Raw genomic sequence first — 72089 nt, 5'->3', positions numbered from 1 at the left:
CCACCCACAGACAAATGGCCAAGCCGAGGTTTCCAATCGGGAGATTAAATGCATATTGGAAAGAATTGTGAAGCCCAATAGAAAAGATTGGAGTGCTAAGCTCACCGATCCATTATGGGCCTATCGAACGGCATACAAAACACCAATTGGCATGAGCCCCTTTCAGTTGGTCTATGGCAAAGCTTGCCACTTACAGGTGGAAATAGAGCACAAGGCATACTAGGCCGTCAAGGAGTGCAATCCAAGTTTGGGTGGGGCCAGAATAGAGAGGAAGCTACAACTAGCGGAGTTGTAATGTTTGAGGCTTGAAGCTTATGAGAACTCGAGACTTTACAAGGAGAAAATGAAAGCCGTGCATGATAAGAACATAAGAGGTAAAGAATTTAGAGCCGGTGATCTAGTCCTCCTTTACAATTCAAGATTGAGATTGTTGCCCAGAAAACTAAGATCAAAATGGGAAGGCCCATACCAAGTAGAGAAAGCAGAACCCTATAGGGTCTACCATTTGCGCCACCCTTCAAGTCCGGATATCTTCAAGGTCAATGGGCACCGTCTTAAGTTGTATCATGGTGAGCAAATGAAAAGCAACAAGGAGATTGAGGTATTCCTTTTGGAAGATGCACCTCTTGGTAAAGAGCAATGAGCTAGTGAAAGTCCAACTTAAGGACATTAAACAAAAGTGCTAGGTGGGAGACACCCCACCATGGTGAGATCTATCTTTTTGCCCCTTTTGTATATAGTTCTTGAATTCTTCATTTTTTTGTGATTGCTTAGCTATAGCATTATTTGGTTAGATTTGATTGTGACTACCTTAGATAAATTGTTCATGAAGATTTGCATTGATTTTTCAAAGGATGGATTGATTGTGTGGTAGAAAAACACCCCATCTTTAGGTATTGCATGGAGTTTTTGGTGTTTTTAACCCCTTTGGCTTGGTTGCCCACTAAATTCATGATAAATATGCATTCTTCATGTCCTAAAAAAAAGGGGGGGTGTGCGTGCGCGCACTAAGCGTGTACGCGCCCATAGGCAACTCGCAACTCCTGGGTCATTTTCCAGAGAGTTGTGACAATTCTGAGCCAACATTGAGCCCCAGGCACAACGCTGGTCACGCGTACATGCACTTGGCGCGTACGCGTCCATGACCTTAATCGCGTAAAGCGCGCGTACGCGCACTAGCCGCATACGCGCCGATGGTGCCATCTGCGCTCCTAGTTCATTTTTCAGAGAGTTGTGCTAATTTTGGGCTAATATTATGCCTTACGCCTAACTCGACTCACGCGTGTGCGCACCTGGCGCGAATGCGTCCCTCGGACGATATGCACATCGACGCATAAGCGCACCGTGCGCATCCACGTCGATCGTGTCAATGCAATTTCTGGCACTTTTTCCCGAGAGTTAAGCCAAAGTTGTGCCCACGTTGTGCTGGGGGCACAACCAAGACGCACGCGCAAGCGCACCTGACGCTCGCGTGCACACTTACATATCACCCACTTCACACGTAAGCGCACTAGACGTGTCCGCATCCCTGCTGTATTTGGCCCATGCACGCGCAGGCGTGCATGTGCACGTGCGCCGGTCTTGCGACCCAATTACTTCTAGGGCTCCTCTTCTCTTTCAATTTTCCCCCCTCTTCTTACCTTTATCCTTCTTCTCTACTCCTACCCCCTCCTACCACTTCTACCACCTCTCTTTCGCCCCTTCCACCGGTGGCAACCACCACCTCTGGCAGTCCCACACCCCTCTTTCCCCTCTCCTCTCCTATACTCCTCACTACCTCCTCTCTCATTTACATTCTTCATTTCTTCTTCTTCTTCTCAAGGTATTCTCACTTTCCCTTTTCTTGCTTAGCTCTCTCTCTCCTTTCTTCCTTTCATTAGTTGCATTCCCTTACTCTTCCTCTTAGTTAGCTTTTATTCATGTTTTGTTTGTTTGTTGGATTTTCTTTCTTTTTTTTTTTTCATTTTTTTATGGGTGTTAAAAGTGGGGATTACTCTTGCATTGATGAGTTGAATTATCTTAATTGCTTTTCCTTGCAATGTGTGGTATGCTATGATGATTGATGACGCTTTGTGGGATGTTACATTATCACCTTTGCTCCAACTTTTATCACAACAAGGGATGCACACCAAGTGTTTGATGAAAGGCATACGTGACTTTTTGAGTTAAATTTGACTTAGTGTCTTCCATTTAGTGTTCTTTCTCATTCACTTGCTTGTTCATATGTGCATTGAGCTTACTACTCTTCTTACTTCTTCTCTACATGCTCATCCCTTAGCACTTACCTTTTGTTATTGATGTTGAGAGTGTGTGCTCCTCATGCTTTTTGCTTGCATGCCTACACCACTCCTACATCACATGCTAGTGATTGGCTATGGTATTCATTCTTTATGTATCTAAGACACTTCTTCTCTTGTGCTTTATCACTTGCATGACTATTATTTCTTGGTGCGTCTTTGAGTTTAATTTCGCCATCTTTCCCTTCTTTTCTAGGATGGTTATCAAGAAAGACAGAGAAAAGGCGTCCAAGAAGGCACCCTCACGGTCCACTAGCAAAGCACACCAAGCGCCTAGAGCCAAGCCCCTCCTCAATAAGACAAGGAGCATTGCTAACATTGATGTTTTGGAAAAGGACAACCCAGCAAGGGATCCGAACAAGTTCCCCAACCGATACTGCGAACTTGCCTACCCCTTGATCAAAGAAAGGAACTATCACGCAGAGCCCCTTCTAGCACCTCCGGCTCATGTCATTCCGCTTGTGATGCCCCGCATCGAGCAGTGGCAATGGGAGTTCCTATTAAGGAAGCCACGCGAAGCAAACTTGTCCTGGGTGGTGGAATTTTACACCAATTTCTACTCATCGTCCCTTGCATCGGTATTTGTGCACCGAAGACAAGTTCCCGTCACAGAGGAGGCCATTCAAAGTATGCTTAAGACCAGACCATCAACGGAAGGGATTAATGTATATCGAGAGATTTTGTCGGCACAATGCGAATATAGGTTTGACTGGGATGCCGTCCTCAGGGTCATTGCCATACCTAGATCATTCTGGATTCGAGGAAGGATGAGACCCCAGCCCAAGGGCATCACCACACGTTTTCTCACCAGGGAGGCTCAGGCATGGGCCCAAATTCTAGCCCATTATGTGCTCCCAAAAACCCATGGCTCATCTATCACTGCCGAGTTAGCCCTGCTGGTTTGGTGTGTCCTCACAGAGAGACCGGTGCATATTCCCCATCTCATTCGCCAGGCTATTGGCCGCATCTACCCTAAGGGAACCCTACCCTTCCCCGCTTTAGTGACCGACTTAGTTGCCACAACCGGTGTCCCCCGAGAGACTAAGGATCGGAGGACCATGATCCTGATGGACGGCAATGTTGTTCCAACCGGGAGATACCTCAACCCTCCAGCGGACACCGAGGACCCGAACTTAGCCATCCCCATGAACATTCCTATCACTTCAACCGCACCACCAAAATCATCCATGCAACGCATAGAGGACCTCCACAAAAAGCTCGATCGTTATGAGCGGCGCAACCAACGCCGATACACTTTTGTCAAGAAGCTTCTAAGTTGCCTAGCACCACCTATGGAAGAACCAGAAATTTCCACATCCATCGGCACCGACAATGAAGATAGCGATAATGGAGAAGATGATAGACACTCGGAAGCCGATCAACCACTGCGTCTCACCCAAGGCACGGAGGACCGTGCCAACTTCTAAGTGTGGGGAGGTCGGCCGGCCAACCGGTCTCCATAGGTAACACCCGAATAAATTTTGAATCTCTTTTGTTAATTAGGATAGATTGCATGAATAGGTTTTTCACTTTTTGACCTCCTTTGCATGATAGTTATCTCTTGATAAGTCCACTTGGTTAGAGTAATGACTTCTTTTCTAGGAAACTAGAATTTTAGGGCAACCCTACCAATTTTGAAAATTTTGAAAATTCTTGATGCTAAGCTTGTTTGAAGAATGTAATTTGGAACATGGATTTTGAGCCAAGAACATAAGTGATTTTTGAGCCTAATTGCGTGGCTACATCTTCTAGCCACTTACTTTCCTTCTTGTGTGCATTGTTCTCTCTCTATGATTGTGATCCTTAATTTGTTTGACTCTATATATCCATTGTTATATGTATGAATGCATGTACATGATTGAGGCCATTAATTCACTTAGCCACTTACCCAAATGACCTTACCTTATAACAACCTTTGCAACCAACTTTGAGCCTACGCTTAACCGACTTATTCTTAATTTTAGCACATCACAAGCCAAAAGCGGAAAACCATGGATGTCCCTATTTGAATCTTTGAATAGCTTAGGCTAGAGTGTGTGTGTCATTCAAGCGTAGGAAAATAGGGGGACATTGGTTGAGGTAAGAGCATGTTGTTGTATTTTTAAAATATTGGAAAGTGGTTACATACTCATGTGTTGACCAAATGTGTAGACCATATGCGTTGATAAGAAAAAAAAGGAGAAAAAAAGAGAAGAAAAAGGCATAATGAAAAAAAAAAGAAAAGGAGAAGAAACAAACAAAGCAAGAAAAGAAAAAGAAAAAAAAAGGGGGGGACAAAATGCCCCAAAGTAAGACTTAAAGACAAATCAATACATATGTATAATGATCAAAAGTAAATGCATGAGTATGTGAAAGAGTGAGGAATGGGTAGTTAGGTTAGTACATAATTTTATAGAATGTTATATAGGTTAGGTGGGGAGCTTAAGTTGATCAAAGGATTCAATTTTAGCCCACTTAGCCAAATATATAACCCTACCTTAACCCTAACCCCATTACAACCTAAGGAAAGACCTCATGATATATGTATGCATGCATAGAACAACTGTTGATTGTTAGAGGAAGAACAAATTTTGGAAGAGCATGAAGTAGGGGAGGATTGAGTGATTGATGACAAGTCATCTTAGCCCATTTTAGCTAGTCTTTTTCTTTTGTTTTCATTAGAATTATGCACTTTCTTGAGCTACAAGCAAGCTAATTGAGTAGATTTTCATGTTTCCCTTGATTGAACCAACCATATGTGAATTCATGCCATTTCATGAGGTTTTGTGCTATATTTGTTGCATATTGTGGAAGATTGAATACCTCATGATTTTGAGCAAAGCTTTGATTAGTTTGGTTGATCAATGATAGGTGAAGAAGGCTTGGAGAAAGGTTGAAGCAAAGAGGAATGGCTAGGAGTGAAGAGAGGACAATGGAATAAGTGAAAATTGAACCGGGTTGCATGAAGTTAGCCCCAACGTTAGCCCCCTAACTTGGAGGCTAACGTTGGGCATGTAAATCACTCCCTGGAAGTGGCCAACGTTAGCTCCAACGTTAGCCCCCTAACTTGGAGGCTAACGTTGGAACTTGAGAGTTTCTCCCCTGGGCACCAACGTTTGCGCCAACGTTAGCCCCCTAACTTGGAGGCTAACGTTGGCGCCACTAGCACTAAGCAAGGCCAACGTTAGGGTCAAAGTTAGACCCCTAACGTTGGCACCAACGTCCAAACCAGGAAATCAAGCTTGCTGCTATGAAAAGTTAGGGGCAAAGTTAGACCCCTAACTTTGACCCTAACGTTGAGATCATCTTTGGCCAACTTCAAAAACCGGTTCAATTGGTTCACTTCGGTTCTTCTTCAATCTTCAAGAGCAATCAACCAAGGCCTCTTTCAACCCAATTCCACCAAGAACAAAGGCCCAACTCAAGGCTTGAAGATCATTTTTGGAAAGTGTATAAATAGGATAGAATTCAAGTTATAGAGGGGAGCTTTCCTTTTAGAATTTTCAGAATAGTTTTTGGGAAGCTTTTGTTACGGAGTGAACTTGAATTTCTTTGTTTCCTTTTACTTGCAATTTCATTTTACTTTTGTCTTGGATCTTGGATTGGAGAATTGAAGAAATTCTGTTTCAATCTCAATCTTAGATCTCTCTGTTTCTTTATTTTACTGTTAATTGAATTTCATTTCCGGTTCATTGTTCTTCATCTCTTTTCTTTGCAATTTACAATTTCCTTGCCATTGTTCTTATTGGATCTAGGAAGGCATTGAGATCTAGACTTGGTTTTCTAGTCTCTGGGTCCTGAGATCTGAAATTCTCATTTCAATTCCCTGTTTACTGCCTCTTATGTTCATTTACTTTACTGCTTTGTTTCCGGTTCAATCCCAATTCCCCTTCCCTCTTCTGTTTGATGCAATTTAGTTTTTCTTTGTTTAAATTCTGCAAATCCACATCCCAATCCCCTTTACATTTCAAGCAATTTACATTTCTTGCACTTTAAGATTCCGCAATTTACATTTCTTGCACTTTAAGTTTCCGCCATTTAATTTCTTGTTCTTTAAGTTTCAGCAATTTACTTTCCCGCTCTCTTTAATTTCATGCAATTTACATTCTGCAATTCACAAATCACTCAACCAAAACTTGATTCGCTTGACTAAATCAACCACTAAGCTAAAATTGCTCAATCCTTCAATCCCTGTGGGATCGACCTCACTCCCGTGAGTTTTTATTACTTGATACGACCCGGTACACTTGCCGGTTAGTTTTGGGTGTTTTGGGAGAGATTCGTTTCTCACCAAAATATCTCATCAGTGATCAACCCTATACACCGAGCGAATAGAGTGCAAACACTTCCGGTGAGGGGTTCAAAGCTCAATCCCTTGTTTCCGGCTCTCGCGAGCGTTCTTCATGCAAGCTGTGCATATTCACTTTGATGACTAGAATTGGTAGAGTTCATACATTGCCTATCATCTTGCCCTATGTGCCTATATATATATATATTTTAGGAAGATTGAATTGCTTTTGACCAAGTAGATAGTGGCATACACCCTAGTTGCATTCATGTAAGTAGATTGCATCCCATGAGTCTCATTCTCTTGTGATCCTTTGATCTTTTGCTTTCCTTTAGCATGAGAACATGCTATAATTTAAGTGTGGGGAGGTTGATAAACCCCATTTTTAGGGTTTATCATGTATAGATTTTGAGGGTTTTATCAATGATCTTCCACACTTATTCATATAAAAATGCATGATTTTGTGTTCTTTTCCCAACTTTGCTTCATAGATGAAAACATGCTTCTTTTGCATTAAAATTGATATATTGTAATCCTCCTCTATTACCATTCGATGTCGTGATCCATTTGTTAAGTGGTTTCAGAAGTTATAGGGCAAAAATGGCTAAGAGGGATGAAGGAAGCATGCATGAATGGAAGGAGCGTGGAAAAATTAGAGTTTTGGAACTTTGGCATGGGCGCGCACTGATGAGCGGATAATTTATACGCTTTTTGGCATTGTTTTTAAGTAGTTTTCAGCATGTTTTAATTACTTTTTAGTATATTTTTATTAGTTTTTATTCAAAATTCATATTTCTGGACTTTACTATGAGTTTGTGTATTTTTCTGTGATTTCAGATATTTTCTGGCTGAAATTGAGGGACCTGAGCAAAAATCTGATTCAGAGGCTGAAAAAGGACTGCAGATGCTGTTGGATTCTGACCTCCCTGCACTCAAAATGGATTTTCTGGAGCTCCAGAAGACCAATTGGCGCGCTCTCAATTGCTTTGGAAAGTAGACATCCAGGGCTTTCCAGCAATATATAATAGTTCATACTTTGCCCATGTTTTGATGGCGCAAATTGGCGTTTAACGCCAAGTCTTTACCCTATTCTGGCATTAAACGCCAGAAACAGGCTACAACCTGGCGTTTAACTCCAAGAGAAGCCTCTACACGTATAAAGCTCAATGCTCAGCCCAAGCACACACTAAGTGGGCCCCAGAAGTGGATTTCTGCACTATCTGCACTTAGTTACTTATTTTCTATAACCCTAGCTACTAGTTTATATAAAAACAACTTTTAGAGACTTACTATATACCTCATGACATTTCACATCTGAATTTTGTATCCTCTACGGCATGAGTCTCTAAACTCCATGGTTGGGGGTGAGGAGCTCTGCTGTGTCTCGATGGATTAATGCAATTACTTCTGTTTTCTATTCAATCACGCTTGTTTCTGTTCTAAGATACTCGCTCGTACTTAACCATGATGAATGTGATGATCCGTGATACTCATCACCATTCTCAACCTATGAACACGTGCCTGACAACCACTTCTATTCTACCTTAGATTGAGTGTGTATCTCTTTGATTCCTAGTTCACGTGTTAGATTGCATCTCCTGACAACAGAGCATTCGAATCCGTGAGATCAGAGTCTTCGTGGTGTAGGCTAGAATTACTAGCGGCCATTCCTGAGATCCGAAAAGTCTAAACCTTATTTGTGGTATTCCGAGTAGGATCTGGGATGGGATGACTGTGACGAGCTTCAAACTCACGAGTGCTGGGCGTAGTGACAGATGCAAAAGGATCAATGGATCCTATTCCAACATGAGTGAGAACCGACAGATGATTAGCCATGCGGTGACAGCGCATTTGGACCATTTTCACTGAGAGGACGGATGGTAGCCATTGACAACGGTGATCCACCAACATACAGCTTGCCATGGAAGGAGCCTTGCGTACGTGAAGAAGAAGACAGTATGAAAGTAGAGATTCAGAAGACAGAGCATCTCCAAAACCTCAACCTGTTCTCCATAACTGCACAACAAGTACTATTTAATTTATGCTATTTACTTTTCATAAATACAATCACTCTTATCATTAATCTCCTGACTAAGATTTACAAAATAGCCATAGCTTACTACAAGCCGACAATCTCCGTGGGATCGACCCTTACTCACGTAAGGTATTACTTGGACGACCCAGTGCACTTGCTGGTTAGTTGTGCGGAATTGCAAAAGTGTGATTGTGATTTCATGCACCAAGTTTTTGGCGCCGTTGCCGGGGATTGTTCGAGTTTGGACAACTGACGGTTTATTTTGTTGCTTAGATTAGGAAAAATTTTTCTTTTTAGTTTAGAGTCTTCTATTATTGTTTTTGGTTGAAACTTTTTTTTAAAATCCTTATTTTCACTTTTTAAATTTTTTTTGAAAATTTTTATAAACTAATAATTGAGTTTTTCTCTTTGAGTTTAGATTCATATTTTAAGTTTGGTGTCAATTGCATGTTTTTATTTTCTTTTAAATTTTCGAATTTGTGTTCATTGTTCTTTCTTGATCTTCAAGTTGTTCTTGCTATTTTTCTCGTTTGATCTTTAGTTTTTTCTGTTTTGTGTATTTTCTTATTTTTCTTGTGCGTTTTCAAATTATTAGTATTCAAAAAAAAATTATATACATTAAATACCTTTTTTAAAACACGTTAAATTTATAGCTCAGTTGGCTAGAGCGTTGTGCTTATGTTCTTGGTAATTGGGTATCTTCCTTTTAAAACTTTTTCAAAAATAATTTTTCTTTGATTAAATCTTGTGTCAAACTTTTAAGTTTGGTGTTCTCTTGTTATTTTTCTTTAATTTTCGAAAATTTATTTTTAGTTTTCTAAAAGTTTTAAGTTTGGTGTTCTTTTTATGTTCTTGTGAGTCTTCAAGGTGTTATTGAGTCTTCTTTGTATTTTGATCTTAAAATTTTTAAGTTTGATGTTCCTTGGTGTTTTCCCTCCAAAATTTTCGAAAAACAAGGAGCATTAAATCTAAAAATTTTAATTCTTCTGTCATTTTATTGTTTTTCTCTTTCCTCATTAAATTCAAAAAAAATATCTTTTCTCTTTATTTTAAGTTAACTTTCGAAATTTACATAAGAATTTCAGATTTTTATTTTAAAATTTCTATTTTATCTTATCTTAGTTTTGAAAAATTTCAAAATTCAAATCTTTTTCAAAAAAAAAAATCAAATATTTTTCAAAATCTTATCTTATTTTATTTCAAATTTCAATTTTCAACTTCCAAATTTCAAAATTCAAATTTCAAAATTTAAAATTCAAAATTTAATTTCAAATATAAAAATCAAATCTTTTCAAAATTTAAATCTTTTTCAAATCCTTATCTTATATTGTTGACTTTTTCGAAAATTTCAAAATTCAAAATTCAAAATTTAATTTTTAATTTTAAAATTTAAATTTCAAAATTTTTTAATTTAAATTCCTTATCTTCTCTTACCTAGCATATCTTATCTTTTCTAATCTCAAATCTTAAAATCAAATCTTTTTCATATCTTTTCTTTTATTTATTTATTTATTTTATTTTATTTTCTTACAAGTATCTTTAATTTTAGGACATATCTTTTTCAAAACTTCCTAACCAATTTCTCAATCTTCATTTTTTTGAAAATCCCCACCCACATCTTTTTCAAATATTTTTAATTAATTAATTTAGTTTTCAATTTTCTTTTATTTCTTTTTCTTCTAATTTTCAAAATTATAATCAATTTTTCATTTTATTTTATTTTATTTTATTTTATTTGAATTTCGGTTTTCAAAAAAATATATATATTATTTGCAATCCGCATCATCTCCCTTTCTCCATCATGGACCTAAGTGGAAATGAACAGTCCAGAAGGACTCTGGGCTCAAATGCTAACCCCATTACTGCTGCATATGGGAGTAGCATCTATATACCTCCCATCAAAGCAAGCAGTTTTGAGCTAAATCATCAGCTCATTGTCATGGTGTAGCGAAATTGCCAGTATTCCAGTCTTCCACAGGAAGAACCTACTGAGTTTCTGGCACAGTTCTTACAAATTGCTGACACAGCACATGACAAGGAAGTAGATCAGGATGTCTATAGATTATTACTGTTTCTATTTGCTGTAAAAGATCAAGCTAAGAGGTGGTTAAATAACCAACCTACAGCAAGCATAAGAACATGGAAACAGTTATCAGACAAATTCCTGAATCAATATTTCCCTCCAAAAAGGATGACACAGCTAAGGCTGGACATCCAAGGCTTTAAACAAGAGGATGATGAATCCCTTTTTAACGTCTGGGAGAGGTACAGAGGGATGCTAAGGAAATGCCCTTCTGAAATGTTTTCAGAGTGGGTATAATTAGACATCTTCTACTATGGGCTTACAGAAAAAGCTCAGATATCTCTAGATCACTCAGCTGGTGGATCTATACACATGAGAAAGACTACTGAAGAGGCTCAAGAGCTTATTGATATAGTTGCTAGAAATTAGCATCTTTACATAAGTAACGAGTCCTCCATGAAAGAAGAAGCTAAGGCAATATCAACGACTTTAGTCCTCAGGAACACGTTGCTGAACTCAATCAGCAAATATCTTCTATAACAAGGCAGTTAGCAGAATTTAAGGAGATGCTACAAGAAACCCAAATTGCTAACAGGGATATGGAATCACAATTGAAGCAGACAAAATAGCAATTATCAAAACAGATAATAGAGGAGTGCCAATCAATTCAATTAAGAAGTGGAAAAACATTAAATACTCTAACTCAAAGCAGCAGAAAGCCAAGAAAAGAACAGTTGACAGAGGATGAGCAACCTGCTACCCAAAATCCCTCTGAGGATAGTAAGAGCCCAGAGAGGAATATGCCTGGCGATCAAACGCCAGAAACAGGTGAAAAACTGGCGTAAAACTCTAATTCCACGTCCAGTTCTGGCATTCAAACGCCAGAAAAGGGTAGGAAGCTGGCGTTAAACGCCCAATCCATGTCCAGTTCTGGCATTCAAATGCCAGTGAGGGATCAGACACCTGTAAGTGCTGATACTAACTCCCTCAAGAAGGCTTCTCAACCTGCCTCTGTAGGAAATAAACCTGCAGCAACTAAGGTTGAAGAATATAAAGCCAAAATACCTTATCCTCAGAAACTCCGCCAAGCGGAATAGGATAAACAATTTGCTCGCTTTGCAGACTATCTCAGGACTCTTGAAATAAAGATTCCGTTTGCAGAGGCACTTGAGCAAATACCCTCTTATGCTAAGTTCATGAAAGAGATCTTAAGTCATAAGAAGGATTGAAGAGAAACAGAAAAAGTTTTTCTCACTGAAGAGTGCAGTGCAGTCATCCTAACAAGTTTACCAGAGAAGCTTAAGGATCCCGGAAGCTTTATGATACCATGCACACTAGAGGGTACTTGTACCAAGACAGCTCTATGCGACCTTGGGGCAAGTATCAATCTAATCCCTGCATCTACTATCAGAAAGCTTGTCTTGGCTGAAGAGGTCAAACCAACCCGGATATGTCTTCAACTTGCTGATGGAACCATTAAATATCCATCAAGCATAATTGAGGACATGATTGTCAAGGTTGGGCCATTTGCCTTTCCCACTGACTTTGTAGTGCTGGAAATGGAGGAGCACAAAAGTGCAACTCTCATTCTAGGAAGACCCTTCCTAGCAACTGGACGAACCCTCATTGATGTCCAAAAAGGAGAGGTGACCTTAAGAGTCAATGAGGACGAGTTCAAGCTGAATGTTGTTGAGGCAATAAAGCATCCAGACACAGCAAAAGACTGCATGCGTGTTGATATTATTGACTCCCTGGTAGAGAAGATCAACATGGCTAAGAGTCTCGAATCAGAGCTAGAAGATATCCTTAATGATGTCCAACCTGATCTGGAGGAATCAGAGGAAATAAAAGAGCCTCTGAAGTTTCCTCAGGAAGAGGAGAAACCTCCTAAACCCGAGCTCAAACCACTACCATCATCCCTGAAATACGCATTTCTGGGAGAAGGTGATACTTTTTCGATGATCATAAGCTCTGCTTTAAATCCACAGGAAGAGAAAGCACTACTTCAAGTGCTAAGGACACACAAGGCAACCCTTGGGTGGTCCATAAGTGATCTTAAGGGCATCAACCCAGCAAGATGCATGCACAAGATCCTATTGGAGGACGATGCTAAGCCAGTGGTTCAACCACAAAGGTGGCTAAATCCAGCCATGAAGGAGGTGGTGCAGAAAGAGGTTACCAAGTTACTGGAGGCTGGAATTATTTATCCCATTTCTGATAGCCCCTAGGTGAGCCCTGTCCAAGTTGTCCCCAAGAAGGGAGGCATGACAGTGGTTCATAATGAAAAAAATGAACTGGTTTCTACAAGAACAGTTACAGGGTGGCGTATGTGTATTGATTACACAAGGCTCAATACAGCCACCAGGCAGTATCACTTTCCTTTACCATTCATAGACCAGATGCTAGAAAGACTAGTAGGTCATGAATACTACTGCTTTTTGGATGGCTATTCAGGTTATAACCAAATTGCAGTAGATCCTCAGGACCAAGAGAAAATAGCATTTACATGCCCTTCTGGAGTGTTTGCTTACAGAAGGATGCCTTTTGGTCTGTGCAATGCACCTGCAACCTTTCAGAGGTGCATGCTCTCTATCTTCTCTGATATGGTAGAGAAATTTTTGGAAGTCTTCATGGATGACTTTTCAGTATTTGGAGACTCATTCAGCTCCTGCCTTAACCATCTAGCACTTGTTCTGAAAAAATGCCAAGAGACCAACCTAGTTTTAAATTGGGAAAAATGTCACTTTATGGTGATTGAAGGAATTGTCCTTGGGCATAAAATTTCAAACAAGGGAATAGAGGTGGATCAATCTAAAATGGAAGTAATTGAAAAATTACCACCACCTGCCAATGTTAAGGCAATCAGAAGCTTTCTGGGGCATGCAGGATTCTATAGGAGGTTTATAAAGGATTTTTCAAAAATTGCAAAACCTCTGAGCAATCTGCTAGCTGCTGACATGCCATTTGTGTTTGACACAGAGTGTCTGCAGGCGTTTAAAACCCTGAAGGCTAAGCTGGTCACAGCACCAGTTATTTCTGCACCAGACTGGACATTACCATTCGAACTAATGTGTGATGCCAGTGACCATGCCATTGGTGCAGTACTGGGACAGAGGCACAACAAGCTTTTGATTGTCATTTATTATGCTAGCCGTGTTTTAAATGATGCCCAGAAAAATTACACAACCACAGAAAAAGAATTGCTTGCAGTGGTTTATGCCATTGACAAGTTTAGATCATACTTAGTAGGATCTAAAGTGATTGTGTACACTGACCATGTTGCTCTTAAATATCTACTCACAAAGCAAGATTCAAAACCTAGGCTCATAAGATGGGTGTTGCTTCTGCAAGAGTTTGATATAGAAATAAGAGACAGAAAAGGGACAGAGAACCAAGTGGCTGATCATGTGTCCCGGATTGAACCAGTAGAAGGGGCGTCCTTTCCCTCTATTGAGATATCTGAAACCTTTCTGGATGAGCAATTATTTGCCATTTAGAAAACACCATGGTTTGCAGATATTGCAAACTATAAAGCTGCAAGATTCATACCCAAGGAGTACAGCAGGCAACAAAAGAAAAAATTAATTACTGATGCAAAGTACTACCTGTGGGATGAACCATATCTCTTTAAGAGATATGCAGATGGAATAATCCGTAGGTGTGTGCCTAGAGAAGAAGCACAGAAGATCCTATGGAATTGTCATGGATTGCAATATGGAGGACATTTCGGAGGTGAGCGAACAGCCACAAAAGTCCTCCAATGTGGCTTCTACTGGCCCACTCTCTATAAAGACTCCCGAGAGTTTGTGCGTAACTGTGACAGCTGCCAGAGAGCTGGTAATCTGCCTCATAGTTACACCATGCCTCAGCAAGGGATCTTAGAGATTGAGTTGTTTGATGTATGGGGTATTGACTTCATGGGGCCTTTTCCACCATCATACTCAAACACTTATATTCTGATGGCAGTCGACTATGTATCTAAATGGGTAGAGGCCATTGCAACACCCACCAATGATACTAAGACAGTACTGAAGTTCCTCCAGAAACATATCTTCAGCAGGTTTGGTGTCCCTAGAGCACTAATCAGTGATGGGGGCACTCACTTCTGCAACAAACAGCTTTACTCTGCTATGGTCCGATATGGAATTAGCCACAAGGTGGCAACTCCATATCATCCACAGACAAATGGGCAAGCTGAAGTCTCTAATAGAGAACTAAAAAGAATTCTAGAACGGACTGTAAGTACCCGTAGAAAGGATTGGGCAAGAAGCTTGGATGACGCTCTGTGGGCATACAGAACAGCATTCAAGACTCCTATAGGGACCTCTCCATACCAGCTTGTGTATGATAAGGCCTGTCATCTGCCCGTGGAACTGAAGCATAAAGCCTACTGGGCAACTAGGTTCCTAAACTTTGATGCTAAATTAGCTGGAGAAAAAAGATTGCTCCAGCTGAATGAGCTAGAGGAATTCAGACTCAGTGCTTTCGAAAATGCCAAGCTTTACAAAGAGAAAGCAAAAAGGTGGCATGACAGAAAGCTGTCATCTAGAGTCTTTAAACCAGGACAGAAGGTTCTGCTGTTCAACTCTAGGCTCAGATTATTCTCCGGGAAACTAAAATCCTGGTGGAGGGGACCATATGTGATTACAAGTGTGTCACCATATGGCTATGTGGAGCTTCAAGACATTGATTCTAATAAGAAGTTCATTGTTAATGGACAGAGAATCAAACATTATCTTGAAGGCAATGTTGAGCAAGAATGCTCAAAGCTGAGACTAGATTAAAAGCTCAGTAAGGTCCAGCTAAAGATAATAAAGAAGTGCTTATTGGGAGGTAACCCAATTTTTACTTACCTATGTTAATTTTCTATTTTTCATTTTTATTTTATGTCTTCTTTAGGATGATGATCATGTGGAGTCACAAAAATCAAAGCAAAATCAAAAACAGAAGGAAAAACAGCATAAAAAATAGCTCACCCTGGAGGAAGAGCTTACTGGCATTTAAACGCCAGTAAGAAGCATCAAGCTGGCGTTAAACGCCAGAAACAAGCACCAACTTGGCATTAAATGCCAATAAAGGGAGAAAAGCTGGCGTTTAACGCCAGAAACAAGCAGCAGTCTGGCGTTAAACGCCAGGATTGCACTCTAAGGGCGTTTTGCACGCCTAAATGGAGCAGGGATGATAAGTCCTTGACCCCTCAGGATCTGTGGACCCCACAGGATCCTCACCTACACCACATCTTCTTCTCTCCTCTTCACACCTTTTCATAACACTCTTCCCCAAATAACCTCCACCAATCACCTCCATTACTCCTCCAAAACCATCATCCACCCACTCAAATTCACACACCTCCATCTCCTTCATCTCTTCTTCTCCTCTTTTTTTGCTTCTTTTGCTCGAGGACGAGCAAACCTTTTAAGTTTGGTGTGAAAAAGCTAAGCTTTTTTGGTTTTTTTTTCATAACCATTAATGGCACCTAAGGCCAGAGAAACCTCTAGAAAGAGGAAAGGGAAGGCAATTGCTTCCACCTCTGAGTCATGGGAGATGGAGAGATTCATCTCAAAAGCTCATCACTAGAAAAAGGATGGAGCAAACAAGAGAGCCCACTCATGGACCTCAATAAGAGCATGAGGAAATTCCTCATCATGAAATTCCTGAGATGCCTCAATGGATGCACTTTCCTCTATGAAATTAGTGAAGATCAAAGAGCTATGAGGGAGGAGCAACAAAGGCAAGGAAGAGACATTGAGGAGCTAAAGCACTCCATAAGATCTTCAAGAGGAAGAACTAGCTGCCATCACTAAGGTGGACCCGTTCTTTAATTTCCTTGTTCTTTAATTTCCATGTTCTTTATTTTTCTGTTTTTCGTTTACTATGCTCTATGTTAATTCATGTTTGTGTCTTTATTATATGATCATTAGTGTTCAAGTGTCTATGTCTTAAAGCTATGAATGTTCTATGAATCCATCACCTTTCTTAAATGAAAAATGCTTTAATTACAAAAGAACAAGAAGTACATGAATTTCGAATTCATCAATGAGATTAGTTTAATTATTTTGATGTGGTGACAATACTTTCTGCTTTCTGAATGAATGCTTGAACAGTGCATATGTCTTTTGAATTTGTTGTTTATGAATGTTAAAATTGTTGGCTCTTGAAAGAATAATGAAAAAGGAGAAATGTTATTGATAATCTGAAAAATCATAAAATTGATTCTTGAAGCAAGAAAAAGCAGTGAAGAACAAAGCTTGCCAAAAAAAAGGGCGAAAAAAAAAGAAAGAAAAAGAAAAAGCAAGCAGAAAAAGCCAATAGCTCTTTAAACCAAAAGGCAAGAGCAAAAAGCCAATAACCCTTTAAACCAAAAGGCAAGGATAAAAAGGATCCAAGGCTTTGAGCATTAATGGATAGGAGAGCCCGAAGGAATAAAATCCTTGCCTAAGCGGCTAAACAAAGCTGTCCCTAACCATGTGCTTGTAGCGTGAAGGTGTCAAGTGAAAAGCTTGAGACTGAGCGGTTAAAGTCGAGGTCCAAAGCAAAAAGAGTGTGCTTAAGAACTCTGGACACCTCTAATTGGGGACTTTAGCAAAGCTGAGTCACAATCTGAAAAGGTTCACCCAGTTATGTGTCTGTGGCATTTATGTATCTGGTGGTAATACTGGAAAACAAAGTGCTTAGGGTCACGGCCAAGACTCATAAAGTAGCTGTATTCAAGAATTAACATACTGAACTAGGAGAATCAATAACACTATCTGAACTCTGAGTTCCTATAGATGCCAATCATTCTGAACTTCAATGGATAAAGTGAGATGCCAAAACTATTCAAGAGGCAAAAAGCTACAAGTCCCGCTCATCTAAGTGGAGCTATGTTTCATTTATATTTTGGAATTTATAGTATATTCTCTTCTTTTTAACCTATTTGATTTTCTATTTCTTGAGGACAAGCAACAATTTAAGTTTGGTGTTGTGATGAACGGATAATTTATACGCTTTTTGGCATTGTTTTTAAGTAGTTTTCAGCATGTTTTAATTACTTTTTAGTATATTTTTATTAGTTTTTATTCAAAATTCACATTTCTGGACTTTACTGAGTTTGTGTGTTTTTCTATAATTTCAGATATTTTCTGGCTGAAATTGAGGGACCTAAGCAAAAATCTGATTCAGAGGCTGAAAAAGGACTGCAGATGCTGTTGGATTCTGACCTCCCTGCACTCAAAATGGATTTTCTGGAGCTACAGAAGACTAATTGACGCGCTTTTAATTGTGTTGGAAAGTAGACATCCAGGGCTTTCCAGCAATATATAATAGTTCATACTTTGCCCAAGTTTTGACGACGCAAATTGGCGTTTAACGCCAAGTCTTTACCCTATTCTGGCATTAAACACCAGAAACAGGTTGCAAACCAAAGTTAAACGCCAGAAACAGGCTACAACCTGGCGTTTAACTCCAAGAGAAGCCTCTACACGTATAAAGCTCAATGCTCAGCCCAAGCACACACCAAGTGGGCCCCGAAAGTAGATTTCTGCACTATCTGCACTTAGTTACTTATTTTCTGTAACCCTAGCTACTAGTTTAGTATAAAAACAACTTTTAGAGACTTACTATGTACCTCATGACATTTCACATCTGAATTTTGTATCCTCTACGGCATGAGTCTCTAAACTCCATGGTTGGGGGTTTGGAGCTTGATAACAAAAATTGTTGTCGGTAAGGAATTTCTCTTACAGAAAGAAGAATTTCGTTGTAAGCATAGCTCCAAACCAACGAACAACTCTCACATCAAATTAAATTTTGGTTGTCACAAAGTACAAACCCCAAATAAGAATTAACTGGAGTATTTAGACTCCGAGTCGTCTCACAAGGAATTGCAATGAAATGATCAATTATTGGCTATGAAAATGCAAGGGGGGTTTGGTTGATAGAAGAGGCAATAAAATAAATGACAAGAAGAGTAAATCGAGCAATTAAAGAAAGCAATTAATAAAGAGAGACATTCATGGCAAAGATTGAGATCATAGGCTTTCTATCCTAGTCATGCAATAATTAATTCATCTTATTTAGTCAACTCCAACATATAGGGAGAAAGTCAAACAAGACTAATCAATCATACCACAATAATAAACAAGAATTTATCTTATTACGTCATCTCCAACATTGGAAGAAGATATAGGTTATCATCCATGAGAGAAAGTCTAACAAGACTAGCTAATCTCAATCCAAAAGTCCTAATCAACTTACTAATTAAATTAGCAAAAGATTAGCGTCAATGGAAACAATATTAGCTAACAACTCTAGATCACCAACATGAGTTGGGTTCTTATGACTTAAGATTGCCTAATTACTCTTTCCAAGCCAAGAGTGCTCAAAAATCTACTCTAACATCCAACCAAGCATTTTGTCAAACACTTGGTGGATACAAAGGGAAACCATGGTAAATGAGTAAGAATAGTAAAATCAACCAACTACCAATTGCAAGAAAAGTAAATCAATAACTCAAATCATCAATAAAAGAACATCAAACATTAAATTTCATTAAAGAAAAGATCCAAATCCAACAAAGGGTTCATGAACATAAAAAAAGACATAAAAGTAAAATTGACAAGAGAACTAAGAAGAATAGAGTAGCAGCAACAAGAAATTAAGAAGGAAAACTAAATCAAGACAAGAATTTAAAATTGGATTTGAGAAAATTAAACCTAAACTACCCTAAATTCTAGAGAGAAGAGAGAGCTTCTCTCTCTAGAATTCTAACCTAAAACATGATAAAAACTAAACTATGACTACTTGGTTCATTCCCCCTTCAATCCTTGGGTTCAATAGCATCAGAAATAAATTGGATTGGGCCCAAAATGCTTCAGAAATCGTTGAGGGCGATTTCATTTTAGTGGGCCACGGACAGCATCGGTGCGCACGCGTACATGGCGCGTGCGCGCCCCTGAACGCAAAGTAACATATAGAAAATTTTATATCATTTTGAAGCCCCGGATGTTAGATTTTCAACACAACTAAAACCGCCTCATTTGGACCTCTGTAGCTCAAGTTATGGTCGATTGAGTGTCAGGAGGTCAGGCTTGACAGCTTTATGGTTCCTTCATTTCTTCATAAGTTCTCCCACTTTGCATGCCTTTCTCCTTACTTTTTCCATCCAATACTTGCCTTCTAAACCTAAAATCACTCAACAAACACGTCAAGGCATCGAATGGAATTAAAGTGAGTTAAATTTAGCTATTTTAAGGCCTAAAAAGCATGTTTTCACATTTAAGCACAAATCAAGGGAGAATTGCAAAACCATGCTATTTCATTGAATAAATGTGAGAAAAGGTGATAAAATCCCCCAAAATAAGCACAAGATAAACCACAAAATTGGGGTTTATCAGAGCTCTGTTGTGTCTCGATGGATTAATGCAATTACTTCTATTTTCTATTCAATCACGCTTGTTTCTGTTCTAACATACTCGCTCGTACTTAACCATGATGAATGTGATGATCCGTGACACTCATCACCATTCTCAACCAATGAACGCGTGCCTGACAACCACTTCCGTTCTACCTTAGATTGAGTGTATATCTCTTTGATTCCTGGTTCACGTGTTAGATTGCATCTCCTGACAACAGAGCATTCGAATCCGTGAGATCAGAATCTTCGTGGTATAGGCTAGAATTATTGGCGGTCATTCCTGAGATCCGAAAAGTCTAAACCTTGTCTGTGGTATTCCGAGTAGGATCTGGGATGGGATGACTGTGACGAGCTTCAAACTCACGAGTGCTGGGCGTAGTGACAGACGCAAAAGGATCAATGGATCCTATTCCAACATGAGTGAGAACCGATAGATGATTAGCCGTGCGGTGACAGCGCATTTGGACCATTTTTACTGAGAGGACGGATGGTAGCCATTGACAACGGTGATCCACCAATATACAGCTTGCCATGGAAAGAGCTTTGCGTACGTGAAGAAGAAGACAGTAGGAAAGCAGAGATTCAGAAGACAGAGCATCTCTAAAACCTCAACCTGTTCTCCATAACTGTACAACAAGCACTATTTAATTTATGCTATTTACTTTTCATAAATACAATCACTCTTATCATTAATCACCTGACTAAGATTTACAAAATAGCCATAGCTTGCTTCAAGCCGACAATCTCCGTGGGATCGACCCTTACTCACGTAAGGTATTTCTTGGACGACCCAGTGCACTTGCTGGTTAGTTGTGCGGAATTGCAAAAGTGTGATTGTGATTTCGTGCACCACGAACGCACACTGTACGCGTACGCACAGATGTGCACCCTCAGAGCCAGCGCGATGGAGCCGAAACGAGAAGCTGGCACATTTATATGGCTGGGCCAGAAATCCTTGGACGCACGCGCGCACTAGACTCTTACGCGTGGATCGCAAAAAGCCCCAGGGACGCGTACGCGTGCTGTGCGCGTACGCGCCAATGGCCCCACGTGATTTTTTAAGGAGAAAACGTGACCAGCGATTTCAGGCAGTGGCAGGCCCTGTTTTGGGGCAGAATTCTGGCGAGAAGAGCATAGGAAGACCAAGGATTAGAGAGATTGGGACAATTAGACATTTTTAGATATTTTAGGGAGTTAGTTACATTTTCTTTTAGAGAGAGAAACTCCACTTCTCTCTAGGATTTTACTATCTCCATTGCAATTCTCCTTTGATTCCTTGGTGAGATCTATTGCTAATTCACTTTTACTTTGATACAAGTTGTAGATCTACTCTTCTTCTACTCTCAATTAGTTCTCTTTTGATTCATTCACTTGGATCTAGATTTGTGACCTTGTTACTTTGAATTTTGATTAATGAATTGAGGAATTTTATTAAATTGCTTGATTATTGATGATTGCTTGAATTAGATAGCTTTAATTCAATTCTTTTCTCTCAATTTCATCATGTCTTCTATGATTGCCTACCAATTATTTGTGAAAATAACAACCCTAGCTATGGAGTAGATTTCTCTTGCTTGGCTTAGGGGTTAAGTTATTGGAGACACTTGAGTAGTGAATATCAATTGTTGATTAGGAATTGAGAATTGCTAATTGACTTGGAATGCACTAAAGCTAGACTTCCCTAGGGTTAGACTAGGACTTGTGACTCAAGTTAGTTACTCTCACTTGACTTTCTTCCATTATTAGGGGGTTGACTAAGTGAAGCAATAATCAATTGTTATCACAATTGAAGGAAACTTCAATGATGGAACTTCTGATACTCACCCTTAGCCAAGGCCTTTATCTTAATCAATTATTGTTTACCTTTGATTAGCTTAGATTCTTGCACCAACTCTCAAAACCACAAAGGACTTCCTAATCAATAATGCGCATTCTAAGGCAATTCCTAGGGAGGACGACCCGGGACTCTCGGTCATAGATTTTAGAATTGTTTGATGCAATATTTGCATGTCGGTTAGACTATACTCACGATTAGATTCATTGCTAATTTCTATACCGGCATAAGAATTTTGTTCATCACAATCCTAATCACAATCAAGAATGGACATCAATGACTCAAGGTCACCTAAATATCCAATTCCAAGCCAAGAGTGTGAAAAACTATGCAAAAACTATAATAGGCATTTTATCAAACACTTAGTATGCACAAAAGAAAAAATATCATGAATTACAATAATGATAAAATCTATAACTACCAATTTCAAGGAAATAATAATAATCACTCAAAAAAACATAAAAAGAATATAAAACTTCAAAATTGTATTAATCAAATCAAAATTGGCAGGTGTCCATAAGCATGGAAATGGAAAGATAAAGAGAAATTAACAAGTAAATTAAGAGAATTCAGTGCTAGAATAAGAAAATATATAGAAAACTAAACTAAAACAAGATCAAAACCTAAATCTATCAAGAAAAGTAAACCTAAAATCCTAAATTCTAGAGAGAGGATCCTAGAAGTCTAACCTAAAAAACATGCTAAAACTACTAAAAATTGATGTTTTGTGGGTGTGGTACGTTGCCCCTTTCGCATAGTGATGAATCCACATTTTATGGTGTTTATTTGCTCTTTTTGGGTGGATTTCATCAACTTTTCTTGCATTTATCCATTGAAATAGCATAGTTTCATAATTTCTCCCTAAATTGTGCTTGAAAGTGAAAACATGCTTTTTAAGCTTTATAATTGCTAAATTTTGTTCACTTTAATTGCATTTGATGCCTTGATGTGTTTGTTGAGAAATTTCAGGCTTACAAGGCAAGTATGGATTGAAGAAGTGGAAGGAAAGCATGCAAAATGGGAGAATTCAAGAAATGAAGGATTTGTAAAGCTGCCAGCCCTGACCTCTCGGTACTAAAGTAATCATAACTTGAGCTACAGAGGTTCAAATGAGGCGGTTCCGGTGGCATTGGAAAGCTAACGTCCAGGGCTTCAAAATTGTATACAATTTGCTATGGTTGACATAAGTCTAAATGTGCATACACATACAATTTGTGCGTACACACAAGTCAGAAAATAGCAAGTGTGCAGACGCACACATCTGTGCGTTCGCACATGTCCTAGCACGTGAGCTCATTAATTGCAAACCGCTGAACATATTTGAACTCATTTCTGAAGCTATTTCAAGCCAAATTGAAGAGGGATGAAGGGCGGAGCACTTAGGTTTAGGTTTTTACATGTTTTTATTAGTTTTCTAGAGAGAGAAGCTCTCCCTTCTCTCTAGAACTAGGGTTTCTTAGTTTAATTTCCTTATAATTGCTACTTTTAATTCTTGTTTTAATCTAGTTTTTTCTACCTTTCTTTGTTCTATTGTCTGAATTTCCTTGTTTATCTTGTTAATTTCTCATTTTAGTTGTCTTTTATATTTATGCACACTCTTGTCACTTTAATTTACATTCAATGCAATTTTATGTTTCATGTCATTTATTGCTTTATTGAGTTGCTATCTTTATTTTCCTTGCTTAGTAGTTGTAGCATTTATTATTTCTTGTCATTTACCATGCTTTCTTTACATACCCACCAAGTGTTTGACAAAATGCTTGGTTGGGTTTTTGCTTAGTTTTTCACACTCTTGGTTGGGAACTTGGATAATTGGGTGAACTTGAGTGGTGGATGTCCATTCCACATTGTGTAAGGGTTGTTAATTAATTTGGTTTTCCTTGACTCTAAGTGACCCACTAGTGTTGACTTAGGACTTAGGAATTGAGATTAATTATGCCTAGTTGACTTATCCTCGATGTAGGGTTGACTAATTGGGATTAATTCACACACAATTACCATGTTTGTGGTCCACAACTAGGATAAAAATCCTTAACTCCCAATCTTTGCTAAGAGTTCCTACTTTTTGCCACTTGAATTACATTTTTGATTTACTTGCTTTGAGTTTTAATTTCTTACATGTCTATTTACCTTCTTGCACTTTAATTTCTTGCCATTTTAATTCCTTTCTCTTTCTTGCATCCAACCCCCATGCTCTTTCTCATAGCCAATAATATGACACCTAATTGCAATTTCTAAGGAGAACGACCTGGGAATTAAAACTCCCGGTTATTTTGTGTTTTGAATTGTGACATCCTTTGGATTAACATTTGATTGATGACCAATGGTTGGGTTTGGACTATACTTTCAACGGACAAATCTCATTTTCAGTGTGAAAATCCCAACCTATGCTATTGGTTCGGACAGGGGGAAGACGGCGAGGATGCGGATCGCTGCTCACGCTAGGACCTCCGCGTCGCCAGCGTCATAGCTCACCACCACCCTTTCCTCTTCCACTCGCGAGCTCCACAATCACCCGTTGCTCCAATTCCTCTTCACTTCCTGGGATGGCCAGAACAGGGTGCAGCACCTGTGTCTTCCAACTCTCCGTCTTCCCCTATTTCATTGCTGCGTCCACTCTCCACCGCTGCCATTGAAGCAGTGCCACCACCAAGCCGCCATTTTTGCCCCGGCCAATTCAACACCACTATCCCTTTCCCTTTTACTCTGTTCATTCTTTGCTTTCCAGGTCTCTGCCTTTCCCCTATTTTATTTCATTTAGTTATTACAGCTAGTTAGTCAATTTTTGTTAATCTAGTTTAGTGAGTTTATGCATGCTTAGTTGATTAGGTGGTTAGAGAATCTGGCGTGGATAATGGATTTAGGTTGGTTTTGATTAATAATGTTGTTTGGAATGTTGTTATTTCATCCCTATTTCTTGTTGCTGTGTTTTTGTTCATGGCTATTTGGAGTGAACTAGATGCTAAATATTACTAATGGTTGCTTGTGCCGTGATAATTTGTGCTCAATGTTTGAGTTAAAATTGTTATTGCTGCTGTGTTTATGCTTTAGTTTACACTTAATCACTTGACCCAACATGCTTATTTGTTTAAATTCATGTTGAATGCTTGTGATTGGTTGTTGAATCGAACAAAAAGAATGCTGCTGGATTATTCTTTGTTGATCTGTTGTGGTGCTGAATTTAGGCCATTACTTTTGTTCAATATCCAAAGAAAGAATGATGCTCGATGCTTTTGGTTTGGTTTAAATTATTATTGATGTTATGTTGCTGTTTTATTTATTTGCCCTGTGCTTATTTGACTTGTTTGATGCTGCTGCATACTTGTGATTGCTGCTATACTCTTGCTGAGAGCTGTTCTTTGGAAGCCACAAGTTTTGGATTGCTTGTGCAGTCATGAACTTTGAGGAATTTTTGCAATTGCATTATTACTGCTGCCGCAATTTTTGTTTTAATTTGAACTTAATCATTTGATTCAGTTAGGTGCATTTGTTTGGATTCATGCTGCTTGCTTATGGAGTAATTTTTGAATTCAAAGAAAGGATTACTGATTGAATCAATTACTGTTGTTCCTCACTGCTGTTTGGTGCTGTATGCTGGGTGATTGAGTGCTTCTTGGCTGTTTGTTTGGATTCATTGCTTATTTGTTTTGGATGAATTGCTCATGGCTGTTTTACTACTGTATGTTGGTTCATTTACTTACTTCCTATGGTTACATATATGGTTTTTGTGTTTCTAATTGTTAATGAATTCATAGGAAGTTGATGAGCGGATAAATTATACGCTTTTTAACATTATTTTTAGTATGCTTTTAGTATATTTTAGTTAGTTTTTATTATGTTTTTATTCAAAAATTACATTTCTGGACTTTACTATGAGTTTGTGTGTTTTTCTGTGATTTCAGGTATTTTCTGGCTGAAATTGAGGGACCTGAGCAAAAATCTGATTCAGAGGCTGAAAAAGGACTGCAGATGTTGTTGGATTCTGACGTCCCTGCACTCGAAGTGGATTTTCTGGAGCTACAGAAGCCCAATTGGCGCACTTTCAACTGCGTTGGAAAGTATACATTCTGGGCTTTCCAGCAATATATAATAGTTTATACTTTGCCCGAGATTTGATGGCCCAAACCGGCATTCCAAGTCAGCATAAAAATTCTGGCGTCAAAACGCCAGAACTGGCATTAAAGCTGGAGTTAAACGCCCAAATTGGAACAAAAGCTGGCGTTTAACTCCAAGAAAAGTCTCTACATATGAAAGCTTCAATGCTCAGCCCAAGCACACACCATGTGGGCCCCGGAAGTGGATTTCTACACTAACTATTCTAGCTTACTCATTTTCTGTAACCCTAGGTCATTAGTTCATTATAAAAACTACTTTTAGTGATTCATCTTGCACCTCATGACACTTTACACGTTTCATATTGTATTCTTTACGGCATGAGTCTCTAAACCCCATGGTTGGGGGTGAGGAGCTCTGCTATGTGTTGATGGATTAATGCAATTATTTTTGTTTTCTATTCAATCACGCTTGTTTCTATTCTAAGATATTCATTCGTACTTCAACTTGATGAATGTGATGATCCGTGACACTCATTACCATTCTCAACCTATGAACGCGTGCCTGACAATCACCTCCATTCTACCTTAGATTGAGTGCATATCTCTTAGCCTCCTGGTTCAGATCAGAGTCTTCGTGGTATAAGCTAAAATCAATTGGCAGCATTCTTGAGATCCAGAACGTCTAAACCTTGTCTGTGGTATTCTGAGTAGGATCTGAGATAGGATGACTGTGACGAGCTTCAAACTCGCAAGTAGTGGGCATAGTGACAGACGCAAAAGGATCAATGGATCCTATTCCAGCATGAGTGAGAACCGACAGATGATTAGCCGTGCGGTGACAGCGCATTTGGACCATTTTCACTGAGAGGACGGATGGTAGCCTTTGACAATGGTGATCCACCAACATACAGCTTGCCATAGAAGGAGCCTTGCATGCATGAAGAAGAAGACAGTAGGAAAGCAGAAATTTAAAAGACAGAGCATCTCCAAAACCTCAACCTGTTCTCCATTACTGCATAACAAGTATTTATTTCATGTTCTTTTACTTTTTACAATTAAATCTCAGAATTATTGATATCCTGACTAAGAGTTACAAGATAACCATAGCTTGCTTCAAGCCGACAATATCCGTGGGATCGACCCTTACTCACGTAAGGTATTACTTGGACGACCCAGTGCACTTGCTGGTTAGTTGTGCGGAATTGCAAAAGTGTGATTGTGATTTCGTGCACCAAGTTTTTGGCGCCGTTGCCGGGAATTGTTCGAGTTTGGACAACTGACGGTGTATCTTGTTGCTTAGATTAGGAATAATTTATTTGAGTTTAGTTTTATATTTTAAGTTTGGTGTCAATTGCATGCTTTTATTTTCTTTTAATTTTTCGAATTTGCATGTTCTTAGTTCTTTCTTGATCTTTAAAAATTCTAAGTTTGGTGTCTTCTTTGTGTTTTCCTTTAAATTTTTGAAAATTTGTGTTTGATTTTCTAAAAATTTTAAGTTTGGTGTCCCTTGTGCTTTTATTTACTTAAAAATTTTTCAAAAATTTGTTCTTGGGGTTCGTCTTGATCTTCAAAGTGTTCTTGGTGTTCATCTTGACATTCAAAGTTTTCTCGTTTGTTCTCTTTGTTTTGATCTAAAATTTCTAAGTTTAGTGTCATTTTGTTGTTTTTCTCTTTCCTCATTAAAATTCAAAAATTAAAAAAATATCTTTTCCTTATTTTACTCATAAATTTCAAAATTTTGCATTAAATTAGTCAAAGATTTTCAAAATCATATCTTTTTTTTAGTCAAGTCAAAATTCTAATTTCAAAAATTGATATTTTCAAATCTTTTTCAAAAATCAAATCTTTTTAATTTCTTCAATCATATCTTTTCAATCATATTTTTTTATAAATTGCAATCATATCTTCTCAATCATATCTTTTTCAAAATAATTTTCAATCATATCTTTGTGATTGCTAATTCCAAAATATTTTTAATTAATTAATTAATTTACTTTTCAATTTGCTTTTATTTCATTATTTTCGAAACTTTTATCTTATCTTCCATTTATTTTGTTTTATTTTATTCGGTTACTTTTAATTAAATAAAAAAATTTAAAAATATAATTTATTTGCAATTCATATCAATTCCCTTTTCTCCATCATGGACATAAGTGGAAATGAACAGTCCAGAAGAACTCTGGGGTCATATGCTAACCCCATTACAGCTGCATATGGGAGTAGCATCTGTATACCTCCCATCAAAGCAAGCAGTTTTGAGCTAAATCCTCAGCTCATTATCTTGGTGCAGCAAAATTGTCAGTATTCTGGTCTTCCACAAGAAGAACCTACTGAGTTTCTGGTACAGTTCTTACAAATTGCTGATACAGTACGTGATAAAGAAGTGGATCAGGATGTCTATAGATTATTACTGTTTCCATTTGCTGTAAAAGATCAAGCTAAGAGGTGGTTAAACAACCAACCCACAGCAAACATAAAAATATAGAGACAGTTATCAGAAAAGTTCCTGAATCAATTTTACCCTCCAAAAAGGATGACACAGTTGAGGCTGGACATCCAAGGCTTTAAACAAGAGGATCATGAATCTCTTTATAATGCCTGGGAAAGGTACAGAGGGATGCTAAGAAAATGTCCCTCTTAAATGTTTTCAGAGTGGGTACAGTTAGACATCTTCTACTATGGGCTTACAGAAAGAGCTCAAATGTCTCTAGACCATTCAGCTGGTGGATCTATACACATGAGAAAGACGATTGAAGAAGCTTAAGAACTCATAGATACGGTTGCTAGAAATCAACATCTGTACTCAAGCAGTGAGTCCTCTACAAAAGAAGAGGCTTGGGCAGTAACTACTGATCCTAATCCTCAAGAACAGATTGTTGAACTTAATCAGCAATTACTCCTTATGACAAAACAATTAGCAGAATTTAAAGAGATGCTCCAAGACACTAAAAATGCTAACATGAATATGGAAGCACAATTGAATCAGACAAGACAGCAGCTATCTAAACAGATAACAGAAGAATGCCAAGCTGTCCAACTAAGGAGTAGGAAGACATTGAATAATTCAGCTCAAAGTAGCAAAAAGCCAAAAAAGGAACAATCGACAGAGGATGACCAAACCACTGCCCAAAATCCCTCTGAGGATAGCAAGAGCCCAGAGAGGAATAATTCTGGCGTTCAAACGCCAGAAAAGGGAGAAAAGTTGGCGTTGAATGCCCATTCCTTGCCCAGTTCTGGCGTTCAAACGCCAGAAAAGGGTGGGAAGCTGGCGTTAAATGCCCATCCAGCACCCAATCCTGGCGTTCAAACGCCAATGAGGGAACAAACACCTGCAAGTACTGATAGTAACCCCTCTAAGAAGGCTTCTCCAACCACCTCTGTAGGGAATAAACCTACAGCAACTAAGGTTGAAGAATATAAAGTCAAGATGCCTTATCCTCAGAAACTCTGCCAAGCGGAGCAGGATAAACAATTTGCCCGCTTTGCAGACTATCTCAGGACCCTTGAGATAAAGATCCTGTTTGCAGAGGCACTTGAGCAAAAGAGATCTTAAGTCATAAAAAGGATTGGAGAGAAACTGAAAAAGTTTTTCTCACTAAAGAATGCAGTGCAGTCATTCTGAAAAGCTTACTAGAGAAGCTTAAAGATCTAGGAAGCTTTATGATACCGTACACATTAGAGGGTACTTGTACCAAGACAGCTCTATGTGACCTTTGGACAAGTATCAATCTAATCCATGCATCCACTATCAGAAAGCTTGGCTTGACTGAAGAGGTCAAACCAACCCGGATATGTCTTCAACTTGCTGATGGCTCCATTAAATACCCATCAGGCATAATTGAGGACATGATTGTCAAGGTTGGGCCATTTGCCTTTTCCACTGACTTTGTAGTGCTGGAAATGGAGGAGAACAAGAGTGCAACTCTCATTCTAGGAAGACCCTTCCTAGCAACTGAACGAACTCTCATTGATGTCCAAAAAGGGGAAATGACCCTGAGAGTCAATGAGGATGTGTTCAAGTTAAATGTTGTCAAAGCTATGCAGCATCCAGACACATCAAATGACTGCATGAGCGTTGATATTATTGACTCCTTGGTGGAAGAGATCAATATGACTGAGAGTCTCGAATCAGAGCTAGAGGACATCTTTAAAGATGTTCAGCCTGATTTGGAGGAACCAGAGGAAATAAAAGAACCTCTGAAAATTCTTCAGCAAGAGGATAAGCCTCATAAACCCGAGCTCAAACCACTACCACCATCCCTGAAATATGCATTTCTGGGAGAAGGTGACACTTTTCTGGTGATCATAAGCTCTTCTTTAAATCCACAAGAAGAGAAAGCACTAATTCAGGTGTTGAAGACACACAAGACAGCTCTTGGGTGGTCTATAAGTGATCTTAAGGGCATTAGCCCAGCAAGATGCATGCACAAGATCCTATTGGAAGATGATGCTAAGCCAGTGGTTCAACCACAGAGGCGGCTAAATCCAGCCATGAAGGAGGTGGTGCAGAAAGAGGTCACCAAGTTACTAGAGGCTGGGATTATTTATCCTATTTCTGATAGCCCCTGGGTGAGCCCTATCCACGTTGTCCCCAAGAAGAGAGGCATGACAGTGGTTCATAATGAAAAGAATGAACTGGTTCCTACAAGAACAGTTACAGGATAAATTATACGCTTTTTGGCATTGTTTTTAGTATGTTTTTAGTATATTTTAGTTAGTTTTTATTATGTTTTTATTAGTTTTTATTCAAAAATCACATTTTTAGACTTTACTATGAGTTTGTGTGTTTTTCTATGATTTCAGGTATTTTCTGGCTGAAATTGAGGGACCTGAGCAAAAATCTGATTCAGAGGCTTAAAAAGGACTGCAGATGTTGTCAGATTCTGACCTCCCTGCACTCGAAGTGGATTTTCTGGAGTTACAAAAGCCCAATTGGCGCGCTCTCAACTGCGTTGGAAAGTAGACATCATGGGCTTTCCAGCAATATATAATAGTCTATACTTTGCCCGAGATTTGATGGCCCAAACCGGCATTCTATGTCAGCATAAAAATTCTGGCGTCAAAATGCCAGAACTGGCATAAAAGCTGGAGTTAAACGCCCAAACTGGTACAAAAGCTGACGTTTAACTCCAAAAAAAGTCTCTACATGTGAAAGCTTCAATGCTCAGCCCAAGGACATACCAAGTGGGCCCTGGAAGTGGATTTCTACACTAACTATTCTAGCTTACTCATTTTCTGTAACCCTAGGTCACTAGTTCATTATAAAAACTACTTTTAGTGATTCATCTTGTACCTCATGATACTTTACACGTTTCATATTGTATTCTTTATGGCATGAGTCTCTAAACCCCATGGTTGGGGGTGAGGAGCTCTGCTGTGTCTTGATGGATTAATGCAATTATTTCTGTTTTCTATTCAATCACGCTTGTTTCTATTCTAAGATATTCATTCGTACTTCAACTTGATAAATGTGATGATCCGTGACACTCATCACCATTCTCAACCTATGAACGCGTGCCTGACAACCACCTCTGTTCTACCTTAGATTGAGTGCATATCTCTTAGCCTCCTGGTTCAGATCAGAGTCTTCGTGGTATAAGCTAGAATCAATTGGAAGCATTCTTGAGATCCGGAACGTCTAAACCTTGTCTGTGGTATTCTGAGTATGATCTGGGATGGGATGACTGTGACGAGCTTCAAACTCGCAAGTGGTGGGCGTAGTGACAGACGCAAAAGGATCAATAGATCCTATTCCAGCATGAGTGAGAACCGACAGATGATTAGCCGTACGGTGACAGCGCATTTGGACCATTTTCACTGAGAGGACGGATGGTAGCCATTGACAATGGTGATCCACCAACATACAGCTTGCCATAGAAGGAGCCTTGCATGCATGAAGAAGAAGACAGAGCATCTCCAAAACCTCAACTTGTTCTCCATTACTGCATAACAAGTATTTATTTCATGTTCTTTTACTTTTTACAATTAAATCTCAGAATTATTGATATCCTGACTAAGAGTTACAAGATAACCATAGCTTGCTTCAAGCCGACAATCTCCGTGGGATCGATCCTTACTCACGTAAGGTATTACTTGGACGACCCAGTGCACTTGCTAGTTAGTTGTGCGGAATTGTAAAAGTGTGATTGTGATTTCGTGCACCAGAAGTCTGAATTGATTGATTGGAATTGGAAAATAGGTCAATTTACTGCTGAAATGCTGCAGGATTTTTCCTAACCTTATTTCATTAAGTGACACTATTTTATTTGGTGCAACAAGACTCTAATTGGTGAATTTCTGTGCCAATAGAATCTTATTTTCTAAATGGTCCTGGAAAACTCCTCAAGAACTTCTTTGAAGGTTTTGGTCAAGCTTCTAACTTTCTTTGCTTACTTACGATGCTAATCTACTTCTATGCATTGAATAGTTCAAGTGAATTTTCAAATTGACCATAAACTTAAAATTATTTTAAAGGAAAAGCGTCTTTTGCATGCTCTCACAAGGTTGAAGATTTCCTTTTACCTATGTGACTAAGTTGATTCCTTTTCTCTTTGCCTAAATTACCTTAAGTCACATAGAGCATAAACTTTTCAATTATTGTCTCAACCTTGTGACCTTCATGCCTCATTGAATTTGGTGTTTGAATGTTCTTAGGCTCACTTGTTTCTCTATGTTTCAAACTTTTTCAACACCAAATTGTTTTAATTTATGCCATTTACTTGTGATTGATATTTACTTGATTATGTGCTCTACACATACATGTGCATCACTTGTTTTGGCATTTTGAATTGTTGAGAAGTGAATAGAAACTTGCTTGTTTTGAAATTTTTGAAACTTTTTGAAATTAAGGAACTTGTGACTGTGCACCCAACTTTTGATTTTTCTTCCTTTTCTTTTACTAACTTTTTCCATCTTTATACATAACATTTAACTTTTGTTTTTTTTTTTTCAACTAACTTTTTCTTTTCCTTCACCTAACTTTAAATTTTCTTTTCTCTTTCAATTAACCATTTTCCTTTTTACTAACATAACTTTTAACTTTTAATTTTCTTTTTATTTTTCAACTAACATTAACTTGTAACTTTTAACTGTTTTCTTTCTCTTTGTGCATAGTAACAACACTCCTTCATTCTTTTATTATTTGATAAACAAGCAAGTTAGCTTTCCTCATGTCTTGAATTTGATTGGAAGTTGTTTGTGTTTGATTTAATTTTATTCTCATGTATACTTCCATTCGAATTTTTATTATCTGTTCACTTCATATGCTGTTTTGTAACTTAGCTCTTTCCTTTTCAGCACCACCATCACTCTTGCAGCCACTCTATCGCCTAACCCACCAGCTGAAGGTGGAGGTGACCCAGTGACGACTCCTTCCCCTCCACATGATCGTGAGCACCGAGGACGGTGCTGCATTTTAAGTGTGGGGAGGTTATCCAACTTCAACAGCCCATCATGGGTGACAAGCTTCATTTCCGAAAATTTTTAGTTTAGTTTCTTTGTACGCTTTTTAGTTGTTTTGTATATATTTTATCTTTTGAAAAGCTTTTTACTTAGTTATTGCACTTTCTTAGTTTATTGCACTTTTTAATTTTGCTTGTACATAACTTAGTATTACATAGTAGTTATGCATATTTTGACATTTTGCTCTTAATTTTGGCTTGTACATATGCTTTTTAGTTTTTAGTCTTGATTGTGATTTTGGATGATGTGATGATTGCACCTAAGTTTGGTTTCCTATATACTTTCTATTTTGGTTTGATTGAAATTAGGAATTAAACTTAGGATTTTTGACCTTTTTCATCCAATCACATTATATACATATATAGAATAAATGTTAGTCAATTTAATGAAATTTCCAAGAAACTTACTCTTTATATAGGGCATTGAAATTCAAATTGAATTGAGTTGAAATCTTTTAAAAACTTGCATGATTTATACATTGTGAAATATGGTTTTGAGTTAAAGAACATACAACTTATGAGTTTTTGAGCCTTATTGTGTGGTTACATCATTGGACCACTTATTTCATTCTTGTGTGTTGCTCTTCTTTATGATTGCAATCTTTGGTTTGTTTAATTCTATATATCCATTTTTTAATGTATATTTATGCAATTATATAATTGAGGCCATTATTTCTTCATAGCTCACTTAACCCAAATAGCCTACCATTTCATTCACCTTTGTTTGCCACTTTGAGCCTATGAATACCTCTTTTTTGTTCTTTATTTTGCCACATCATTAACCTTAAGTGAAAAACAATGAAATGTCCTTTATTTGAATCTTTGAGTAGCTTAAGTTAGTGAGAGTCTGTGATGTTTAAGTGTGGAAAAAATGTGGGAACATTAGTAGATGAATATGTGTTTTATTCTTGTTGAAAAATCTTGGAAATTTGGGGTGCATACTCATGTAAATATTATAGAAACATATGCATTGATGAGTTGGTATAAATATTATGTTCTTCAAAAAAAAGGAAAAGAAAAAGAAAAGAAAAGAAATAATAAAAAGGGGACAAAATTACCCCAATATGAAATTCAATAAAAATCAATGCATATGTGATAGAAGTAAATTTGATGCATGAGTGTGTGTATATGTAAAAGTGAGATTATGGGTAGCTAAGCTTTGTATTAAAGTTGTATAGGTTGTGTATGTGTTAGGATAGTTTAGGCTAATCAAAGATTCAAATGGAAGCTTGGTGCACGAAATTGTGATCTCTGGTAATGGCTCCAAAAACTTGGTGCTCTAATCTTAATTCATGATTTGTCACAACTTCGATACAACTAACCAGCAAGTGCACTGGGTCGTCCAAGTAATAAAACTTTACGTGAGTAAGGGTCGATCCCACGGAGATTGTCGGCTTGAAGCAAGATATGGTCATCTAGTAAATCTCAGTCAGGCGGATATCAAATGGTTATGGAGTTTTCGAATAATAATAGTAAATAAACAGAAAACAAAGATAGAAATACTTATGTAATTCATTGGTGAGAATTTCAGATAAGTGTATAGAGATGCTTTCGTTCCTCTGAACCTCTGCTTTCCTGCTGTCTTCATCCAATCCTTCCTACTCCTTTCCATGGCAAGCTTTATGTAAGGCATCACCGTTGTCAATGGCTACATCCCATCCTCTCTATGAGAAAGGTCCAATTGCTCTGTCACGGCAAGGCTAATCATCTGGAGGTTCTCGATCATAATGGAATAGGGTTCACCCTCCTTTTGCGTCTGTCACTACGCCCAGCACTCGCGAGTTTGAAGTTCGTCACAGCCATCCCTTCCCAGATCCTACTCGGAATACCACAGACAAGGTTTAGACTTTCCGGATCTCAGGAATGGCCATCCATGGGTTCTAACTTATACCACGAAGATTCTAATATCTCGGACTCGGTCCCCTGTATTAGATATCCAAGAGATATTCATTCTAGCTTGTTTGCATGTAGAACGGAAGTGTTTGTCAGGCACGCGTTCATAAGTGAGAATGATAATGAGTGTCACATAATCATCACATTCATCATGTTCTTGGGTGTGAATGGATATCTTAGAAGTAGAATAAGTAGAATTGAATAGAAAAATAGTAGTACTTTGCATTAAATCATGAGGAACAGCAGAGCTCCACACATTAATCTATGGAGTGCAGAAACTCTACCGTTGAAAATACATAAGTGATGAAGGTCCAGGCATAGCCGAATGGCCAGCCCCCAAACGTGATCAATAGATCAAAAGATAATCCAAAGATCATAAGATGTAAATACAATAGTAAAAAGTCCTATTTATACTAAACTAATTACTAGGGTTTACAGAAGTAAGTAATTGATGCATAAATCCACCTCCGGGGCCCACTTGGTGTGTGCTTGGGCTGAGCTTGAAGTTTACACGTGGAGAGGTCATTCTTGGAGTTGAACGCCAGTTTGTAACGTGTTTCTGGCGTTCAACTCTGGTTCGTGACGTGTTTCTGGCGTTTAACTCCAGACTGCAGCATAGAACTGGCGTTCAACGCCCTTTTGCGTCGTCTAAACTCGGATAAAGTATGGACTATTATATATTGCCGGAAAGCCCTGGATGTCTACTTTCCAACGCAATTGGAAGCGCGCCATTTTGAGTTTTGTAGCCCCAAAAAATCCACTTTGAGTGCCGGAAGGTCAGAATCCAACAGCATCAGCAGTCCTTCTTCAACCTCTGAATCTGATTTTTGCTCAAGTCCCTCAATTTCAGTCAGAAAATACCTGAAATCACAGAAAAACACACAAACTCATAGTAAACTCCAGAAATGTGAATTTAACATAAAAACTAATAAAAACATCCCTAAAAGTAACTAGATCCTACTAAAAACATACTAAAAACAATGCCAAAAAGCGTATAAATTATCCGCTCATCACAACACCAAACTTAAATTGTTGCTTGTCCCCAAGCAACTAAAAATCAAATAGGATAAAAAGAAGAGAATATACTATAAATTCCAAAATATAAATGAAACATAGCTCCACTCAGATGAGCGGGACTTGTAGCTTTTTGCCTCTTGAATTGTTTTGGCATCTCACTTTATCCATTGAAGTTCAGAATGATTGGCATCTATAGGAACTCAGAGTTCAGATAGTGTTATTGATTCTCCTAGTTCAGTATGTTGATTCTTGAACACAGCTACTTTATGAGTCTTGGCCGTGGCCCTAAGCACTTTGTTTTCCAGTATTACCACCGGATACATAAATGCCACAGACACATAATTAGGTGAACCTTTTCAGATTGTGACTCAGCTTTGCTAAAGTCCCCAATTAGAGGTGTCCAGGGTTCTTAAGCACACTCTTTTTTTTGCTTTGGACCTTGACTTTAACCGCTCATTCTCAAGTTTTCACTTGACACCTTCACGCCACAAGCACATGGTTAGGGACATCTTGGTTTAGCCGCTTAGGCCAGGATTTTATTCCTTTAGGCCCTCTTATCCACTGATGCTCAAAGCCTTGGATCCTTTTTATTACCCTTGCCTTTTGGTTTTAAGGGTTACTGGCTTTTTGCTCTTGCCTCTTGGTTTTAAGAGCTTTTGGCTTTTTCTGCTTGCTTTTTCTCTTTTTTTTTTGCCATTTTTTTTCATTATTTTTTTTCTGCAAGCTTTTGTATTCACTGCTTTTTCTTGGTTCAAGAATCATTTTTATGATTTTTCAGATTATCAAATAACATGTCTCCTTATCATCATTCTTTCAAGAGCCAACATATTTAACATTCTTAAACAACAACTTCAAAAGACATATGCACTGTTCAAGCATTCATTCAGAAAACAAAAAGTATTGTCACCACATCAATATAATTAAACTAAGTTCAAGGATAAATTCGAAACTCATGTACTTCTTGTTCTTTTGAATTAAAAACATTTTTCATTTAAGAGAGGTGATGGATTCATAGGACATTCATAACTTTAAGACAAAGTTACTAAATACTAATGATCATGTAATAAGATACTAACATAGATAAGCACTTAACATAGAGAAAAACGAAAAACAGAAAATTTAAGAACAAGGAATGAGTCCACCTTAGTGATGGTGGCATTTTCTTCTTGAGGAACCAATGATGTCCTTGAGCTCTTCTATGTCTCTTCCTTGTCTTTGTTGCTCCTCCCTCATAGCTCTTTGATCTTCTCTAATTTCATGGAGGATGATTGAGTGCTCTTGATGTTCCACCCTTAGTTGTCCCATGTTGGAACTCAGTTCTCTTAGGGAGGTGTTGATTTGCTCCCAAAAGTTCTGTGGAGGAAAGTGCATCCCTTGAGGCATCTCAGGGATTTCTTGGTGATGAGCTTCTTCATGCGTCTCTTGAGATCTATGAATAGGCTCTCTTGTTTGCTCCATCCTTTTCTTAGCGATGGGCTTGTCCTCATCAATGAGGATATCTCCCTCTATGTCAATCCTAGCCGAATTGCATAGATGGCAAATGAGGTGAGGAAAAGCTAACATTGCCATAGTGGAGGACTTGTCAGCCACCTTGTAGAGTTCTTGAGGTATAATCTCATGAACCTCCACCTCTTCTCCAATCATGATGCTATGGATCATGATGGCCCGGTCTATAGTAACTTCAGACCGGTTGCTAGTGGGAATGATTGAGCGTTGAATGAACTCCAACCATCCCCTAGCTACAGGCTTAAGGTCCAATCTTCTCAGTTGAACCGGTTTGCCTTTTGAGTCAATCTTCCATTGAGCTCCTTCCACACATATATCCATGAAAACTTGGTCCAACCTTTGATCAAAGTTGACTCTCCTTGTGTAGGGGCGTGCGTTCTCTTCCATCATTGGCAAGTTGAACGCCAACCTCACATTTTCCGGACTAAAATCTAAGTAATTCCCCCGAACCATGGTGAGATAATTCTTTGGGTTCGGGTTTTTACTTTGATCATGGTTCCTATTGATCCATGCATTAGCATAGAACTCTTGAACCATTAGAATTCCAACTTGTTGGATGGGGTTTGTTAGAACTTCCCAACCTCTTCTATGGATCTCATGTCGGATCTCCGGATACTCATTTTTCTTGAGTTTGAAAGGGACCTCGGGGATCACCTTCTTCTTGGCCACAACATCATAGAAGTGGTCTTGATGGGCTTTGGAGATGAATCTTTCCATCTCCCATGACTCGGAGGTGGAAGCTTTTGTCTTCCCTTTCCCTTTTCTAGAGGATTCTCCGGTCTTAGGTGCCATCAATGGTAATGGAAAAATAAAAAGCTTATGCTTTTACCACACCAAACTTAGAATATTGCTCGTCCTCGAGCAAGAGAAGAAAGAAGAGATGAAGAAGAAGAAGAAATGGAGGAGAGGGAGAGAGGTTTGTGTTTCGGCCAAGAAGAGGAAGAGAGGGTTGTGTTGTGTGAAAATGAAGAAGAATGGAGTGGTTTATATAGTGGAGGGAGAGGGGTTAGGTTCGGCCATTTAGGGTGGGTTTGGGTGGGTAAGTGATTTTGAATTTTGAAGGTAGATGGGGTTTATGAGGTAGGTTTATGGGGAAGAGTGGATGAACATTGAGAAGAGGGAAGAGTATGAGTGGGGGTAGGTGGGGATCCTGTGGGGTCCACAGATGCTAAGATGATTTTGTGGGGTCCACAGATCCTGAGGTGTCAAAAAATTGCATCCCTGCACCAATTAGGCATGTAAAATACCTTTGCATGCAATTCTGGCATTTAAACGCCGAATTGGTGCTTGTTCTGGGCATTTAGCGCCCAGATGCAGCATGTTTCTGGTGTTGAATGCCAGTTTTATGCTTGTTTCTGGCATTCAGCGCCAGCTTTCCTCAGTGTGCATTCCTGGAGTCTGAACGCCAAGATGCTGCTTGTTTTGGGCGTTCAACGCCAGATCCATGCTCTGTTCTGGCGTTGAACGCCAGCCAGATGCTCCTTACTAGGGTTTAAACGCCAGTAAGCCCTTCCTCCAAGGTGTGATTTTTCTTCTGCTATTTTTGATTCTGTTTTTTTTTTCTATTTATTTTGTGACTCCACATGATCATGAACCTAATAAAACATGAAAGAACAATAAAAATATAATAAAATTAGATAAATAAAAATTGGGTTGCCTCCCAACAAGCGCTTCTTTAATGTCAATAGCTTGACAGTGGGCTCTCATGGAGCCACACAGGTGATCAGGTCAATTTTATAGACTCCCAACACCAAAATTAGAGTTTGGATATGGGAGTTCAACACCAAACTTAGAGTTTGGCTGAGGCCTCTCAACACCAAACTTAGAGTTTGACTGTGGGGGCTTTAGTTGACTCTGTACTGAGAGAAGCTTACTGTGCCTCTTTTCCATGTTTACAGAATGATGTCCTTGAGTTTTAAACACAAGGGAGTCCTCATTCAATTGAAGGACTAGTTCACCTCTGTCAACATCAATCACAGCTCTTGCTGTGGCTAGGAAGGGTCTTCCAAGGATGATGGATTCATCCTCATCCTTCCCAGTATCTAGGATTATGAAATCAGTAGGGATGTAAAGGCCTTCAACCTTTACTAATATGTCCTCTACTTGTCCATAAGCCTATTTTCTGGAATTGTCTGCCATCTCTAATGAGATTTTAGCAGCTTGTACCTCAAAGATTCCCAGTTTCTCCATTACAGAGAGTGGCATGAGGTTTATCCCTGACCCAAGGTCACATAGAGCCTTCTCAAAGGTCATGGAGCCTATGGTACAAGGTATTAAGAACTTTCTCGGATCCTGTTTCTTCTGAGGCAATCTCAGTTGATCCAATGCATTTATTTCATTGGTGAACAGGGGAGGTTCATCTCCCCAAGTCTTATTACCAAATAATTTGGCATTCAGCTTTATGATTGCACCAAGGAACTTGGCAACTTGCTCTTCAGTAACATCCTCATTCTCTTCAGAAGAAGAATACTCATCAGAGCTCATGAAGGGCATAAGGAGGTTTAATGGAATCTCTATAGTCTCGAGATGAGCCTCAGAGTCCTTTGGTTCCTCAAAGGGAAACTCCTTGTTGATCACTAGACGTCCCAAGAGGTCTTCTTCCTTGGGATTCACGTCCTCCACTTCCTCCTTGGATTCGGCCATGATGGTTATATCAATGGCCTTGCACTCTCCTTTTGGATTTTCTTCTGTATTACTTGGGAGAGCACTAGGAGGGGTTTCAGTGATCTTCTTACTCAGCTGGCCCACTTGTGCCTCCAAATTTCTAATGGAGGACCTTGTTTTATTCATGAAACTCAGAGTGGCCTTATATAGATCAGAGACTAAGTTTGCTAAATTAGAGGTACTTTGTTCAGAGTTCTCTGTCTGTTGCTGAGTGGATGATGGAAAAGGCTTGCTATTGCTAAACCTGTTTCTTCCACCATTATTAAAGCCTTGTTGAGGCTTTTGTTGATCCTTCCATGAGAGATTTAGATGATTTCTCCATGAGGGGTTATAGGTGTTTCCATATGGTTCACCCATGTAATTCACCTCTGCTATTGCAGGGTTCTCAGGATCATAAGCTTCTTCTTTAGAAGATGCCTCTTGAGTACTGTTGGATGCAGCTTGCATTCCATTCAGACTCTGAGAAATCATATTAACTTGCTGAGTCAATATTTTATTCTGGGTCAATATGGCATTCAGAGTATCAATTTCAAGAACTCCCTTCTTCTGAGGCGTCCTATTACTCACAGGATTCCTCTCAAAAGTGTACATGAACTGGTTATTAGCAACCATGTCAATGAGTTCTTGAGCTTCTACAGGCGTTTTCTTTATGTGAATGGATCCACCTGCAGCAGAATCCAATGACATCTTAGCTAATTCAGACAGACCATCATAGAATATATCCAGGATGGTCCATTCTGAAAGCATGTCAGAAGGACACTTTTGGTCAGTTCCTTGTATCTCTCCCAAGCTTCATAGAGGGATTCACCTTCTTTTTGTCTGAAGGTTTGAACATCCACTCTAAGCTTACTCAGCTTTTGAGGAGGAAAGAACTTGGCTAAGAAAGCCTTGACCAGCTTATCCCAAGAGTTCAGGCTATCTTTAGGTTGAGAATCCAACCATATTCTAGCTCTGTCTCTCACAGCAAAAGGGAAAAGCATGAGCCTGTAGACTTCAGGATCTACTCCATTAGTCTTAACAGTATCACAGATCTGCAAAAATTTAGTTAAGAACTAAAAAGGATATTCAGATGGAAGTCCATGGAACTTGCAGTTCTGCTGCATCAGAGAAACTAATTGAGGTTTAAGCTCAAAATTGTTTGCTCCAATGGTAGGAATTGAGATGCTTCTTCCATGTAAATTGGAATTAGGTGCAGTAAAGTCACCAACCATCCTCCTTGCATTATTATTATTTTCGGGTTCCATCTCCTCTTCTTGTTCGAAAATTCCTGTAAGGTTGTCTCTGGATTGTTGTATTTTAGCTTCTCTTAGTTTTCTCTTCAGAGTCCTTTCAGGTTCAGGATCTGCTTCAACAAGAATGTTCTTGTCCTTGCTCCTGCTCATATGACAAAGAAGGAAATAACAAAGAAAATATGGAATCCTCTATGTCACAGTATAGAGATTCCTTTATGTGAGTAGAAGAAGAAAAGAATGTAATGTAAGGAAAGAGAAGGGAGGAGAATCCAAACACAAGGGTGAGGAGAGCAGAGATATGGGATGAAGAGAAGTGTTAGTAAGTAATTAAATAAATAGAAGAAGATGAGAGAGAGAGATTTTCGAAAATAATTTTTGAAAAGGAGTTAATGATTTTCGAAAATTAAGATAAATTTAAAATTAAAATTAAAATTTAAACAATTAATTAATTAAAAAGAATTTTTGAAAAAGAGGGAGGTATTTTCGAAAATTAGAGAGGGATAGTTAGTTAGGTAGTTTTGAAAAAGATAAGAAACAAACAAAAAGTTAATTAGTTAGTTGAAACAAATTTTGAAAATCAATTTTTAAAAGATAAGAAGATAAGAAGTTAGAAAAGATATTTGAAAAAGGTATGATATGATTTTGAAAAAGATAAGATAAAAATATATTTTTGAAAAGATATGATTGAAATTAGTTTTGAAAAAGATTTGATTTTTTAAAATCACAATTAATGACTTGATTCACAAGAAATCACAAGATATGATTCTAGAACTTAAAGTTTGAATCTTTCTTAACAAGTAAGTAACAAACTTGAAATTTTTGAATCAAAACATTAATTGTTGATGATATTTTCAAAAATATGATGTAAAATTAAGAAAAAGATTTTTTTTTAAAAAAAATATTTTTAAAATTTTCGAAAATAAATAAGAAAAATGAAAAAGATTTGATTTTTGAAAAAGATTTTAAAAAAGATAAGATTTTTAAATTGAAAATTTGATTTGACTCATAAGAAACAACTAAATTTTAAAAAGTTTTGAAAAAGTCAACTCAAATTTTTGAAAATTTATGAGTGAAAAAGGGAGATATTTTTTTTATTTTTGAATTTTTAATGATGAGAGAGAAAAACATGAAAAATGATGCAATGCATGAAAGTTTTGGATCTAAACATGTGATGCATGCAAGAACACTATGAATGTCAAGATGAACACCAAGAACACTTTGAATATCAAGATGAACACCAAGACTTATTTTTGAAAAATTTTCAAGAAAAGAAAACATGCAAGACACCAAACTTAAAGATTTTTCATGTATAGACACTATGAATGCAAGAATGCATATGAAAAACACCATACAACACAAAACAATATAATATGAAGATCAATCAAGAAGGGTTATCAAGAACAACTTGAAGATCATGATGAATGCAATGCATGAATGCAATTTTTGAAAAATGCAAGATGAGTATGCAATTGACACCAAACTTAAAATTTGACTCAAGACTCAAACAAGAAACACAAAATATTTTTGGTTTTTATGATTTTATGATTTTTTTTTGTATTTTCTTTTAATTAATTTTTTTTTTCGAAAAACATATGGAAAAAGAAAATAAGAAATCCAAAATCTTTAAGAAGAATTCCAGGAATCTTTCAATATTAGCCCAAAGCTCCAATCAAAGGGTTGGACATGGCTTAATAGCCAGTCAGCTTTAGGATGGAATTACATGCATTGTGGTGATTAGTTGAAGACCAATCCCAAAGCAGTTTGGATATGGCTTTACAGCCAAATAGGATTCAACATGTTACCATGAAACTCTAGAATTCATTCTTGAAAGTTTTGAAGCCATAGAATAATTTAAAATTTCTTTTTCGAAAATAATTTTTTTGAAAAACGAAAATAAAGAAAAATTTTTGAAAGAATTTTGAAAACTTTTTTGAAAAGAAAATAAAAAGAGAATTACCTAATCTGAGCAACAAGATGAACCGTAAGTTGTCCAAACTCGAACAATCCCCGGCAACGGTGCCAAAAACTTGGTATGCGAAATTGTTACTCAGGTTGTAAAATTTGTTGTTCCTTCTCTCCCCGGCAACGGCGCCAAAAACTTCGTGCACGAAATTGTGATCTCAGGTAATGGCTCCAAAAACTTGGTGCTCTAATCTTAATTCATGATTTGTCACAACTTCGATACAACTAACCAGCAAGTGCACTGGGTCGTCCAAGTAATAAAACCTTACGTGAGTAAGGGCCGATCCCACGGAGATTGTCGGCTTGAAGCAAGCTATAATCATCTAGTAAATCTCAGTCAGGCGGATATCAAATGGTTATGGAGTTTTCGAATAATAATAGTAAATAAACAGAAAACAAAGATAGAAATACTTATGTAATTCATTGGTGAGAATTTCAGATAAGTGTATAGAGATGCTTTCGTTCCTCTGAACCTCCGCTTTCCTGCTGTCTTCATCCAATCCTTCCTACTCCTTTCCATGGCAAGCTTTATGTAAGGCATCACCGTTGTCAATGGCTACATCCCATCCTCTCTGTGAAAAAGGTCCAATTGCTCTGTCACGGCACGGCTAATCATCTGGAGGTTCTCGATCATAATGGAATAGGGTTCACCCTCCTTTTGCGTCTGTCACTACGCCCATCACTCGCGAGTTTGAAGTTCGTCACAGCCATCCCTTCCAAGATCCTACTCGGAATACCACAGACAAGGTTTAGACTTTCCGGATCTCAGGAATGGCCACCCATGGGTTCTAACTTATACCACGAAGATTCTAATATCTCGGACTCGGTCCCCTGTATTAGATATCCAAGAGATATTCATTCTAGCTTGTTTGCATGTAGAACGGAAGTGTTTGTCAGGCACGCGTTCATAAGTGAGAATGATGATAAGTGTCACATAATCATCACATTCATCATGTTCTTGGGTGCGAATGGATATCTTAGAAGCGGAATAAGTTGAATTGAATAGAAAAATAGTAGTACTTTGCATTAAATCATGAGGAACAGCAGAGCTCCACACATTAATCTATGGAGTGCAGAAACTCTACTGTTGAAAATACATAAGTGATGAAGGTCCAGGCATGGCCGAATGGCCAGCCCCCAAACGTGATCAATAGATCAAAAGATAATCCAAAGATCATAAGATGTAAATACAATAGTAAAAAGTCCTATTTATACTAAACTAATTACTATGGTTTACAGAAGTGAGTAATTGATGCATAAATCCACTTCCGGGGCCCACTTGGTGTGTGCTTGGACTGAGCTTGAAGTTTACACGTGGAGAGGTCATTCTTGGAGTTGAACGCCAGTTTGTAACGTGTTTCTGGCGTTCAACTCTGGTTCGTGACGTGTTTCTGGCGTTTAACTCCAGACTGCAGCATAGAACTGGCGTTCAACGCCCTTTTGCGTCGTCTAAACTCGGCCAAAGTATGGACTATTATATATTGCCAGAAAGCCTGGATGTCTACTTTCCAATGAAATTGGAAGCGCGCCATTTTGAGTTCTGTAGCTCCAAAAAATCCACTTTGAGTGCCGGAAGGTCAGAATCCAACAGCATCAGCAGTCCTTCTTCAACCTCTGAATCTGATTTTTGCTCAAGTCCCTCAATTTCAGTCAGAAAATACCTGAAATCACAGAAAAACACATAAACTCATAGTAAAGTCCAGAAATGCGAATTTAACATAAAAACTAATAAAAACATCCCTAAAAGTAACTAGATCCTACTAAAAACATACTAAAAACAATGCCAAAAAGCGTATAAATTATCCGCTCATCACAACACCAAACTTAAATTGTTGCTTGTCCCCAAGCAACTAAAAATCAAATAGGATAAAAAGAAGAGAATATACTATAAATTCCAAAATATAAATGAAACATAGCTCCACTCAGATGAGCGGGACTTGTAGCTTTTTGCCTCTTGAATAGTTTTGGCATCTCACTTTATCCATTGAAGTTCAGAATGATTGGCATCTATAGGAACTCAGAGTTCAGATAGTGTTATTGATTCTCCTAGTTCAGTATGTTGATTCTTGAACACAGCTACTTTATGAGTCTTGGCCGTGGCCCTAAGCACTTTGTTTTCCAGTATTACCACCGGATACATAAATGCCACAGACACATAATTGGGTGAACCTTTTCAGATTGTGACTCAGCTTTGCTAAAGTCCCCAATTAGAGGTGTCCAGGGTTCTTAAGCACACTCTTTTTTTTGCTTTGGACCTTGACTTTAACCGCTCATTCTCAAGTTTTCACTTGACACCTTCACGCCACAAGCACATGGTTAGGGACAGCTTGGTTTAGCCGCTTAGGCCAGGATTTTATTCCTTTAGGCCCTCCTATCCACTGATGCTCAAAGCCTTGGATCATTTTTATTAACCTTGCCTTTTGGTTTTAAGGGTTACTGGCTTTTTGCTCTTGCCTCTTGGTTTTAAGAGCTTTTGGCTTTTTCTGCTTGCTTTTTCTCTTTTTTTTTTTGCCATTTTTTTTATTATTTTTTTTCTGCAAGCTTTTGTATTCACTGCTTTTTCTTGGTTCAAGAATCATTTTTATGATTTTTCAGATTATCAAATAACATGTCTCCTTATCATCATTCTTTCAAGAGCCAACATATTTAACATTCTTAAACAACAACTTCAAAAGACATATGCACTGTTCAAGCATTCATTCAGAAAACAAAAAGTATTGTCACCACATCAATATAATTAAATTAAGTTTAAGGATAAATTCGAAACTCATGTACTTCTTGTTCTTTTGAATTAAAAACATTTTTCATTTAAGAGAGGTGATGGATTCATAGGACATTCATAACTTTAAGACAAAGTTACTAAATACTAATGATCATGTAATAAGACACTAACATAGATAAGCACTTAACATAGAGAAAAATGAAAAACAGAAAATTTGAGAACAAGGAATGAGTCCACCTTAGTGATGGTGGCGTTTTCTTCTTGAGGAACCAATGATGTCCTTGAGCTCTTCTATGTCTCTTCCTTGTCTTTGTTGCTCCTCCCTCATAGCTCTTTGATCTTTTCTAATTTCATGGAGGATGATTGAGTGCTCTTGATGTTCCACCCTTAGTTGTCCCATGTTGGAACTCAGTTCTCTTAGGGAGGTGTTGATTTGCTCCCAAAAGTTATGTGGAGGAAAGTGCATCCCTTGAGGCATCTCAGGGATTTCTTGGTGATGAGCTTCTTCATGTGTCTCTTGAGATCCATGAATAGGCTCTCTTGTTTGCTCCATCCTTTTCTTAGCGATGGGCTTGTCCTCATCAATGAGGATATCTCCCTCTATGTCAATCCTAGCCGAATTGCATAGATGGCAAATGAGGTGAGGAAAAGCTAACCTTGCCATAGTGGAGGACTTGTCAGCCACCTTGTAGAGTTCTTGAGGTATAATCTCATGAACCTCCACCTCTTCTCCAATCATGATGCTATGGATCATGATGGCTCGGTTTATAGTAACTTCAGACCGGTTGCTAGTGGGAATGATTGAGCGTTGAATGAACTCCAACCATCCTCTAGCTACAGGCTTAAGGTCCAGTCTTCTCAGTTGAACCGGTTTGCCTTTTGAGTCAATCTTCCATTGAGCTCCTTCCACACATATATCCATGAGGACTTGGTCCAACCTTTGATCAAAGTTGACTCTCCTTGTGTAGGGGCGTGCGTTCTCTTCCATCATTGGCAAGTTGACTCTCCTCGCATAATCATCACATTCCTCATGTTCTTGGGTGCGAATGGATATCTTAGAAGCAGAATAAGTTGAATTGAAAAGAAAAACAGTAGTACTTTGCATTAAATCTTGAGGAACAGCAGAGCTCCACACCTTAATCTATGGAGTGCAAAAACTCTACCGTTGAAAATACATAAGTGATGAAGGTCCAGGCATAGCCGAATGGCCAGCCCCCAAACGTGATCAATAGATCAAAAGATAATCCAAAGATCATAAGATGTAAATACAATAGTAAAAAGTCCTATTTATACTAAACTAGTTACTAGGGTTTACAGAAGTAAGTAATTGATGTATAAATCCACTTCCGGGGCCCACTTGGTGTGTGCTTGGGCTGAGCTTGAAGTTTACACGTGGAGAGGTCATTCTTGGAGTTGAACGCCAGTTTGTAACGTGTTTCTGGCGTTCAACTCTGGTTCGTGACGTGTTTCTGGCGTTTAACTCCAGACTGCAGTGTAGAACTGGTGTTCAACGCCCTTTTGCGTCATCTAAACTCGGCCAAAGTATGGACTATTTTCTATTGATGGAAATCCCTGGATGTCTACTTTCCAACGCAATTAGAAGCGCGCCATTTTGAGTTCTGTAGCTCCAAAAATCCACTTTGAGTGCAAGGAGGTCAGAATCCAACAGCATCAGCAGTCCTTCTTCAACCTCTGAATCTGATTTTTGCTGAGAGTCCCTCAATTTCAGCCAGAGAATACCTAAAATCACAGAAAAACACACAAACTCATAGTAAAGTCCAGAAATGTGAATTTAACATAAAAACTAATAAAAATATCCCTAAAAGTAACTAGATCCTACTAAAAACATACTAAAAATAATGCCAAAAAGCGTATAAATTATCCGCTCATCAAAGCTCACCTAGCCATATGTATATCCTTAGCTTTACCCTTAACCCCATTACAACCTTGAAAAGACCTCATGATTTTTGCATATGCTCATTAAATTTGTGTTCATTGGTTGCATGAAGAACAAACTTTAGAAAGCATGATTATAGGAGAATTGAGTGGATTGACCCTTAGACAATTGAGCGACTAGAGCACATATACACATCCAGTGAGGGTTCAATCACTTAATCCCATATTTCCACCTTTGATCATTGTTATCTTGCAAGTTTTCTTAAATTCTTTTATATGACTCAATTCAATTGTGAATAGGATTTGGCTATAATTGCTTTAGCCCTTGATTGTGTATAGATGCTTTCTTAGATATTGATTTACTTGGACTAATTAAATACATATATATAGTTAGATAGTACAGTTACATACATATAGGTAGATTACATATAGTTAGTTACATTGAATAATGGTTGATTCCCCTTCTTCTCTTCCTTTGGTATAGCATGAGGACATGCTATTGTTTAAGTGTAAGGATATGATGAATCCACATTTTATGGTGTTTATTTGCTCTATTTGGATGGATTTCATCAACTTTTCTTGCATTTATCCATTGAAATAGCATAGTTTCATAACGTCTCCCTAAATTATGCTTGAAAGTGAAAATATGCTTTTTAAGCTTTATAATTGCTAAATTTTATTCACTTTAATTCCATTTGATGCCTTAATGTGTTTGTTAAGTAATTTCAGGCTTACAAGGCAAATATGGATTGAAGAAGTGGAAGGAAAGCATGCAAAATGGGAGAATTCAAGAAATGAAGGATTTGTAAAGCTGCCAGCCCTGACCTCTCGGTACTAAAGTGATCATAACTTGAGCTACAGAGGTCCAAATGAGGCGGTTTCAGCGGCATTGGAAAGCTAACGTCCGGAGCTTCAAAATGATATACAATTTTCTATTATGGACATAACTCTAAGTGTGTGAAGGCAGACAATTTGTTCATAAGCATACAATTTGTGCGTACGCACACAATTTGTGCATATGCACAAGTCAGAAAATAGCAAGTGTGCAGACGTACACATTTGTGTGCATTCGCACACATTTGTGTGCGTCCGCACACGTCCTGGCATGTGAGCTCATTAATTGCAAACCGCTGGGGGAGATTTCTGGGCAACCAAAACCCAATCCAACTCATTTTTGAAGCTATTTCAAGCCAAATTGAAGAGGGATGAAAGGGGGTGCACTTAGGTTTAGGTTTTTACATGTTTTTGTTAGTTTTTCTAGAGAGAGAAGTTCCCCCTTCTCTCTAGAACTAGGGTTTCTTAGTTTAATTTCCTTGTAATTGCTACTTTTAATTCTTGTTTTAATCTAGTTTCTTCTACCTTTCTTTGTTCTATTGTCTTAATTTCCATGTTTATCTTGTTAATTTCTCATTTTAGTTGTCTTTTATATTTATGCACACTCTTGTCACTTTAATTTACATTCAATGCAATTTTATGTTTCATGTCATTTATTTCTTTATTGAGTTGCTATCTTTATTTTCCTTGCTTAGTAGTTGTAGCATTTATTATTTCTTGTCATTTTACCATGCTTTCTTTATATGCCCACCAAGTGTTTGACAAAATGTTTGGTTGGGTTTTTGCTTAGTTTTTTACACTCTTGGTTGGGAAATTGGATAATTGGGTGAACTTGAGTGGTGGATGTCCATTCCACATTGTGTGAGGGTTGTTAATTAATTTGGTTTCCCTTGACTCTAAGTGACCCACTAGTGTTGACTTAGGATTTAGGGATTGAGATTAATTATGCCTAGTTGACTTATCCTCGATGTAGGATTGACTAATTGGGATTAATTAACACACAATTACTATGTTTGTGGTCCACAACTAGGATAGGAATCTTTAAGACCATCTCCAGTAGGAAACTCATTTCAGTCCCTATTTATGGCCTACATGTCATAAAAAGTGACTCCATATCAGATTTTGCGTCATAACCAATAAATAGGAACTCAAAGAATCTCTCTCTTCTCCATTAGAAGGAATTAACTTTAATCCCTATTGTGGTCCCACCTAATTAATTAATTAAGTAATTAAAATTAATATAATTATTATTTTTTTATAATAATATTATTTAAATTTATAAATTCAAAATAATTCAATATTATAAAATATTAAAATAAATAACTTAAACTTGATTAGTATTTTAAATTTTATAAATAAAAATAAATACTCCAACTAAAAATTATTTTATAATATATAAAAATTAAATTTATTTTTTATGTAAAATAAATTTAATTAATTATGATTTAATATAACAATATAAATAATATTTGATATTGATTTAACATAATTATTTATATTAATTATAATTTAATATAACTAATTATTAAATAATTAATATAAATAATTAATTAAATAGATATAAAAGTATCTAATATATATATTTAATATATTTTTTATTTTTTTTATTAACTTACCACATGGCATGATTTTATTGGTTGTTGCAAGTCCCTGCTTAGAGGGACTCTCAACCTTGATCCCCGTGAAGAGTCCTCTTTCTCTTTTCACTCCAATGGTAATTGAGTCCCCATATGTCAGAAAAGGATCTCTATTTCTTAGCATTGGAGTTGCTCTAACTCCCAATCCTTGCTAAGAGTTCCTACTTTTTGCCACTTGAATTACATTTTTGATTTACTTGCTTTGAGTTTTAATTTCTTACATGTCTATTTACCTTCTTGCACTTTAATTTCTTGCCATTTTAATTCCTTGCTCTTTCTTGCATCCAACCCCCATGCTCTCTCAAAGCCAATAATATGACACTTAATTACAATTCCTAGGGAGAATGACCCGGAAATTAAAACTCCCGGTTATTTTGTGTTTTGAATTGTGACATCCTTTGGATTAACATTTGATTGATGACCAATGGTTGGGTTTGGACTATACTTGCAACGGACAAATCTCATTTTCAGTGTGAAAATCCCAACCTATGCTATTGGTCGTCCATCACATAGCCTCCAATTCAACTTCAGAACTTCAAAAATTGGCCCAAGAGGCCCCCAAAATCGTGAGCCACGTGAATTTTTAATGAAGTCACGTGTCTGGACTTGTGCGTACACACAAAAGGTTGTGGGTACGCACACATTAGAATGCTCTTCTCCTTTGTTTCTTCTTGTGTTATCCTAGTTTGCATGCTTTCTTTCTACTTTTCCCAAGCCATTCTTGCCTAATTGACCTAAAAATGCTTAACAAAATACATCACGGCATCGAATGGAATAAAAGTGGAATAAAATTGCTCAATTTAGGTATTAAAAAGCATGTTTTCACATTTAGGTGCAATTTAGAGAGAAAAAACAAACGTGTACTATTTTAGTGAATAAATGCAGGTTTATGTGATGAAATCTACTCAATTCAATTCAAAATTTACCATCAAATATGGATTCATCAATTCCCCCACACTTAAACAATAGCATGTCCTCATGCTAATCACAATCAAAGGAGAAGGGTAAAAGGGCAAGCAACTTATTTAATTAAACTATCTATATGCATGCAAGTATACTAAATTCTATCTATTTCTATCTATAATATAGTTTCCTATTGACTTTGGAAAAACAAACAAACAAATTTCCAAGCAAGCATATAGAAATGTAGGGCTAAACCAAGAAATATTTCAGTGCAATCACAATCCAAAGAATTGATTCGATATTTTCAAAAGTGAAGAAGCAACTTGCAAGAAAACACAAAATAAGAAGTGTGGACACATAGAATTGAGCAATCAAACCCCTCACCGGATATGTATACACTCTAATCACTCAGTGTTTAGGGTTTAATCACTCAAGTCTCCTCTAATCATGCTTTCTAGGATTTTCTAGTCATCTAACAATCAACAAGTATTTAATGCATATATGCAAATATCATGAGGTCTTTATAGGGTTGTAGTGGGGTTAGGGTTAAGGCAGGATGAATATGGTCAAGTGGACTAATAAATTGAATCTTTGACTAGCTCAAGTATCCCTACCTAACCTATATCACCTTAATCACAAAAATGAAACCTAACTCCGCATTCCTTTCTTTTTACACATATTCATGCATCTTTTTCCATACAAATCTCATATGCATTTCTTATTCATTTTCCTTTTCTTTGGGGTAATCTTGTGTCCCATTTTTGTTACTTTTTTTTAAATTCATTTTTTTCTTTTTCTTTGATAAATGCATATAGTTAAAGCAAATTTACACATGAATGTGCATCCATTTTTCATTTTTTCAATGAAGTACCAAAACAAACTTTTTCATTTCTTCTACCAATGTCTCCCAAAATCCTCCCACACTTAAATGACACACTCACCTCAACCTAAGCTAATCAAAGATGCAATTCAAGGACATTAATAGTTTATCACTTAGGTTTAGTGATGTGGTAACAATTAGAACAAAAGAGGATTAAAAAGGCTCAAAGATGGTTAACAATGGTAGATATAATGGTATGGCTATATGGGTTAGTAAGCTTCAATTCAAAAAATGGCCTCAATCATGCTAAATGAATTTAAAACATCAAATATCGAAAATAAAGAATCAAGCAAATTAAAGATCACAATCATAGAAGGAGCATAGCACTCAAGAACAAAATAGTGGTCAAAATATGCAACCACCCATTATAAGCTCAACAACTCACAAGGTTGTTTGTTTTCAAAACAATTCAAGAAGTTAAAAACAATTTTTCGAACTAATTCGATGGAATGCCCTAAAATAAAATTCTTGAAATTTTTTGTTGTTTTCTGGTGCACGAAATTGTGATCTCCAGGCTCAAACAAATCCTGATAATGGCTCCAAAGCTTGGTGCTCTGATCTTAATTCATAATTGTCACAACTTCGATACAACTAACCAGCAAGTGCACTGGGTCGTCCAAGTAATACCTTACGTGAGTAAGGGTCGAATCCCACGGAGATTGTTGGTATGGAGCAAGCTATGGTCACCTTGTAAATCTCAGTCAGGCAGATATAAAGTGATAATGATGTTTTCGAATATTATATAATAAAATAGGGATAGAGATACTTATGTAAATCATTGGTAGGAATTTCAGATAAGCGAATGGAGATGCTTTTCGTTCCTCTGAACCTCTGCTTTTCTGCTATCTTCATCCAATCAGTCTCACTCCTTTCCATGGCTGGCTTTATGTGATACATCACCACTGTCAATGGCTACTTTCGGTCATCTCTCGGGAAAATGATCCAATGCCCTGTCACGGCATGGCTAATCGTCTGGAGGCATCACCCTTGCCAATGGCTTCATCTTATCCTCTCAGTGAATCATATGCTCACGCACCCTGTCACGGCACGGCTATTCATCTGTCGGTTCTCGATCATGCTGGAATAGGATTTACTATCCTTTTGCGTTTGTCACTAACGCCCTGCAATCGCGAGTTAGGAGCTCGTCACAGTCATTCAATCATTGAATCCTACTCGGAATACCACAGACAAGGTTTAGACTTTCCGGATTCTCTTGAATGCCACCATCATTCTAGCTTACGCCACGAAGATTCCGGTTAAGAGATCTAAGAGATATTCATTCTAGCTTATTTCATGTAGAACGGAAGTGTTTGTCAGGCACGTGTTCATAGGGGAGATGGTGATGAGCGTCACACATAATCATCACCTTCATCACGTTCTTGGGTGCGAATGGATATCTTAGAAGCGAAATAAGATGAATTGAATAGAAAACAGTAGTACTTGCATTAATCTTTGAGGAACAGCAGAGCTCCACACCTTAATCTATGGAGTGTAGAAACTCTACCGTTAAAATTACATAAGTGAAGGTCCAGGCATGGCCGAGATGGCCAGCCCCCTAAAACGTGATCAAAGGATCATAAGGTAATCCAAAGATGCCTAATACAATAGTAAGAGGTCCTATTTATAATAAACTAGCTACTAGGGTTTACATGAGTAAGTATTTGATGTATAAATCCACTTCCGGGGCCCACTTGGTGTGTGTTTGGGCTGAGCTTAAGTGTAGCACGTGCAGAGGCCATTTGTGGAGTTGAACGCCAGTTTTTGTGCCAGTTTGGGCGTTCAACTCTGGTTTTGGATCCTTTTCTGGCGCTGGACGCCAGATTTGGGCAGAGAGCTGGCGTTGAACGCCAGTTTACGTCGTCTATTCTTGGCCAAAGTATGGACTATTATATATTGCTGGAAAGCCCTGGATGTATACTTTCCAACGCAATTAGAAGCGCGCCAGTTCGAGTTCTGTAGCTCCAGAAAATCTACTTTGAGTGCAGGGAGGTCAGAATCCAACAGCATCAGCAGTCCTTCTTCAACCTCTGAATCTGATTTTTGCTCAAGTCCCTCAATTTCAGCCAGAAAATACCTGAAATCACAGAAAAACACACAAACTCATAGTAAAGTCCAGAAATGTGAATTTAACATAAAATATATTAAAAACATCCCTAAAAGTAACTAGATCCTACTAAAAACATACTAAAAACAATGTCAAAAAGCGTATAAATTATCCGCTCATCACAACACCAAACTTAAATTGTTGCTTGTCCCCAAGCAACTGAAAATCAAAATAGGATAAAAAGAATAGAATATACTATAAATTCCAAACTATCAATGAAACAGAGCTTCAATCATATGAGCGGGACTTATAGCTTTTTGCCTCTTGAATAGTTTTGGCATCTCACTTTATCCATTGAGGTTCAGAATGATTGGCATCTATAGGAACTTCAGATTTCGAATAGTGTTATTGACTCTCTTAGTTCAGTATGATGATTCTTGAACACAGCTTCTTTATGAGTCTTGGCCGTGGCCCTAAGCATTTTGTTTTCCAGTATTACCACCGGATACATAAATGCCACAGACACATAATTGGGTGAACCTTTTCAGATTGTGACTCAGCTTTGCTAAAGTCCCCAATTAGAGGTGTCCAGGGTTCTTAAACACACTCTTTTTTTGCTTTGGACCTTGACTTTAACCGCTCAGTCTCAAGTTTTCACTTGACACCTACACGCCACAAGCACATGGTTAGGGACAGCTTGGTTTAGCCGCTTAGACCAGGATTTTATTCCTTTAGGCCCTCCTATCCACTGATGCTCAAAGCCTTGGGATCCTTTTTATTTCCCTTGCCTTTTGGTTTTAAGGGTTATTGGCTTTTTGCTCTTGCCTCTTGGTTTTAAGAGCTTTGGCTTTTTCTGCTTGCTTTTTCTTTTTCTTTCTATTTTTTTTTTCGCCTATTTTTTTTTCTGCAAGCTTTGTTCTTTGCTGCTTTTTCTTGCTTCAAGAATCATTTTTATGATTTTTCAGATTATCAAATAACATGTCTCCTAGTCATCATTCTTTCAAGAGCCAACATATTTAACATTCTTAAACAACAACTTCAAAAGACATATGCACTGTTCAAGCATACATTCAGAAAACAAGAAGCATTGTCACCACATCAATATAATTAAACTAAGTTCAAGGATAAATTCGAAACTCATGTACTTCTTGTTCTTTTGAATTAAAACATTTTTCATTTAAGAGAGGTGATGGATTCATAGGACATTTATAACTTTAAGACAAAGTTACTAACTACTAATGATCATGTAATGAAGACACAAACATAGATAAGCACATAACATAGAAAACGAAAAGCAGAAGAATTAAGAACAAGGAATGAATCCACCTTAGTAATGGTGGCGTTTCCTTCTTGAGGAACTAATGATGTCCTTGAGCTCTTCTATGTCTCTTCCTTGTCTTTGTTGCTCCTCCTTCATTGCTTTTAGATCCTCTCTGATTTCATGAAGGATGATGGAGTGCTCTTGATGTTCCACCCTTAGTTGCTTCCAATAATTGTGTGGAAGAAAATGTATCCCCTGAGGTATCTCAGGGATCTCTTGATTTGCAGTCAAATGTTCTACCACTGAGCTATAGACCCTTGATGGAAGCTTTTGTCTTCCCTTTCCTCTTTCTAGAGGTTTCTCTGGCCTTAGGTGCCATCAATGGTTATGGAAAGAACAAAAAAACTATGCTTTTACCACACCAAACTTAGAATGTTGCTCGCCCTCGAGCAAAAGAAGAAAGAATAGAAGAAGAAGAGGATATGGAGGAGATGGATGGCTGTGTGTATTCGGCCATATGGGTGGGATTGGGTGGGGAAGAGATGTTGAATTTTTGAAGGTAAGTGGGTGTATGGGTGTGAGTGGTAAATGGAAGACAGAAGGGATGAGTGTTTATTGGGAATAGAGGATGATTGAGAAGAGAGAAGAGAGTGAGTGAAGGTAGGTGGGGATCCTGTGGGGTCCACAAATCTTGGGGTGTCAAGGCATTTACATCCCTGCACCAATTTAGGCATGCAAAATGCCCTTGCACACAACTCTGGGCGTTCAGCGCCAGGTTGGTGCCCATTTTGGGCGTTCAACGCCCCTTTGCTGCCATTTCTGGCGTTGAACGCCAAAACCATGCTTGTTCTGGGCGTTCAGTGCCAGGATGCTCCCATTCTGGGCATTCAGCGCCAGAACTATGCTCTGTTCTGGCGTTTGAATGCCAGACAGATGCTCCTCCAGGGTGTGATTTTTCTTCTGCTGTTTTTGATTCCGTTTTTGATTTTTTTTGTTTATTTTGTGACTCCACATGATCATGAACCTAAGAAAACATGAAAAACAATAAAAATAAAAATAAGAATTAGATAAACATTGGGTTGCCTCCCAACAAGCGCTTCTTTAATGTCAATAGCTTGACAGTGGGCTCTCATGGAGCCTCACAGATGTGCAGAGCTTTGTTGAGACTCTCCAACACCAAACTTAGAGTTTCGATATGGGAGTTCAACACCAAACTTAGAGTTTGGTTGTGGCCTCCCAACACCAAACTTAGAGTTTGACTGTGGGGGCTCTGGTTGACTCTGCTTTGAGAGAAGCTTTTCATGCTTCCTCTTCATGGTTGTAGAGGGAGATCCTTGAGTTTTAAACACAAGGGAGTTCTCATTCCATTGAAGGACTATTTCACCTCTGTCAACATCAATCACAGCTCTTGCTGTGGCCAGGAAAGGTCTTCCTAGGATGATGGATTCATCCTCTTCCTTTCCAGTATCCAGGACTATGAAATCAGCAGGGATGTAAAGGCCCTCAACCTTTACTAATACATCTTCTACTTGTCCATAAGCCTGTTTTCTTGAGCTGTCTGCCATCTCCAGTGAGATTTTAGCAGCTTGCACCCCATAGATTCCCAGTTTCTCTATTACAGAGAGGGGCATGAGGTTTATTCCTGAACCAAGGTCACATAGAGCCTTAAAGATCATGGTGCCTATGGTACAGGGTATTATGAACTTTCCAGGATCCTGTCTCTTCTGAGGCAATGTCAGTTGATCCAGATCACTTAGTTCATTGATGAACAAGGGAGGTTCAACTTTCCAAGTATCAATGCCAAATAATTTGGCATTCAGTTTCATGATTGCACCAAGAAACTTGGCAGTTTGCTCTTCAGTAACATCCTCATTCTCTTCAGAAGAGGAATACTCATCAGAGCTCATGAAGGGCATAAGGAGGTTCAATGGAATCTCTATGGTCGCTAGATGAGCCCCAGAGTCCTTTGGTTCCTCAGAGGGAAGCTCCTTATTGATCACTTGACGTCTCAGGAGGTCTTCCTCCTTGGGATTCACGTCCTCTCCTCTCCTCACAGGTTCGGCCATGGCGCTTATGTCAATAGCCTTGCACTCTCCTTTTGGGTTCTCTTCTGTATTACTTGGGAGAGTACTAGGAGGGATTTCAGTGATCCTTTTACTCAGCTGGCCCACCTGTGCTTCCAGATTTCTAATGGAAGATCTTGTTTCATTCATGAAACTTACAGTGGCCTTAGATAGATCAGAGACTAGATTTGCTAAATTAGAAGCATTTTGTTCAGAGTTCTCTGTCTGTTGCTGAGTTGATGATGGAAAAGGTTTGCTATTGCTAAACCTGTTTCTTCCACCATTATTAAAGCCTTGTTGGGGCTTTTGATCCTTCCATGAGAAATTTGGATGATTTCTCCATGTTAAGTTATAGGTGTTTCCATAAGGTTCACCTAAGTAGTTCACCTCTGCTATTGCAGGGTTCTCAGGATCATAAGCTTCTTCTTCAGGAGAAGCCTCTTGAGTACTGTTGGATGCAGCTTGCATTCCATTCAGACTCTGAGAAATCATATTGACTTGCTGAGTCAATATTTTATTCTGAGCCAATATGGCATTCAGAGTATCAACTTCAAGAACTCCCTTCTTCATAGGCGTCCCATTACTCACAGGATTCCTTTCAGAAGTGTACATGAACTGGTTATTAGCAACCATGTCAATGAGTTCTTGAGCTTCTGCAGGCGTTTTCTTTAGGTGAATGGATCCACCTGCAGAAGTGTCCAGTGACATCTTTGATAGCTCAGATAGACCATCATAGAATATATCCAGGATGGTCCATTCTGAAAGCATGTCAGAAGGATACTTTTTGGTCAACTGTTTGTATCTTTCCCAAGCTTCATAGAGGGATTCACCTTCTTTCTGTCTGAAGGTTTGAACATCAGCTCTAAGCTTGCTCAGCTTTTGAGGAGGAAAGTACTTGGCTAAGAAAGCCGTGACCAGCTTATCCCAAGAGTTCAGGCTGTCTTTGGGTTGAGAATCCAACCATAATCTAGCTCTGTCTCTTACAGCAAAAGGGAAAAGCATGAGCCTGTAGACTTCAGGATCTACTCCATTAGTCTTAACAGTATCACATATCTGCAAGAATTCAGTTAAGAACTGAAAAGGATCTTCAGATGGAAATCCATGAAACTTGCAGTTCTGCTGCATCAGAGAAACTAACTGAGGTTTCAGCTCAAAGTTGTTTGCTCCAATGGCAGGAATGGAGATGCTTCTTCCATGTAAATTGGAATTAGGTGCAGTGAAGTCACCAAGCATCTTCCTTATATTATTATTATTTTCGGCTGCCATCTCCTTTTCCTGTTCGAAAATTTCTGAAAGGTTATCTCTGGATTGTTGTATTTTAGCTTCTCTTAATTTTTTTTCTTCAGAGTCCTTTCAGGTTCTGGATCTGCTTTAACAAGAATGTTCTTGTCCTTGCTCCTGCTCATATGACAAAGAAGATGGCACAGAAAAAATAGTAATAATAATATGGATCCTTTATACCACAATATAGGGATCCTTGTGTTAGTAGAAGAAAAGAAGGGAAGAAAATCTTAACTCAGAGAGAGAGGGGGTTCGGATTTTTGGGGAGTTGAAGGAAAGATGTTAGTATATCAATAAACAAATAGAAGAAGATGAGAGGGGGAAGTGAATTTTCGAAAATAATTTTTGAAAAAGAGTTAGTGATTTTTGAAAATAGTTTTTGAAAAAGGTTAGTATTTTTTTTTTCGAAATTTTTTTTTATATAAAAAATAAAAATAATTAGTTAATAAAAAAGAAATTTTTGAAAAAGAGGGAAGATATTTTCGAAAATTAGAGAGAGAGAGTTAGTTAGGTAGTTTTGAAAAAGTTAAGAAACAAACAAAAAGTTAGTTAGTTAGTTGAAACAAATTTGAAAAGATAAGAAGTTGGGAAGTTAGAGAAGATATTTTGAAATCAAATTTTGAAAAAGATAAGATAAGAAGATATTTTTTTGAAAAGATATGATAGAAATTAGTTTTTGAAAAAGATTTGATTTTTAAAATCACAATTAATGACTTGATTCATAAGAAATCACAAGATATGATTCTAGAACTTAAAGTTTGAATCTTTCTTAACAAGCAAGTAACAAACTTCAAATTTTTGAATCAAAACATTAATTGATTATATTATTTTCGAAAATTTGATATAAAAATAAGAAAAAGATTTTTGAAAAATATTTTTTTAATTTTCGAAAATAACTAAGAATTTTGAAAAAGATTTGATTTTTGAAAAAGATTTTGAAAATGATAAGATTTTCAAATTGAAAATTTGATTTGACTCATAAGGAACAACTTTGATTTTTAAAAATTTTTGAAAAAGTCAACTCAATTTTCGAATTTGATGAGAGAAAAAGGGAAAGATAATTTTTTTTATTTTTGAAATTTTTATGAAAAACATGAAAATTATGCAATGCATGAGATTTTTAGATCAAAACAATGAATGCATGCAAGAATGCGATGAATGTCAAGATGAACACCAAGAACACTATGAATGTCAAGATGAACATCATAGACACAATTTTGAAAAATTTTTAATGCAAAGAATACATGCAAGACACCAAACTTAGAATTCTTTAATGCTTATGCACTAAGAATTCAAGAATGCATATGATAAACATGAAAAGACACAAAACAAAAAATCATCAAGATCAAACAAGAAGACTTACCAAGAACAACTTGAAGATCATGAAGAACACTATGAATGCATGATATTTTCGAAAAAATGCAAGATGCATATGCAAGTGACGCCAAACTTATGATATGACTCAAGACTCAAACAAGAAACAGAAAATATTTTTGATTTTTATGATTTTCTAAATTTTTTTGGATTTTTTTCGAAAAGTTATTGAAAAGGGAAAATAAGGATTCCAAAATTTTTAATATGAATTCCAGGAATCTTATGCTCTAAAGCTCCAATCAAAGGGTCAGGCATGGCTTAATAGCAGCCAAGCATTAGTATGTAACTCAGACATGACACGCCTGACATTCCTTACATTCAACAGCCAATTGGCTAAGAAAGATAAAGAAGCTCTTCTCTTGAGTATAAGAATTGAGACATGGCTTTACAGCCAGCCAGGCTTCAACATGCTCCATGAAACACTAGAATTCATTCTTAAAAATTTTGAAAGGAAAATATATTTTTGAAAACATTTTTATTTTAAAAATTTTTTTTTTCGAAAACAAAGGAAGAATTTTTGAAAGATTTTTGAAAATTTTTTTGAAAACAAGACAAAAAGAAAATTACCTAATCTGAGCAACAAAATGATCCGTCAGTTGTCCAAATTCAAACAATCCCCGGCAACGGCGCCAAAAACTTGGTGCACGAAATTGTGATCTCCAGGCTCAAACAAATCCTGATAATGGCTCCAAAGCTTGGTGCTCTGATCTTAATTCATAATTGTCACAACTTCGATACAACTAACCAGCAAGTGCACTGGGTCGTCCAAGTAATACCTTACGTGAGTAAGGGTCGAATCCCACGGAGATTGTTGGTATGAAGCAAGCTATGGTCACCTTGTAAATCTCAGTCAGGCAGATATAAAGTGATAATGATGTTTTTGAATATTATATAATAAAATAGGGATAGAGATACTTATGTAAATCATTGGTAGGAATTTCAGATAAGCGAATGGAGATGCTTTTCGTTCCTCTGAACCTCTGCTTTCCTGCTATCTTCATCCAATTAGTCTCACTCCTTTCCATGGCTGGCTTTATGTGATACATCACCACTGTCAATGGCTACTTTCGGTCATCTCTCGGGAAAATGATCCAATGCCCTGTCACGGCATGGCTAATCGTCTGGAGGCATCACCCTTGCCAATGGCTTCATCTTATCCTCTCAGTGAATCATATGCTCACGCACCCTGTCACGGCACGGCTATTCATCTATCGGTTCTCGATCATGCTGGAATAGGATTTACTATCCTTTTGCGTTTGTCACTAACGCCCTGCAATCGCGAGTTAGGAGCTCGTCACAGTCATTCAATCATTGAATCCTACTCGGAATACCACAGACAAGGTTTAGACTTTCCGGATTCTCTTGAATGCCGCCATCATTCTAGCTTACGCCACGAAGATTCCGGTTAAGAGATCTAAGAGATATTCATTCTAGCTTAATTCATGTAGAACGGAAGTGTTTGTCAGGCACGTGTTCATAGGGGAGATGGTGATGAGCGTCACACATAATCATCACCTTCATCACGTTCTTGGGTGCGAATGGATATCTTAGAAGCGAAATAAGATGAATTGAATAGAAAACAGTAGTACTTGCATTAATCTTTGAGGAACAGCAGAGCTCCACACCTTAATCTATGGAGTGTAGAAACTCTACCATTAAAATTACATAAGTGAAGGTCCAGGCATGGCCGAGATGGCCAGCCCCCTAAAACGTGATCAAAGGATCATAAGGTAATCCAAAGATGCCTAATACAATAGTAAGAGGTCCTATTTATATTAAACTAGCTACTAGGGTTTACATGAGTAAGTATTTGATGTATAAATCCACTTTCGGGGCCCACTTGGTGTGTGTTTGGGCTGAGCTTAAGTGTAGCACGTGCAGAGGCCATTTGTGGAGTTGAACGCCAGTTTTTGTGCCAGTTTGGGCGTTCAACTCTGGTTTTGGATCCTTTTCTGGCGCTGGACGCCAGATTTGGGCAGAGAGCTGGCGTTGAACGCCAGTTTACGTCGTCTATTCTTGGCCAAAGTATAGACTATTATATATTTCTGGAAAGCCCTGGATGTCTACTTTCCAACGCAATTGGAAGCGCGCCATTTCGAGTTCTGTAGCTCCAGAAAATCTACTTTGAGTGCAGGGAGGTCAGAATCCAACAGCATCAGCAGTCCTTCTTCAACCTCTGAATCTGATTTTTGCTCAAGTCCCTCAATTTCAGCCAGAAAATACCTGAAATCACAGAAAAACACACAAACTCATAGTAAAGTCCAGAAATGTGAATTTAACATAAAATCTATTAAAAACATCCCTAAAAGTAACTAGATCCTACTAAAAACATACTAAAAACAATGTCAAAAAGCGTATAAATTATCCGCTCATCATTTTCGCAAAAATTATTTCCTATGTATGTATGTATGTTGTGATGGATGCAATTTCAAAAATTTCTAGTTCTTTTCCCAATTTCCACTATCCAAAATCATCATGGATATTTAGGACAAAATTGAACTAGGTTCTATACTAAGACACAAACAAATAAGACACAAAAATTGAAAACACCAAACTTAAATTTAAAAATTAAGGAAAAAAATTTAAAATAAAATTTAGCTGAATTTTCGAAAACTAAAGAACAAAAAAATAAAAATCAAAAAGCTAAAAATGCCTAATCTAAGAAAGCAGACAACTGGTAGTTGTCAATCACAGTCAATCTCCGAAAACGACGCCAAAAACTTGATGTGGATTTTTGAATACTTACAAACTAACCGGCAAGTACATCGGGTCGTATCAAGTAATACCTCAGGTGAGTGAGGGTCGATCCCACGTGGATTGATGGACTGAACAACAATGGTCGAATGATCCACTTAGTCAGGCAAGTAGAAAGTGATGTTTTGGAATTCAAAAGCATTAAACAGTAAATTAAAGAGTAAAAAACACAAGTAATGAGAATAGTGAGAAATATATGAGAAACAGTTAAGCTATCAGAGATGTTTATTTTTTTAGATTAATTTTTTTACCAACTATTTTAATTATGCAAGATTCGTTGCACAGCAAACTGTAGTTGACTAAACTCTAATGTCTTAGTGATTTACTCTCCTTCAACCCAAATCAACTGCCAATGTCTTGGTCACTTAATTTAGATTAGAGGGTTAAGAGCAAATCTAGTTTATGGCCACAGAAACCCTAATTACCCAAAGCTAAATGGATTATATGTCACATATCCAGATTAGTTCAAGTAATTAGCAATTTAGGAGGAATTTGCTTTCAAGCTGTTGTTCAAGCGAGATAGCTCTGTCAAGAATCACAAGAACATATGTAGAGTAACGGTTATACTATTGTTCTACCCAGATTCATAAGATGAAGAGCGAAAGCAATCTTTGAAACTGAATCAATACATTAATTAAAATAGAAAAGTAATAGTCTTAATTTATAGAAATAAACAGAGCTCCTACCCTTAACCGAGGAGGTTTAGTAGCTCATGACTTACAGAGAAAACAAGGGTTCTGAAAATGAAACATGCGAAAGTGAGAAGATCCCCCTCTAAAGGGTGAATCTTTTCCCTTTTATATCTAACCTAATTTGATTTGAAATTAAAATAAAATAATAAATTCTAAACCTAAAAGATTTTGTTTGTAAATAAAAATTACAAAAATAAAACATAAGATAATAACTAAAAGCTAAATCCACTAAAGATGCTCCAAGAGTGGTGATTCGGTTCAGATTGCCTAGCGCTAAATGCCCAAAGGGGGTAGAAACGCTCGTGTCTTCACTGGTTGCTGGCGCTAAACGCCCAGCTGGCGTTTAGCACCCAAAGGGGCAGCTTCAATTCTTCTCCTTTTTGCTCAAAACTCTGCCAAATTGATCCGAATTTCACCTGAAATCATAAAAATACCAAAATAACTCAAAGTAGCATCGAAAGAGGATTTTAACACTAAAATATAGTTAAACTCACTAAATTCTAACTAAATTTAACTAGAAAATAACTGACAAATGGGTATAAAATATTCACGTATCAGCAACCACCCATTATAAGCTCAAGAACTCACAAGGTTGTTTGTTCTATCTCTCTTCTATGTTCCACAAAATAATTCAAGCAAGTCAAAATAATTTTTCGAACCAATTTAATGGAACGCCCTAAAAGAAAATTTTTGAAAATTTTTGTTGTTTTTGCCAAAATTATTTCCTATGTATGTATGTATATTGTGACGGATGCAATTTCATGATCCATCGAACTCTATACCAAAGAGGAGATTCTTAACCCCTTTTGAAATGTCTCCATCCCAACCAAACGGATTATGTGCTGAGGAAAATCCACGAGGGATGCTGCAGTCATCACTTGGGGGCAAGGCGTTGGCTCAAAAAGTTGTAAGAGCCAGTTGCTATTGGCCCACAATAACCCATGAGGCGATGAAGCTCATTAGATCATGTGCTAAGTGCCAAGAAAACGATGATTTCCACAAGACCCCTGCAGAGGAGCTATCACCCATTATGGCCTCCCGGCCATTTGCCATCTGAAGAATCAATCTCATGAGCCCTTTCCCAATTTCCCCCGGCTAGCTCAAATACCCCATAGTGGCCATCGACTACTCCACCAAGTGGATCGAAGCAGAGGCTGTAGCCACAATAACGGATGCCTGATATGGAAAGTCCTTTTGGAGATAGATAATTAATCATTTCAGCATCTTGGAAGTCATCATCTTCAATAACGACACTCAATTCGTCGACAAGAAATTACACGACTTCTTTGAAGGACTGGGGATCCAACAACACTTCTCCTCTATCGAACACCCCCAAGCCAACGGCCAGGTTGAGGCTGCCAACAAAGTAATCCTAAAAGGCATCAAGAAAAAGCTGAGCAAACAAAAGGAGATTGGCGGAAGAACTCAGTTCGGTCCTCTGGTCCTACCACACCACTCCACAGTCAGCAACGGGAAAAATGTCTTTTCCGTTAACCTTCGGCACGGAGGCCATAATTCCGGTAGAGATTGGAGAACCCAGCCCTAGGTTCCTTATTGGAGCCCTAAACCAAGAAGTGGAACTGGACTTGTGGGACAAAGTTTGAGAGCTGACTCACTGATAAACCTAATTTTGTGGTTTACTTATGTTGAATTTAATGAATTTTATCAACTTATCCCAAATTTATTCAATGAAATAGCATAGTTTTGTAAATTTCTCCTAATTTGCACTTAAGAGTAAAAAAAATGCTTTTTAGACCTTTAAATTCCTATATTTAATTCACTTTGATTCCACTCGATGTCTTGATGTATTTGTTCAATGATTTCAGGCTTAGGAGGCAATGATTGGATTGAAGAAGTGAAGAAAAAGCATGCGAAGTGAAGAAAAAATATGCAAAGTGGAGAATTGATGAAAAAATGAGGATTGTGAAAATCATAGCGACGCGCACGCTTGACACACGCGTATGCGTGACCAAGAAATTTCGCCAAGCGATGGGCACGCATCACCTACGCATACGCGTGACACTTGTCACGTGACCTCATTAAAGAAACACGCTGGGGGCGACTTCTGAGATCATCTAGGCCCAAATCCAACTCATTTCTGAAGCTATTTAATGCAGAATTCAAGAAAGAACAAGGGGAAAGCAATTAGGTAGCTTAGGAATCATGTTTTAGGGTAGTTTTCTAGAGAGTGAAGCTCCCTCTTCTCTCTAGAATTAGGGTTCTTAGTTTAAGTTTCTCTTTAATTTCACTTTTTAATTCTTATTTTAATGTAGTTCTCTTTACATTTTCATGCTTTAGTAGTTTAATTCTCTTACTTTCCTTTGTTAATTTCTCTTTTATGCTACTTTAGTCTCATGAACACTCTTGTTGATTTCCATTTCCTTTAATGAAATTGATGTCTTTTTATATTTCTTGTTGTTTGTTTGAGTTATTCTTGTTATTTTCTTGCCTTTGGTAGTAGTAGATTTTATTATTCGTGCAATTTATTATGCTTTTATTTTTTATGCACACCAATTATTTGATAAAATGCTTGGCTTAGGTTTAGAGTAGATTTTTTAGCATTCTTGGCTTGGAAAGAGAAACTGGGTAATCTTGAGTCATTAATACCCAATTTATGTTGGTGATCTAGAGTTGTTAGTTAATCTTGTTTCCATTGACATTACTTATGGATTGGGGTTAACTAGACATATTTGACGTTCTTCCAATGTAGAGATAACGTAATAGGATTTAGCTCTTGATAATTATTGTGTTATGATTAATGACTAGGATAGTAAACCTTGATTCTCAATCCTTACCATGAATGCCTCTTTAGTATTTGTTATCTTTAGTTGTTTGATTTGCTTTTATTGCCATTTAATTTCTTGCCTTTTTATCAACCCACCCCGTGAATCTCAACCAATAATTAAGTATTCGATTGCAATTCCTAGGGAGAACGACCCGGAAGCAATACTCTCGGTTATTTTTATTGGGTTGAATTTGTGACAACCAAAATTAAACTTTGATTGAAGGTTGTTTGTTGGTTTGGATCTATACTTGCAATGAAGAATTTCTTTTATTGAGAAGAAATTTCTAAACCCATGATAACCTCACGTTACTCACCTAAGGGAAATAGACCTCAAGCAGTGGCTGGCCCTCAGATACAACCGAGGTGTTAAGAAGAGGGCCTTTGAGGTATGTGACTTGCTCATTCGACATAATGATATAGAAACCCAAAAGTCCAGAGAAGGAAAGTAAGCTGCGAATTGAGAAGGACCCTACCGTATTCGGGGAGCGTATGACAAAGGGGCATACCAGCTGGAGTGACTTGATGGTTCCGTCATCCCCAGAACGTGCAATGTCATCAACCTGAAGAAATTCTACTCGTATGGAGTCTAACTTGTAAAAGGTTAAGCCTCTCTGTGAAACTTTGCCTTTTTCATCATTCAGTCGTTGTGCCACGGGTACTCTTTCCTCACCTTTCGGCCCACCAGGAGCCAAAAGGAAGGTTTTGACTAGGCCCAAATAATAAAAAACAATTTTATGTTATCACCCTTTATTTTTTAAGCACTTAAACCCATAAGAATACTTGCTTATTAGCATGCTTTGAAATTAAAAATAAATACGGTGCCCTAGGGCTGATCAACCCGGGAGCCATGGTCCAAACAAACCCTCAGCACAGATATACAAAGTTAAGGCAACATTTACGAAAAGAGGACCTATCAACACGGTCTCACAAAAAGTCAACCCACTAGGCACGAATCCAAAATACATAGCAAAATCCAAAGTACGTGGTAAATATTAAAATAAAAAGAGGAGGAAATAGCTACGCCCTCTTTTTGACGTTAAGGTCCACAATCTGGCCATCCCGAATTGTGTTGAAAGTGCCGATATGGGAAACGTCGAAGTTAGGAGTAAGAAGAGTTACCTGCAATTTCAAAGACTCCTCAGTGGCAGAGATAGCCTTGCTCGCATTCCACACGATTTCTTTGTTTCTTTTCTTTAAGGTATCCGCCAAAACCTCGGTGGCTTACATCTTCTCAGCCTCCTCCGCCCGACTCTCCGCCTTCACGATCTCCACCCTTAGCAGCATCTCCAGATCACTAAGGCGCTGAACTTGACTACTGGCTTCCTGAGCCGACTTCTCCACGTTAACTTTGTCCTCTTCAGTTGATTCCTTCTCCTGGCGGGCCATCACCAGGTCCACTTGCACCTGGCGAAGCGTGCCATCCAAGACACGAGATTGCCCCAGGATTGTTTCCGTCTTGCACACCACAGCAGCTGAACGCAGTAGGGAGCGATAAACCTATTTCGTCTGAGTAGCCAAGTTACAGTCAGCAAAGTATTCTTTTGTCCTAGGGAGGAATTTCTCATCAATAAAAGCAAGAGCATCGAAGGATTTCTCCATCACAGAAGGGACGACGGCCCATATTCCCTTCTCGCTAGGCATCAGCTTCCTTTTCTTCCAAGGAGAGGGGGGCAAGATCTCATGAATATCATCTCTGGGTCAAGCCTCCTTAGCAACCTCGCGATGCTCCGCAGCATTAGCACCCAGAACAATACCCAAAGCAATGGCCCCTTCGGCTTGGGGTTGCTCCTCCTCCTCATCCTCATCCTCAATAATGAAGACAACCATCAAATTTCCCATAGTAGTAAGACCACCTACCATATCAACTGCAAAAACAAAAACTCATAATCCAATGAAAACAAAGGTAGTAAAAAAAGACAAAAATAGAAGGCAAAGCACCTACCCATATAATCACGACTAGCATCCCGGTCACTCATCACGTGACGAGCATTCAACGAACTATTCCCAAAGTTGGCCTTCAACACCTCAACAATATTTTTTTCCCAAATCAAACCCTCGTACGTTACCTTTACGAGGTAGTCGGCCGCCGCCTCATATTTCCAATAGGTAGGGAACCTACGCTCTCCCTCCAGGGTCAGCCAAAAAGGGTGATTACCCCTAGCTGGCTATGCCTTTAAAGTACTACTCCTTGAACCCATGAAAGGAGTCCTCAAAAAGGTCAATGATCTTCTGACCCTGCACAGTCCAGAAGGACATGCACCCCTTTTTTAATTTATCCTCCCGATAAGGGACGGTCAAGAGGAAGAAATACAAGAAGACCTCTACCATGGCAGGGATCTTTAGGTACTCGCATACGAGTTCAAAGCCTCTAATAGCAGCCTAACTATTAGGGTGGAGTTGTGATGAGGCAACGCTGCACCGATTTAGGAGCCCGATGATGATGTCAAAGAATAAAAAGTGAATCCCAAAAACGTCAAACATGGGTTTGTAGACCCATATCCAGTAGCGAACTCGGGGATTATCTAGGTTAATATAATAGACCCACTCTTTAAGATCGAGAAGGGAAAGCTCATAATGCTTCGATGCTGCACCTGTGCTGCAGATGGCGTCGGCGTCCCGAAGTTCCTGGATGTCCCCTTCAGTGAGACGTGAGGGGTTCCCCACCATCTCTGTATTACACGAAAAATACATCCAGGGTACACCCCCCACCAGAAAGATAAGTCCCTGCTGAGGCTCGGCCCTCGTCCGCGCCATACCTACAAATGGGGGCACCACCACCACGGTGAGCCTACAAACTATAACCAAAACGTGAAGGCAAAAACATGAGGAAAGTAAATAAAAGGAAGATGGCCTAAACCCTAGGCTAAAAAGGCAGTGGCGCCCCCACTAAAACTACCAAACGCCACCGCGACAGCAGAATCGTGCCATCATCCACTATAGTAAAGTAAATGATGGAGCAGAGAATGCAAGACTTACTTGAACAATGACGATGATGATGAATAGCGGATGACACAGAAGCTACCCAAACTAGTCCTAGCAGCGGCCAGAGCAGGGCTTGAAATAGAGAAAATAGCTAAGAAAATGATGAATAATGGCAATTAAGAAGGATCAAAACTAGAAAATGAGGGAAACAAAAAAATTGAAACAAAGTTTTAAATGAGGACGTCTCAAAGAGCATGAACTAAAAGGATCGAAGATGTATGGCCCCACGGCAATAAATGCCCCTCCCATTAGGCTAACATGACGTCTCAAAAGTTGTGGGCATGATCCCCACGATCAGAAACTTTTGGAAACCATTCGTTTTTACCACCTCTGGAATATGGAAACCTTACGATGCTATTAAATCCAAGCACGTCACATTTGAGGGGCACTGTTTCGGACCCGAGTTTCGAAATCAGCATCCCATCAACGGGTACACTTCAGACCCAATCCACCAGGGTCCAATACTCGAACTTGGCTCAGCCTAAGAAGTCCACTCGTGCCATCTTTGGCATTTAGTATCACAAATACGTATCGTATCTTTTCGATTCGAGGAGCATATGAGTATTATATATGAGGAGCCATGACACCCTCAGAGGTAAGCACAACAACCCTAATTCTCAACCTCATAGACACTTTTTTGATGTTAGCATCGAAGTGTATTTGCAGGTCAACCCCTTCCATCTATCACCCACCATCGCAGAGAGCCGTCACAATCACTCGCTCATCACCAGGTCACGGGTCCCATCGAATTAGGTCAGACCTGAAACTGTTATGGATCTTGATTATAGAGGGAGAAGAATAGTACATTGGGGTCATGTATGGTGACGACTGATGAACACTCATAATTGAAATCTACCCCATCGAATTTAACCTTTGTCATCTCCGTATCTTTCTATTTCCTATTTATTATTGTTGTTGTTGTTGTTGTTGTTGTTGTTGTTCCAATCCACTCGTAGAAATGTAAAACGGACACTTGTTTGTAACAAATGACAAAAACAATATTGTCAAAATCCTATGATGCCTGGATACTTTGCTTGGTTGTCGTGTCCGTATGTCAGACACATTTTAGACACGACACTCATCGACATTTGTCTGACAAGCGTGACTACAGTATTCAACCATGTCTTAATAAAAAGTAAAAAAATTATTCACCGGACACTGTTGGACACACCTAAATATCATCACGTGTCAGCGTGTTCAACCTTATTCTTAAGGTGTATTCTTGAAATAAATTTAGAAATAGTATATATTATTATTTATTAAAATAAAAAATATTTTAAATACTTTATATAATTAAATAAGATATTAAAAATAATTAAAAAAATTAATTTATATTTTAATATCAATAAAATATCAAAATTTCACTACAATTTAATTAAAAAATACTTTATATTTTATATACATATGCGTATCCTTACGTCTTATAAAATTTTAAAATTTTTGTCGACATATCCCGTATCCATGTCAATGTCTATACATTATATTTAAAATTCTATTATAATACCTGAAATCCTGACACCTTAATGTTAGGTGGTCGCGGCCGCCACTTACCACTGCCCCTGCGCTTGCCTTTGCCCTGGTTGCAGTAGCAGTTCCGTCATTTGCAGTGAAAATATTATAAAATTAATAATAATTCATTATTCTTTTCTTCTTTCAGACCTTATTCAATTCATTTTTTGTTACTAATTTTATATAGATTCTAACGTGATTTTTAGCCTAATCGACCCTTGGCTAGGCTCATTCCATTTGGACTCCAGTGGAGAAATATTAAAATGTTTGACTTAGGTATTTGGATCTAACATTGACCTGACTAATCTTTATTTTACTTGTAAGCAATTTTTGGAGCTTTCTTTGGTGAGGTATCTTCTAGACATTAAAGAATCAAAAAGTAAAAAAAAAAATTAATAAAAAATAAAAGAACCGATTCACAAAATCACCACATACCAAAATCATGCTTTCACATATCTCGAAGTCATCCCTCCACATAATGAATTAATGATATATGGAGCTTTGTGGGAACTACACTACGTTTCTTGAGGTCGTCCCTCTCATACAACCTCCGTCCCTAGGTCTTATTATTATTATTCTTATTATTATTATTATTATTATATGTCACTCTCAATTTTATTTTTCTTTTATTATTACGCTTATTATAATCATCATCATCATCATATGAACAAAAATTATTTAATTTTTTATATCAATCTCCTTTGTTATTAACATTTTTATGTTTTTGAAGCTTTTTAATTTTTTTTTTGTCTTAACTTTTCAAGAATTTATGCATATGAAAACGTAGAAGTAAAGTTATAGAGGGCATGGGTAATGTTATTGGATAATAGATA

General features: G+C 38.0%; 2 non-coding genes and 1 pseudogene across 2 annotated transcripts; all 3 read left to right on the top strand.

The window, feature by feature from the left end:
- The first annotated feature begins 11689 nt into the window (after positions 1 to 11689).
- LOC148580340 (uncharacterized) lies at positions 11690 to 67329 on the top strand (annotated as a pseudogene).
- On the top strand, positions 41187 to 41293 carry LOC148580342 (small nucleolar RNA R71). The gene has a single exon (XR_015896652.1). It is a non-coding gene; the product is annotated as a small nucleolar RNA R71 (small nucleolar RNA).
- LOC148580341 (small nucleolar RNA R71) lies at positions 58642 to 58749 on the top strand. Its single transcript, XR_015898226.1, has one exon. It is a non-coding gene; the product is annotated as a small nucleolar RNA R71 (small nucleolar RNA).
- Positions 67330 to 72089: the final 4760 nt, after the last annotated feature.

The sequence above is a fragment of the Arachis ipaensis genome, chromosome B10 (assembly GCF_059453495.1).
Source record: "Arachis ipaensis isolate K30076 ecotype BB chromosome B10, ASM5945349v1, whole genome shotgun sequence".
Classification (NCBI taxonomy): domain Eukaryota; kingdom Viridiplantae; phylum Streptophyta; class Magnoliopsida; order Fabales; family Fabaceae; genus Arachis; species Arachis ipaensis.
Note: the sequence above shows the minus strand (reverse complement) of the source record. Positions and strands in the feature narration are given on the sequence as shown.